The following is a 72,089-nucleotide window of genomic DNA, read 5'->3' as shown; positions in this document are numbered from 1 at the left end:
ATGGTCATGGAAAAATTGATAACCCCATGTTGTACTTTGAAGTTAGAAAGTAATAAAGCGTTTATACCAAAACGTTTCAAATCTAGTGTATAATCTAAAGGTCGAAATTTGAACTCAGTTTATTTGTTAATTGTCGAATTTTCAAACAACAATTTTTGTTAAAAGTCAAAAACAGAACAGCAGATTTTTCGTTAAAAATCAAAATTTTTTCTAATTTGTGCGTACAAAATGTGCAATTTTTTTCATTTCTCTTTGTTTTACGGTATGATTTTAAGCAAAAAAAAAACAAAAATTTTAATCATTTTTAAAATGACAAGTTTTGAATCTGTTCTTGCAGCTTAAAAATCGGATTTGTAACAATAATTTTTTCTTAAAAATCGAATTTTTTCTCGACATTTTTGTTAAATATCGAAAATAAATTCGACAGTTTTCTTAAATATCAAAATTGAATTCGTCATAAACAAAGTTTTTAATAATAACCAAGTACCTAAATTATCAACTAACCTTTCGTGTTAATCTTTATTCTGAAACACTTGAAAAAAGTAATTAAAAAATTTTATAATTGAAAATGTTTATTTAATACGAAACACCTAAAAAGTATTCAACAGCTTTATTATTTTCATGAACAAATATAAAATAGTTTACAAAATTGAACATATAAATCATTCAAAAAGAGTTTCAATAACATATTCTGGCAAGTTCGAATTTCATTACCGAAGCCTCTTTGTCGCTCAATTCTACCAGGTAGTTGGGCTGGTTGAACAGTGACTGGGGTATTAGGTACATCACTCAAAAAGATATACCTAATCTTAATACATGGCGGCTATACATATTCTTAATACATCTAGGTTAAAATTTGAATTTTTGACTTCTGTTTTCAGTAAAATTTTTGTAAAATTTGATTCGATTTAGCAGATTTCATGCTGTTTGACATCATTTTTGCTTAATTTTGATTTTTTTTATTGTATTTTAATGCTAAAAAGTTGCACCACATGGCAAACTGTCCACTCTGACGAAAGTTGAATAGTACTAGTCAACTTTTAATTTGTTGATTACTTTATATGTTTTTATATTGTATTTTTGCTAAATGCTTAATCTGTGTGTGCTTTTGCCTTGTTTCAACTCATTTGATTTTTTAAACTGGTATTTTCAACCAATCAGAATCAAGTATTTGATCAAAACCTAGCTTGAAAAGCAAAAAAGGAGGCAAAATTTTGCAAGAATTCTGCAAAAATTCTGCAAAAACTGCAAAAATTCTGCAAAAACATCCTGGAAACCCCCTGATGGCGCGGATCCTAATAAGCTAATCCAGTAAGCACCGATCATTACTAGCCAAATTATTGACCCCGAGCAGCTACTATGACGTAATTTTAACCAAAACAGAAAAATTTTGCAAAAGTATTCTGCAAAAATTCTGCAAAAAATACCCTATTCCTAATCTTAATACATGTCAACGGCTATAACTAATCTTAATACATGTCGGCGGTTATAACTAATCTTAATACATGTCGACGGCTATAACTAATCTTAATACATGGTGGTGGCTATACCTAATCTTAATACATGGCGGCTATACATAATCTTAATACATCTAGGTTAAATTGTGAATTTTTGAGTTCAGTTTTCAGTAAAATTTTTGTTAAATTTGATTCGGTTTAGCAGATTTTATGCTGTTTGACATCATTGTTGCGTAATTTTGAGCTTTTTATTGTATTTTAATGCTAAAAAGTTGCACCACATAGCAAACTGTCCACTCTGACGAAAGTTGTTTAGTACTAGTCAACTTTTAATTTGTTGATTACTTTATTTGTTTTTATATTGTATTTTTGCTAAATGCTTAATCTGTGTGTGCTTTTGCCTTGTTTCAACTCATTTGATTTTTTATACTGGTATTTTCAAACAATCAGAATCAAGTATTTGATCAAAACCTAGCTTGAAAAGCAAAAAGGAGGAAAAATTTTGCAAGAATTCTGCAAAAATTCTGCAAAAAATGCAAAAATTCTGCAAAAACACCCTGGAAACCCCCTGATGGCGCGGATCCTAATAAGCTAATCCAGTAAGCACCGATCATTACTAGCCAAATTATTGACCCCGAGCAGCTACTATGACGTAATTTTAACCAAAACAGAAAAATTTTGCAAAAGCATTCTGCAAAAATTCTGCAAAAAATACCTTATTCCTAATCTTAATACATGTCAACGGCTATAACTAATCTTAATACATGTCGGCGGTTATAACTAATCTTAATACATGTCGACGGCTATAACTAATCTTAATACATGGTGGTGGCTATACCTAATCTTAATACATGGCGGCTATACATAATCTTAAAACATCTAGGTTAAATTGTGAATTTTTGACTTCAGTTTTCAGTAAAATTTTTGTTAAATTTGATTCGGTTTAGCAGATTTTATGCTGTTTGACATCATTGTTGCGTAATTTTGAGCTTTTTATTGTATTATAATGCTAAAAAGTTGCACCACATAGCAAACTGTCCACTCTGACGAAAGTTGTATAGTACTAGTCAACTTTTAATTTGTTGATTACTTTATTTGTTTTTATATTGTATTTTTGCTAAATGCTTAATCTGTGTGTGCTTTTGCCTTGTTTCAACTCATTTGATTTTTTAAACTGGTATTTTCAACCAATCAGAATCAAGTATTTGATCAAAACCTAGCTTGAAAAGCAAAAAGGAGGCAAAATTTTGCAAGAATTCTGCAAAAATTCTGCAAAAACTGCAAAAATTCTGCAAAAACATCCTGGAAACCCCCTGATGGCGCGGATCCTAATAAGCTAATCCAGTAAGCACCGATCATTATTAGCCAAATTATTGACCCCGAGCAGCTACTATGACGTAATTTTAACCAAAACAGAAAAATTTTGCAAAAGTATTCTGCAAAAATTCTGCAAAAAATACCCTATTCCTAATCTTAATACATGTCAACGGCTATAACTAATCTTAATACATGTCGGCGGTTATAACTAATCTTAATACATGTCGACGGCTATAACTAATCTTAATACATGGTGGTGGCTATACCTAATCTTAATACATGGCAGCTATACATAATCTTAATACATCTAGGTTAAATTGTGAATTTTTGACTTCAGTTTTCAGTAAAATTTTTGTTAAATTTGATTCGGTTTAGCAGATTTTATGCTGTTTGACATTATTGTTGCGTAATTTTGAGCTTTTTATTGTATTTTAATGCTAAAAAGTTGCACCACATAGCAAACTGTCCACTCTGACGAAAGTTGTATAGTACTAGTCAACTTTTAATTTGTTGATTACTTTATTTGTTTTTATATTGTATTTTTGCTAAAATGCTTAATCTGTGTGTGCTTTTGCCTTGTTTCAACTCATTTGATTTTTTAAACTGGTATTTTCAACCAATCAGAATCAAGTATTTGATCAAAACCTAGCTTGAAAAGCAAAAAGGAGGCAAAATTTTGCAAGAATTCTGCAAAAATTCTGCAAAAACTGCAAAAATTCTGCAAAAACACCCTGGAAACCCCCTGATGGCGCGGATCCTAATAAGCTAATCCAGTAAGCACCGATCATTACTAGCCAAATTATTGACCCCGAGCAGCTACTATGACGTAATTTTAACCAAAACAGAAAAACTTTGCAAAAGTATTCTGCAAAAATTCTGCAAAAAATACCCTATTCCTAATCTTAATACATGTCAACGGCTATAACTAATCTTAATACATGTCGGCGGTTATAACTAATCTTAATACATGTCGACGGCTATACCTAACCTTAATACATGGCGGCTATACATAATCTTAATACATCTAGGTTAAATTGTGAATTTTTGACTTCAGTTTTCAGTAAAATTTTTGTTAAATTTGATTCGGTTTAGCAGATTTTATGCTGTTTGACATCATTGTTGCGTAATTTTGAGCTTTTTATTGTATTTTAATGCTAAAAAGTTGCACCACATAGCAAACTGTCCACTCTGACGAAAGTTGTATAGTAGTAGTCAACTTTTAATTTGTTGATTACTTTATTTGTTTTTATATTGTATTTTTGCTAAATGCTTAATCTGTGTGTGCTTTTGCCTTGTTTCAACTCATTTGATTTTTTAAACTGGTATTTTCAACCAATCAGAATCAAGTATTTCATCAAAACCTAGCTTGAAAAGCAAAAAGGAGGCAAAATTTTGCAAGAAATCTGCAAAAAATTCTGCAAAAACTGCAAAAATTCTGCAAAAACATCCTGGAAACCCCCTGATGGCGCGGATCCTAATAAGCTAATCCAGTAAGCACCGATCATTACTAGCCAAATTATTGACCCAGAGCAGCTACTATGACGTAATTTTAACCAAAACAGAAAAATTTTGCAAAAGTATTCTGCAAAAATTCTGCAAAAAATACCCTATTCCTAATCTTAATACATGTCAACGGCTATAACTAATCTTAATACATGTCGGCGGTTATAACTAATCTTAATACATGTCGACGGCTATAACTAATCTTAATACATGGTGGTGGCTATACCTAATCTTAATACATGGCGGCTATACATAATCTTAATACATCTAGGTTAAATTGTGAATTTTTGACTTCAGTTTTCAGTAAAATTTTTGTTAAATTTGATTCGGTTTAGCAGATTTTATGCTGTTTGACATCATTGTTGCGTAATTTTGAGCTTTTTATTGTATTTTAATGCTAAAAAGTTGCACCACATAGCAAACTGTCCACTCTGACGAAAGTTGTATAGTACTAGTCAACTTTTAATTTGTTGATTACTTTATTTGTTTTTATATTGTATTTTTGCTAAATGCTTAATCTGTGTGTGCTTTTGCCTTGTTTCAACTCATTTGATTTTTTAAACTGGTATTTTCAACCAATCAGAATCAAGTATTTGATCAAAACCTAGCTTGAAAAGCAAAAAGGAGGCAAAATTTTGCAAGAAATCTGCAAAAAATTCTGCAAAAACTGCAAAAATTCTGCAAAAACATCCTGGAAACCCCCTGATGGCGCGGATCCTAATAAGCTAATCCAGTAAGCACCGATCATTACTAGCCAAATTATTGACCCCGAGCAGCTACTATGACGTAATTTTAACCAAAACAGAAAAATTTTGCAAAAGTATTCTGCAAAAATTCTGCAAAAAATACCCTATTCCTAATCTTAATACATGTCAACGGCTATAACTAATCTTAATACATGTCGGCGGTTATAACTAATCTTAATACATGTCGACGGCTATAACTAATCTTAATACATGGTGGTGGCTATACCTAATCTTAATACATGGCGGCTATACATAATCTTAATACATCTAGGTTAAATTGTGAATTTTTGACTTCAGTTTTCAGTAAAATTTTTGTTAAATTTGATTCGGTTTAGCAGATTTTATGCTGTTTGACATCATTGTTGCGTAATTTTGAGCTTTTTATTGTATTTTAATGCTAAACAGTTGCACCACATAGCAAACTGTCCACTCTGACGAAAGTTGTATAGTACTAGTCAACTTTTAATTTGTTGATTACTTTATTTGTTTTTATATTGTATTTTTGCTAAATGCTTAATCTGTGTGTGCTTTTGCCTTGTTTCAACTCATTTGATTTTTTAAACTGGTATTTTCAACCAATCAGAATCAAGTATTTGATCAAAACCTAGCTTGAAAAGCAAAAAGGAGGCAAAATTTTGCAAGAATTCTGCAAAAATTCTGCAAAAACTGCAAAAATTCTGCAAAAACATCCTGGAAACCCCCTGATGGCGCGGATCCTAATAAGCTAATCCAGTAAGCACCGATCATTACTAGCCAAATTATTGACCCCGAGCAGCTACTATGACGTAATTTTAACCAAAACAGAAAAATTTTGCAAAAGTATTCTGCAAAAATTCTGCAAAAAATACCCTATTCCTAATCTTAATACATGTCAACGGCTATAACTAATCTTAATACATGTCGGCGGTTATAACTAATCTTAATACATGTCGACGGCTATAACTAATCTTAATACATGGTGGTGGCTATACCTAATCGTAATACATGGCGGCTATACATAATCTTAATACATCTAGGTTAAATTGTGAATTTTTGACTTCAGTTTTCAGTAAAATTTTTGTTAAATTTGATTCGGTTTAGCAGATTTTATGCTGTTTGACATCATTGTTGCGTAATTTTGAGCTTTTTATTGCATTTTAATGCTAAAAAGTTGCACCACATAGCAAACTGTCCACTCTGACGAAAGTTGTATAGTACTAGTCAACTTTTAATTTGTTGATTACTTTATTTGTTTTTATATTGTATTTTTGCTAAATGCTTAATCTGTGTGTGCTTTTGCCTTGTTTCAACTCATTTGATTTTTTAAACTGGTATTTTCAACCAATCAGAATCAAGTATTTGATCAAAACCTAGCTTGAAAAGCAAAAAGGAGGCAAAATTTTGCAAGAATTCTGCAAAAATTCTGCAAAAACTGCAAAAATTCTGCAAAAACATCCTGGAAACCCCCTGATGGCGCGGATCCTAATAAGCTAATCCAGTGGGCACCGATCATTACTAGCCAAATTATTGACCCCGAGCAGCTACTATGACGTAATTTTAACCAAAACTGAAAAATTTTGCAAAAGTATTCTGCAAAAATTCTGCAAAAAATACCCTATTCCTAATCTTAATACATGTCAACGGCTATAACTAATCTTAATACATGTCGGCGGTTATAACTAATCTTAATACATGTCGACGGCTATAACTAATCTTAATACATGGTGGTGGCTATACCTAATCGTAATACATGGCGGCAATACATAATCTTAATACATCTAGGTTAAATTGTGAATTTTTGACTTCAGTTTTCAGTAAAATTTTTGTTAAATCTGATTCGGTTTAGCAGATTTTATGCTGTTTGACATCATTGTTGCGTAATTTTGAGCTTTTTATTGTACTTTAATGCTAAAAAGTTGCACCACATAGCAAACTGTCCACTCTGACGAAAGTTGTATAGTACTAGTCAACTTTTAATTTGTTGATTACTTTATTTGTTGTTATATTGTATTTTTGCTAAATGCTTAATCTGTGTGTGCTTTTGCCTTGTTTCAACTCATTTGAATTTTTAAACTGGTATTTTCAACCAATCAGAATCAAGTATTTGATCAAAACCTAGCTTGAAAAGCAAAAAGGAGGCAAAATTTTGCAAGAATTCTGCAAAAATTCTGCAAAAACTGCAAAAATTCTGCAAAAACACCCTGGAAACCCCCTGATGGCGCGGATCCTAATAAGCTAATCCAGTAAGCACCGATCATTACTAGCCAAATTATTGACCCCGAGCAGCTACTATGACGTAATTTTAACCAAAACAGAAAAATTTTGCAAAAGTATTCTGCAAAAATTCTGCAAAAAATACCCTATTCCTAATCTTAATACATGTCAACGGCTATAACTAATCTTAATACATGTCGGCGGTTATAACTAATCTTAATACATGTCGACGGCTATAACTGATCTTAATACATGGTGGTGGCTATACCTAATCTTAATACATGGCGGCTATACATAATCTTAATACATCTAGGTTAAATTGTGAATTTTTGACTTCAGTTTTCAGTAAAATTTTTGTTAAATTTGATTCGGTTTAGCAGATTTTATGCTGTTTGACATCATTGTTGCGTAATTTTGAGCTTTTATTGTATTTCAAAGCTAAAAAGTTGCACCACATATCAAACTGTCCACTCTGACGAAAGTTGTATAGTACTAGTCAACTTTTAATTTGTTGATTACTTTATTTGTTTTTATATTGTATTTTTGCTAAATGCTTAATCTGTGTGTGCTTTTGCCTTGTTTCAACTCATTTGATTTTTTAAACTGGTATTTTCAACCAATCAGAATCAAGTATTTGATCAAAACCTAGCTTGAAAAGCAAAAAGGAGGCAAAATTTTGCAAGAATTCTGCAAAAATTCTGCAAAAACTGCAAAAATTCTGCAAAAACACCCTGGAAACCCACTGATGGCGCGGATCCTAATAAGCTAATCCAGTAAGCACCGATCATTACTAGCCAAATTATCGACCCCGAGCAGCCACTATGACGTAATTTTAACCAAAACAGAAAAATTTTGCAAAAGTATTCTGCAAAAATTCTGCAAAAAATACCCTATTCCTAATCTTAATACATGTGGCTATAAATAATCTTAATACATGTCCGCGGCTATAACTAATCTTAATACATGTCGCCGGCTATAACTAATCCTAATACATGTCGACGGCTATAACTAATCTTAATACATAGAGATTCTATTCCTAATCTTAATACATGGCGGCAATACATAATCTTAATACATCTAGGTTAAATTGTGAATTTTTGACTTCAGTTTTCAGTAAAATTTTTGTTAAATCTGATTCGGTTTAGCAGATTTTATGCTGTTTGACATCATTGTTGCGTAATTTTGAGCTTTTTATTGTACTTTAATGCTAAAAAGTTGCACCACATAGCAAACTGTCCACTCTGACGAAAGTTGTATAGTACTAGTCAACTTTTAATTTGTTGATTACTTTATTTGTTGTTATATTGTATTTTTGCTAAATGCTTAATCTGTGTGTGCTTTTGCCTTGTTTCAACTCATTTGAATTTTTAAACTGGTATTTTCAACCAATCAGAATCAAGTATTTGATCAAAACCTAGCTTGAAAAGCAAAAAGGAGGCAAAATTTTGCAAGAATTCTGCAAAAATTCTGCAAAAACTGCAAAAATTCTGCAAAAACACCCTGGAAACCCCCTGATGGCGCGGATCCTAATAAGCTAATCCAGTAAGCACCGATCATTACTAGCCAAATTATCGACCCCGAGCAGCCACTATGACGTAATTTTAACCAAAACAGAAAAATTTTGCAAAAGTATTCTGCAAAAATTCTGCAAAAAATACCCTATTCCTAATCTTAATACATGTGGCTATAAATAATCTTAATACATGTCCGCGGCTATAACTAATCTTAATACATGTCGCCGGCTATAACTAATCCTAATACATGTCGACGGCTATAACTAATCTTAATACATAGAGATTCTATTCCTAATCTTAATACATGGAGATTCTATTCCTAATCTTAATACATGGAGCCTAATCTTTATACATGGAGCCTATATTCTATCTTTATACATGTAGGTGCCCCTAGATTCTATACCCATTCTTAATACATTGCGGCGGATATTCCTAATCTTAATACGTGGCGGCCGCTATAACTAATCTTAATACGTGGCAGCCGCTAATCTTAATACGTGGCGCCCGCTATAACTAATCTTAATACGTGGCGCCCGCTATAACTAATCTTAATACGTGGCGCCCGCTATAACCTATCTTATTACATGTACGCCGCCTATATCCTATCTTAATACATTAGTGTAGACCCTCTCTCAAAAATTACTCCTATACCCTATCTTAATACATGGGGTCTACACCGCCCGGGGAGACTTGCTCACCCTATTACTACTACTGTAACTCGGCCCGTTTCCTAATCAAAGCCAGCGGCGTTTCAACTGTAATCCAGGGTTTGTGCAAACGCTTTTCGGGGATGAGTAGTTTCGTTGTCGCTGCATTAAGAGCGGTTCGAAAATTTGCCCAAGATTGTTCTACACCTTCAACAATATCGCTCTCATCAAGATAGCGTTTCACTTCTGCGCAGAAAGCTTCACGCGTGACTTCATCGCGCAATTTGGCAGAGCACACTTTCGGTTGACTGCGTGGCTTATGTGCCACTACTTTGAATCGCACTTCGGCAATGACCATTTCGTGATCGGTGAGAGTGATCTTTCCCCTCCTTGTCCTAACGTTGTGCAAACAACTCCTGTGCCTCGAACCGAATCAGATATGATCTAACATCTTCTTTCGCATCTGTTGGTCAGGTGGGTTAAATGTATACCGGTGCACTAACCGGTGTCGAAACCAGGTTCCACCAATCAACAAGTCATGAAAGACACAAAAGGACAACAGTTTCTCTGAGTTATCATTCTCCTCGCCCATTCCAAAGGGGCCTCGACAAGGCACGTTGACATCAGATTGTTGACCAGGTTCCGCATTGAAGTCTCCGACGAGGCAGACTCTCTCCCTTTGTTTGAAACTGGATACCAAGGTGCTCAACTAATTCCAAAAATTGTCTTTTGCTAAGTCGTCAGCTTCATTTGTGGGCGCATAGCACACAATCACAACAAGGTTAGCTCGTCTTTGAGCTGCAAACTTCACATAGGCCACTCGCTCACTGACAGCAACTTGCTCAATTATGCTACCGGCAAGTCTTTTCGTCACTGCAATACCAACTCCTCCTTGTCTCGCTTTTGCAGTCGATAGCCAAGAGACAGTGAGAAAGAGCTTGTGGTCGCCAAGATCTATTTCCTGCTCCTCCAGTCTTGTTTCCTGCACTCCCAGAGCGTCCAAATTGTACTTCTTCAGGTCCATTTTCAGGCTTTCTAGTGAACCTGATTGAGCCAGTGTCCTGACATTGAGGGCTCCAATTCTGAGGTTTCTATTCCACGGGAGATTCTTTCCCCTCCTTGGGGCCATTTTTTTTGAACTCATTGCGTTGGGTTTTCAGGCTGATATACAACTAGTCGCGCCACCAACTAGAGGACCCTTGCCTCATTAGCTCGGTGGTACTAGGCATCTGCCCTAGGGACAGCTGCTGCACCACTTACCCCAGGGGACACCGCGGGGAGGAGAGGTTGGATTTTGTCCCCCACTACTAATACTACTGCTGCTACTACTACTACTACTACTACTACTACTACTACTACTACTACTACTACTACTACTACTACTACTACTACTACTACTACTTCTACTACTACTACTACTACTACTACTACTACTACTACTACTACTACTACTACTACTACTACTACTACTACTACTACTACTACTACTACTACTACTACTACTACTACTAGTAATACTACTACTACTACTACTACTACTACTACTACTACTACTACTACTACTACTACTACTACTACTACTACTACTACTACTACTACTACTACTACTACTAATGATAAGTGATCAATTATTTGAAATTTTCTTTTTTTTTTACTTGGCCTCTCGTGTGTTTTCCAGTGACTCTTTAAAGGAATTAAAAACTTTGAAAATTAAAAGAGTATTAAATACAATTTTATTTTGGATGAAAACGATGTTAGAGTAAAATTGATAACCTTCGGATTCTAGTTATAGCTAAAACGTTCGTTTCTAAATTTAGAATTAGACTAATTGGTATTTGACTTCTTTTAGTTTCCGAAGGAGTTCCATTTTCGGCATCCGGGTCTCAACGACACTTATGCGGCCCAAAATTGTTGATTCTTTAGTGGGAGCTGTGGTTGAAGAAGGGAGGCTGTTTATTTGACCCATCAACTTTAACCGTTAGTTGTTTGTGTTCCAAATCTGTCTGCCTTTTATTTTACATTTTCTAAGGTGATGGTTATGTATAATATTATCATTTTATTGATAGATTTGAACAATACCTAATGCTTTATGAAGATGTAGTGCTGAGAGGACACCGGGACAGCCAATAATCCCTCTGTGTGGGGGGGGGCATTTCTTAATTTAGCTTTTGATTTCCGTTGCCCACCAAAATTTCCTGAGGAATACCAGTCAAATTCGATTGAAAAAAATTGAGGATATAATTTGTACTTTTCTGTGAACAGATTAATTGTTAAGAATCCAACAATTTTGACATCCTGAACAGTTAATAAAAAGATAAGAAGGATCTTTTTGGTTTGTGCCCTCCATTACATTATGCATCCCCCAGTTACAAAACACTTGTCATTGTATGTAGTTGTAGTAGTATTTGTCGTAGTAGTAAGAGAGGCTTCAGGCTATCTCCCTTGGGTGTATGACCTTTTTATTTATTATCTAGCACAAGTTTTTCTGGGAGTCACAGTTTCCAGAGTTGCACAAGATTCTCCAGCTGCAGCTGTCAAGCTCATTGTAGAGTCTGTGAAAAAAAGTTGCCAACAATCGCTTCAGGAAATTTTTGCTCTGTGGTTTGTCGGTCATGTTTCTCAATATGTTGTATAGTCTCGTTGACTGGTTCCAAAACTTTGTTGGGCATTTTAACAGTCTGTGTCTGTAATTCTGAACTTTTAATTCATTGCTTTGTCTTGTTTTGGTTGATTTAACATTGGATATCGTCGAAATATTGATGTTGTAGTTTGCATTGGTGACAGAAAGAAAATAAAAGAGATCATTTTTATGCATGCACATGGAGATGGGGTGTATGTTGGGTTGGGTCAGTCTTGTTTTGTACTCATCGTTTGAACCGCATATCCACTTAGTGGCTATTTTTTGTACTCTATCAGTTCCCTTGGACTCAAGTTCGGATGAGTACCACACCTGAAATGCATAGGAAAGTACTAGTAAAACATAACCAATAAACGCATATAGAGTAATTGGTGAGTTTGTGCGGAGCACGATGTTTCTCTTTAATGCATAGAAGGATTTCCAGCACTTATTAATTCATTTTCGCATTTTTCAGCCTAGGTTAATTTTGAAGACATGATTAACCCAAGGTCTTCTTGGGTTTTCTTTTTCTTGTGCATGTTTTCTTTGTACGCATTTGGGCAAGAGTTTGATGTACACGATGAACAATGATGGCTACCAGATTAATCCCTGCGTTACTCAACTCGTGACCTTTGATGTTTCCTGCTTCTTTTTGTCTAATTTTGACCCTCTGTTGTCGCTCTTTGAAGAGTCCTGCGAGCAGTGTGAGAAATTTTGCAACAATTCATATGTCACCCGACTGGGATATGAGTTTTTGGTTAGTAACTTTATCGAAGGTTTTTGCAGAACTCGATATGTAGGGCGAAGTTTTCTTTCTGCTCTTTGTTGTCCATGCGGTTGAAAATCTCATGTAGTTAGAGTACTAGTTTAAGGACTACTGATCGTTCTTATCAAAAGCCGTTTTGCTCGTTGATTAGGTTATTGGGAAACTTTCCTTTGTTTGGAGGACTAGTCCAAGAGTTTTCGCTAACGCTGGTGAGATCTTTAAAATAATGCTGCTAAGATCGTTTGGTCCACATGATTTGCTTATTTGAAGGCCACGTAGAGTTTCTTCAATTTGATTTTCGGAGATGGCAATTAATTGAGCTCTGATTTTTTCTATGTCGGTCCTGCTGTACTTGTCTTCTGACGATGAAGACACCGGAGATGAAGTTGTTGAACAAATTGCACTTCTCGGTGGCGTTATGTGCTATTGTTTTCTGAAATTGTCAGGTTGCAACGGTGGTGTAGTACTTTTTGTCAAGAATTTTTTTTGTCGTGTGGATAATTTGAAGTAGTTTTGCAATTCGGACATACGTTTTCCCTTGAAGAGTTTTTTGTGAGTATGCCGTTTGGTCACTCACTATCCGTTCTTTGACGTCTTTTTCTGTCCTTTTGTTTTTCATGAGGAGGGACAGATGCGGTTTTTGTTCATATTTAAATTTTTGGTTGCTTTGATTTGGTGGGATGTGGGAGTTGTTACCCAAGGCCAAAGTTTGGCTCGCTGCTTGGTAACCCAGGGGATGTGGGTTTTAATGATCTCTTGGAGCCAACTGTACCATTGCGTCACTGGTTCATCGATTTTGCTGTAACAGTAGGGCATGAATAGATACTCAAAGATGTAAGTGTTCAATTTTTGCCAGTCGGTTTGTTGATACGCATATTAGATTTTGAGTGTTGGTGGCTTGCTGTATATGTCTGTCAATATGGTGATTTGGAATGGTTGTTGTTCGGAGCATTGTTTTCTGTTAACATCATAACCAGCTTCAATTTTTTTTCAACTACTTGGGCATTTTTGATGCTTTCAGATGACTGCGAGAGTGGTACGCCTAAGGCTGACTCCTAAGGGTAACGTTTGCTGTAGTTTCATTTCGACCACATTGCGGACAACATTTTCCTCGTACTTGTTTTCGGACGTCATGCTCTCACAGTTAGTTTTTTCGAGGTTTAGATCTCCAGTGATGACAACCGTGGAGTCCTTTACTGCAGCTGTGCTAGTTAGTTCCTTTAGAAAGGCTGCGAGGTCGTTTTTGCTGGCTCTGTATGAACTGTTTTTGTGGGTTGTATACGCAGCAAAATATTGTTGGTTTTGGTTTTGTATGTAAATTCACTGCGGCAATTTCAATTTATTTCTCTGTCTCCTTCAACTCTGTCCAGATGTTTACTCTTTTGTGTGGCAGCTCTTTGATTGCAATAAGTATTCCATGTTTGGTTTTGTGTTTGCATGATGACCCGCCCTTCACCCAGCTTCAGCCGGTTTCTCATCGGTCAGCCTGGCTTCGTTGAGGCAAAGGATGGCATATCACGATTTGGCAGTTTCGTTTGCAAAGTTTAGTCGCATGCTTCCGACGTTGAAAATAAACTTTTTGATTTTTGGCTTTGTGTTTTTTAGTCAACCGAATTCGAGTGGACAATCTTTTTGCTTCGATTCCTCTTTGTTGTCTATAAAGACCGATTTGTGTCAATTTTCTGTTTTAGCCTCAGGTGTCTGATGCGTAGTTCTCTGGGGTTGACCCGGGAGTCCAGTATTCTCCTCGTGAGTTGGAGAATATTGTTCACAGTCTGTGTCTCTTTGGGGTTGAGTTCCCTGTATATGTAGACTTTTTTGTAGGTTGCCTCTTTGTTTACAAACAGAATTTTCCGTGGTTGGTGTTCGTTGCTGACCTTCACTAGGATTTGTCGTCTTTTCTTTTGATCATATGTTCCAATACGTTTGACATCATCAATTGAACAACTTCAGTTTTCGACTGCTAAGAATCTGAATATTCGCTTAGTAGTAGTAGTGGTTATAGTAGTAGTAGTAGTAGTAGTAGTAGTAGTAGTAGTAGTAGTAGTAGTAGTAGTAGTAGTAGTAGTAGTAGTAGTAGTAGTAGTAGTAGTAGTAGTAGTAGTAGTAGTAGTAGTAGTAGTAGTAGTAGTAGTAGAAGTAATAGTAGTAGTAGGGATTTGGCCCTTCGATGTCGTCGGGCGCGGTGACTGTGTCCCTTTCCTTTGTCTATGGTTGACGTTAAATTTTCTACGTATTGCTGACTAGTTCATTGTAACTCGTTTCAAAATGATGCCACAGAAAATTGAGCAGTCGACTTTTCAAACCCGCTGCATTTCCAAAATGTAAACTCTGTGGAAGTCTATTCACAAGAGCACAAGTTCTATAGAAGAAGCTTTGCTGGCAAATTTCAGGGCGTGGTTTGGAATGGTTGAAATTCAGATCGTTGTCACTCCTTAAAGAGCGTGTGGTGTTCCTCATGCAGACACATTGGTCAATGTTAAAGTTGAAATGACTTATAAGAGATTTCGAAAGAAAAAGTAAATCCTGTAATTGTAGATATAAAGAAAGCGGTAAGATACGGCTGTAATAAAATAGTTCTTTATAATTGTTATTGCTCGTGTTGTTGATCCATTTCAAACTCTTTTTTTTGAACTCTTTCGAGTACATTTGTGTGTGTTACCTTAGCAATCCAACAAACACTCCCGTATAAAAAAAAACAAGAAATACCATAGATTTGTACAGGTTTAATTTAACTGACTGAATTAGGCGTGGTAAGCTTCTTCTTAACATGGAAAGAACTCCAAGCGCTTTGTTCGTGGACTTTTTTATGTGGATGTCCCGCTTAAGGACCCTTGTTTAATAAACTCCTAAATCCTTCTGTATGTGTACTTTTTCTATCAAGATTAAGGAGAAACTGAAGTGACGCATGGAATTAGACATTGAGATATGAGAGGATTTTTCAACGTTTAGGGGAAGTTTGTGTTGTTCTCTCCATTTCGTCACTCTAGTACGATCCATTTGACAGATAAGACTAAAATTGTTAACTGATATGATTTTAGCGTCGTCAGCAGAGGAACAAGAGCTCTGCAAGTTTTTGGTAAACCGCTGACGTAGATTACAAAGAAGGGAGATGCCAGAAGAGATCCATGCGGAACTGCACTTGTGACCTTAACGATTTCAGAAAAATGATTGTTGGTTCTAACTTTTTGCGTTCTTCGTATTAGATAAGATTGCAATAATTTGATAATGTTCCCGCCGACACCAGGATTGAATAGTTTTGTTAAGAGAATACCGTGGTCGACATTATCAAACGCTTTCTCATAATCAGTATAAATTATGTCAGTTTTTTCTATTGAATCAATTGATTTTTAGATAGATTCTATGTATACTAAGAGTTGAACGAGAGTTGAACTAAAAATTTGATGGAAAATTGGTTCTAAATGCCGGTAAAGACACATAAACAAACAACGTTCAAAAATTTTATATGTAATTATAAGAAGAGAAACCTGCCTATTATTCTCAACATCAGACTATCAAGCTTTCTGTAAATGGGAACGACTATTGAGTTTTTTCAGCTACCTGGAAAAACACTATTTTGTTTTATTTTGTTGAAAAAAACGGCTGTAATAAAATAATTCTTTATAATTGTTATTGCTCGTGTTGTTGATCCATTTCAAACTCTTTTTTTTTGAACCCTATCGAGTACATTTGTGTGTGTTACCTTAGCAAACCAACAAACACTTCCGTATAACAAAACAGGAAATACCATAGATTTGTACAGGTTTAATTTAACTGACTGAATTAGGAGTGGTTAGCTTCTTCTTAACATGGAAAGAACTCCAAGCGCTTTGTTCGTGGACTTTTTTATGTGGATGTCCCGCTTAAGGACCCTTGTTTAATAAACTCTTAAATCCTTCTGTATGTGTACTTTTTCTATCAAGATTAAGGAGTAACTGAAGTGATGCATGGATTTAGACATTGAGATATGAGAGCATTTTTCAACGTTTAAAGGAAGTTTGTGTTGTTAACTCCATTTCGTCACTCTAGTACGATCCATTTGACAGATAAGACTAAACTTGTTAACTGATATGATTTTAGCGTCGTCGGCAGAGGAACAAGAGCTCTGCAAGTTTCTGGTAAATCGCTGACATAGATTACAAAGAAGGGAGATGCCAGAAGAGATCCATGCGGAACTGCACTTATGACCTTAACGATTTCAGAAAAATGATTGTTGGTTCTAACTCTTTGCGTTCTTCATATTAGATAAGATTGCAATAATTGATAATGTTCCCGCGGACACCAGGATTGAATAGTTTTGTTAAGAGATTACCGTGGTCGACATTATCAAACGCTTTCTCATAATCAGTATAAATTATGTCAGCTTTCTATTGAATCAATTGATTTATAGATAGATTCTAGGTATACTAAGAGTTGAACGAGAGTTGAACTAAAAGTTTGATGGAAAATTGGTTCTAAATGCCGGTAAAGACACATAAACAAACAACGTTCAAAAATTTTATATGTAATTATAAGAAGAGAAACCTGCCTATAATTCTCAACATCAGACTATCAACCTTTCTGTAAATGGGAACGACTATTGAGTTTTTTCAGCTACCTGGAAAAACACTATTTTGTTTTATTTTGTTGAAAAAAACGTCTGTAATAAATAATTCTTTATAATTGTTATTGCTCGTGTTGTTGATCCATTTCAAACTCTTTTTTTTTAACCCTATCGAGTACATTTGTGTGTGTTACCTTAGCAAACCAACAAACACTTCCGTATAACAAAACAGGAAATACCATAGATTTGTACAGGTTTAATTTAACTGACTGAATTAGGCGTGGTAAGCTTCTTCTTAACATGGAAGAAACTCCAAGCGCTTTGTTCGTGGACTTTTTTATGTGGATGTCCCGCTTAAGGACCCTTGTTTAATAAACTCCTAAATCCTTCTGTATGTGTACTTTTTCTATCAAGATTAAGGAGAAACTGAAGTGATGCATGGATTTAGACATTGAGATATGAGAGCATTTTTCAACGTTTAAAGGAAGTTTGTGTTGTTAACTCCATTTCATCACTCTAGTAAGATCCATTTGACAGATAAGACTAGACTTGTTAACTGATATGATTTAAGCGTCGTCGGCAGGGGAACAAGAGCTCTGCAAGTTTCTGGTAAATCGCTGACGTAGATTACAAAGAAGGGAGATGCCAGAAGAGATCCATGCGGAACTGCACTTGTGACCTTAACGATTTCAGAAAAATGATTGTTGGTTCTAACTCTTTGCGTTCTTCATATTAGATAAGATTGCAATAATTTGATAATGTTCCCACGGACACCAGGATTGAAAAGTTTTGTTAAGAGAATACCGTGGTCGACATTATCAAACGCTTTCTCATAATCAGTATAAATTATGTCAATTTTTTCTATTGAATCAATTGATTTATAGATAGGTTCTAGGTATACTAAGGGTTGAACGAGAGTTGAACTAAAAGTTTGATGGAAAATTTGTTCTAAATGCCGGTAAAGACATATAAACAAACAACGTTCAAAAATTTTATATGTAATTATAAGAAGAGAAACCTGCCTATAATTCTTAACATCAGACTATCAACCTTTCTGTAAATGGGAACGACTATTGAGTTTTTTCAGCTACCTGGAAAAACACTATTTTGTTTTATTTTGTTGAAAAAAACGGCTGTAATAAAATAATTCTTTATAATTGTTATTGCTCGTGTTGTTGATCCATTTCAAACTCTTTTTTTTTGAACCCTATCGAGTACATTTGTGTGTGTTACCTTAGCAAACCAACAAACACTTCCGTATAACAAAATAGGAAATACCATAGATTTGAACAGGTTTAATTTAACTGACTGAATTAGGCGTGGTAAGCTTCTTCTTAACATGGAAAGAACTCCAAGCGCTTTGTTCGTGGACTTTTTTATGTGGATGTCCCGCTTAAGGACCCTTGTTTAATAAACTCCTAAATCCTTCTGTATGTGTACTTTTTCTATCAAGATTAAGGAGAAACTGAAGTGACGCATGGAATTAGACATTGAGATATGAGAGGATTTTTCAACGTTTAGGGGAAGTTTGTGTTGTTCTCTCCATTTCGTCACTCTAGTACGATCCATTTGACAGATAAGACTAAAATTGTTAACTGATATGATTTTAGCGTCGTCAGCAGAGGAACAAGAGCTCTGCAAGTTTTTGGTAAACCGCTGACGTAGATTACAAAGAAGGGAGATGCCAGAAGAGATCCATGCGGAACTGCACTTGTGACCTTAACGATTGCAGAAAAATGATTGTTGGTTCTAACTCTTTGCGTTCTTCATATTAGATAAGATTGCAATAATTTGATAATGTTCCCGCCGACACCAGGATTGAATAGTTTTGTTAAGAGAATACCGTGGTCGACATTATCAAACGCTTTCTCATAATCAGTATAAATTATGTCAGTTTTTTCTATTGAATCAATTGATTTTTAGATAGATTCTATGTATACTAAGAGTTGAACGAGAGTTGAACTAAAATTTGATGGAAAATTGGTTCTAAATGCCGGTAAAGACACATAAACAAACAACGTTCAAAAATTTTATATGTAATTATAAGAAGAGAAACCTGCCTATTATTCTCAACATCAGACTATCAACCTTTCTGTAAATGGGAACGACTATTGAGTTTTTTCAGCTACCTGGAAAAACACTATTTTGTTTTATTTTGTTGAAAAAAACGGCTGTAATAAAATAATTCTTTATAATTGTTATTGCTCGTGTTGTTGATCCATTTCAAACTCTTTTTTTTGAACCCCATCGAGTACATTTGTGTGTGTTACCTTAGCAAACCAACAAACACTTCCGTATAACAAAACAGGAAATACCATAGATTTGTACAGGTTTAATTTAACTGACTGAATTAGGAGTGGTTAGCTTCTTCTTAACATGGAAAGAACTCCAAGCGCTTTGTTCGTGGACTTTTTTATGTGGATGTCCCGCTTAAGGACCCTTGTTTAATAAACTCTTAAATCCTTCTGTATGTGTACTTTTTCTATCAAGATTAAGGAGAAACTGAAGTAATGCATGGATTTAGACATTGAGATATGAGAGCATTTTTTAACGTTTAAAGGAAGTTTGTGTTGTTAACTCCATTTCGTCACTCTAGTACGATCCATTTGACAGATAAGACTAAACTTGTTAACTGATATGATTTTAGCGTCGTCGGCAGAGGAACAAGAGCTCTGCAAGTTTCTGGTAAATCGCTGACGTAGATTACAAAGAAGGGAGATGCCAGAAGAGATCCATGCGGAACTGCACTTATGACCTTAACGATTTCAGAAAAATGATTGTTGGTTCTAACTCTTTGCGTTCTTCATATTAGATAAGATTGCAATAATTGATAATGTTCCCGCGGACACCAGGATTGAATAGTTTTGTTAAGAGATTACCGTGGTCGACATTATCAAACGCTTTCTCATAAACAGTATAAATTATGTCAGTTTTTCTATTGAATCAATTGATTTATAGATAGATTCTAGGTATACTAAGAGTTGAACGAGAGTTGAACTAAAAGTTTGATGGAAAATTGGTTCTAAATGCCGGTAAAGACACATAAACAAACAACGTTCAAAAATTTTATATAAAATTATAAGAAGAGAAACCTGCCTATAATTCTCAACATCAGACTATCAACCTTTCTGTAAATGGGAACGACTATTGAGTTTTTTCAGCTACCTGGAAAAACACTATTTTGTTTTATTTTGTTGAAAAAAACGTCTGTAATAAAATAATTCTTTATAATTGTTATTGCTCGTGTTGTTGATCCATTTCAAACTCTTTTTTTTAACCCTATCGAGTACATTTGTGTGTGTTACCTTAGCAAACCAACAAACACTTCCGTATAACAAAACAAGAAATACCATAGATTTGTACAGGTTTAATTTAACTGACTGAATTAGGCGTGGTAAGCTTCTTCTTAACATGGAAAAAACTCCAAGCGCTTTGTTCGTGGACTTTTTTATGTGGATGTCCCGCTTAAGGACCCTTGTTTAATAAACTCCTAAATCCTTCTGTATGTGTACTTTTTCTATCAAGATTAAGGAGAAACTGAAGTGATGCATGGATTTAGACATTGAGATATGAGAGCATTTTTCAACGTTTAAAGGAAGTTTGTGTTGTTAACTCCATTTCATCACTCTAGTAAAATCCATTTGACAGATAAGACTAGACTTGTTAACTGATATGATTTTAGCGTCGTCGGCAGAGGAACAAGAGCTCTGCAAGTTTCTGGTAAATCGCTGACGTAGATTACAAAGAAGGGAGATGCCAGAAGAGATCCATGCGGAACTGCACTTGTGACCTTAACAATTTCAGAAAAATGATTGTTGGTTCTAACTCTTTGCGTTCTTCATATTAGATAAGATTGCAATAATTGATAATGTTCCCGCGGACACCAGGATTGAATAGTTTTGTTAAGAGATTACCGTGGTCGACATTATCAAACGCTTTCTCATAATCAGTATAAATTATGTCAGTTTTTTCTATTGAATCAATTGATTTATAGATAGATTCTAGGTATACTAAGAGTTGAACGAGAGTTGAACTAAAAGTTTGATGGAAAATTGGTTCAAAATGCCGGTAAAGAGACATAAACAAACAACGTTCAAAAATTTTATATGTAATTATAAGAAGAGAAACCTGCCTATAATTCTCAACATCAGACTATCAACCTTTCTGTAAATGGGAACGACTATTGAGTTTTTTTCAGCTACCTGGAACAACACTATTTTGTTCTATTTTGTTGAAAAATACGGTTGTAATAAAATAATTCTTTATAATTGTTATTGCTCGTGTTGTTGATCCATTTCAAACTCTTTTTTTTTGAACCCTATCGAGTACATTTGTGTGTGTTACCTTAGCAAACCAACAAACACTTCCGTATAACAAAATAGGAAATACCATAGATTTGAACAGGTTTAATTTAACTGACTGAATTAGGCGTGGTCACCTTCTTCTTAACATGGAAAGAACTCCAAGCGCTTTGTTCGTGGACTTTTTTATGTGGATGTCCCGCTTAAGGACCCTTGTTTAATAAACTCCTAAATCCTTCTGTATGTGTACTTTTTCCCTCAAGATTAATGAGAAACTGAAGTGATGCACGGAATTAGACATTGAGATATGAGAGCATTTTTCAACGTTTAAAGGAAGTTTGTGTTGTTAACTCCATTTCATCACTCTAGTAAGATCCATTTGACAGATAAGACTAGACTTGTTAACTGATATGATTTTAGCGTCGTCGGCAGAGGAACAAGAGCTCTGCAAGTTTCTGGTAAATCGCTGACGTAGATTAAAATGAAGAGAGATGCCAGAAGAGATCCTTGCGGAACTGCACTTGTGACCTTAACGATTTCAGAAAACTGACCGTTGAATCTAACTCTTTGCGTTCTTCCGATTAGATAAGATTGCAATAATTTGATAATGTTCCCGCGGACACCAAGATTGAATAGTTTTGTTAAGAGAATACCGTGGTCTTCATTATCAAACGCTTCTTCACAATCAGTATAAATTATGTCAATATTTTCTATTGAATCAATTGATTTTTAGATAGATTCTAGGTATACTAAGAGTTGAACGAGAGTTGAACTAAGAGTTTGATGGAAAATTGGTTCTAAATGCCGGTAAAGACATATGAACAAACAACGTTCAAAAATTTTATATGTAATTGTAAGAAGAGAAACCTGCCTATAATTCTCAACATCAGACTATCAACCTTTCTGTAAGTGGGAACAACTATTGAGTATTTTCGGCTACCTGGAACAACACTATTTTGTTTTATTTTGTTGAAAAATACGGTTGTAATAAAATAATTCTTTATAATTGTTATTGCTCGTGTTGTTGATCCATTTCAAACACTTTTTTTTTTTAACCCTATCGAGTACTTTTGTGTGTGTTACCTTAGCAAACCAACAAACACTTCCGTACAACAAAACAGGAAATACCATAGATTTGTACAGGTTTAATTTAACTGACTGAATTAGGCGTGGTAAGCTTCTTCTTAACATGGAAAGAACTCCATGCGCTTTGTTCGTGGACTTTTTTATGTGGATGTCCCGCTTAAGGACCCTTGTTTAATGAACTCCTAAATCCTTCTGTATGTGTACTTTTTCTATCAAGATTAAGGAGAAACTGAAGTGATGCATGGAATTAGACATTGAGATATGAGAGGATTTTTCAACGTTTAGGGGAAGTTTGTGTTGTTCACTCCATTTCGTCACTCTAGTACAATCCATTTGACAGATAAGACTAGACTTGTTAACTGCTATGATTTTAGCGTCGTCGGCAGAGGAACAAGAGCTCTGCAAGTTTTTGGTAAATCGCTGACGTAGATTACAATGAAGAGAGATGCCAGAAGAGATCCTTGCGGAACTGCACTTGTGACCTTAACGATTTCAGAAAACTGACCGTTGAATCTAACTCTTTGCGTTCTTCCGATTAGATAAGATTGCAATAATTTGATAATGTTCCCGCGGACACCAAGATTGAATAGTTTTGTTAAGAGAATACCGTGGTCTTCATTATCAAACGCTTTCTCATAATCAGTATAAATTATGTCAATATTTTCTATTGAATCAATTGATTTTTAGATAGATTCTAGGTATACTAAGAGTTGAACGAGAGTTGGACTAAGAGTTTGATGGAAAATTGGTTCTAAATGCCGGTAAAGACATATAAACAAACAACGTTCAAAAATTTTATATGTAATTATAAGAAGAGAAACCTGCCTATAATTCTCAACATCAGACTATCAACCTTTCTGTAAGTGGGAACAACTATTGAGTATTTTCGGCTACCTGGAACAACACTTTTATTTTGTTGAAAAATACGGTTGTAATAAAATAATTCTTTATAATTGTTATTGCTCGTGTTGTTGATCCATTTCAAACACTTTTTTTTTTAACCCTATCGAGTACTTTTGTGTGTGTTACCTTAGCAAACCAACAAACACTTCCGTACAACAAAACAGGAAATACCATAGATTTGTACAGGTTTAATTTAACTGACTGAATTAGGCGTGGTAAGCTTCTTCTTAACATGGAAAGAACTCCATGCGCTTTGTTCGTGGACTTTTTTATGTGGATGTCCCGCTTAAGGACCCTTGTTTAATGAACTCCTAAATCCTTCTGTATGTGTACTTTTTCTATCAAGATTAAGGAGAAACTGAAGTGATGCATGGAATTAGACATTGAGATATGAGAGGATTTTTCAACGTTTAGGGGAAGTTTGTGTTGTTCACTCCATTTCGTCACTCTAGTACAATCCATTTGACAGATAAGACTAGACTTGTTAACTGCTATGATTTTAGCGTCGTCGGCAGAGGAACAAGAGCTCTGCAAGTTTTTGGTAAATCGCTGACGTAGATTACAATGAAGAGAGATGCCAGAAGAGATCCTTGCGGAACTGCACTTGTGACCTTAACGATTTCAGAAAACTGACCGTTGAATCTAACTCTTTGCGTTCTTCCGATTAGATAAGATTGCAATAATTTGATAATGTTCCCGCGGACACCAAGATTGAATAGTTTTGTTAAGAGAATACCGTGGTCTTCATTATCAAACGCTTTCTCATAATCAGTATAAATTATGTCAATATTTTCTATTGAATCAATTGATTTTTAGATAGATTCTAGGTATACTAAGAGTTGAACGAGAGTTGGACTAAGAGTTTGATGGAAAATTGGTTCTAAATGCCGGTAAAGACATATAAACAAACAACGTTCAAAAATTTTATATGTAATTGTAAAAAGAGAAACCTGCCTATAATTCTCAACATCAGACTTTCAACCTTTCTGTAGGTGGCAACGACTATTGAGTTTTTTCAGCTACCTGGAAAAAACTATTTTGTTTTAATTTGTTGAAAAATCGGTTTATGTATTTACTGACTGCCCTTAAACAACTTTTGTATACAATTGCAGGAATTTCGTCCGGACCTTTTGCCTTGTGAACATCTAAATTTTATCATACCTTTTCAATCGTTTGTTGGGAAATGTCAAAATCTGTAAATAAGGGTAGCAACGGTTGTGAATTGTTTGGCACGAAGCGGGAAGAAATTTTGAAAATTGAAGCAATTTATTGTGAGAAAAGATAGCCTTGACGAACAGGATCATTAGCAATTTCATTCTTAAAGGAGAAAAAGCTTGGAATCGCGCTCGACTTGAAGTTTCTGTAGTATTTGAAAAATTTTTCAGTTGATCGGGATGCTGCTAAATTTGATTCAAACTCTGCTTTATCTTCTTCAGTCATCGTTTCAGCAATGCGCTCTAGCATTGCTATTTTTTATATTGTTTGCATTGTTCCTTCTAGCTGTTTCAAGTCGCTTAATTGCGTTTGACATGGCTGGTTTAATCCGCGGTGATAATTGAGATTGGTGCACTGTTCTTTTCGGAACGTTTTCAAAAATTATGGGTCTAATCCAATCGTACCACTGTTCAAGCAGAACATTAATGTTACTCCAGCAAAATCCATGAATAAGTAACTCCCTTATCTGTTTATTCATTTCATAAAATCTGGCCTTACAGAAGCTGTAAATTATCTTTGATTTTGTTTCCCTTAGATATGGGGACCTTAGGTTTCTGACTCTAACTTTAAGGGCAATTGCATTATGATTCGATAACAAACTAATGTCCAGATTAATTTTCTTGCAGGATATAACTTCTGTTTTTGGGTTTACTAAGACGAAATCGAGGTTACGTGATGCTGCAGGAGAGAAATCAATGATTTGCTGAAAGCTGTAAAAGCTAATTAGGTCAACAAAATTCTGTGTATCTGAGTTTTTAGCTGAGTAATCATGCCAATCAGTTTCCGGCAAATTGAAATCACCACACACAATTGCCGAATAGAAGGATTTTGACAGTGTAAAGAATTCCTCAAACAGTAGATAACGATCTTGAGGTGATATAGCATAAGGAGTGGGACATGATGAATTCGGTGGGGCATAAAAACAGACAAGTAAAATATCCCGAGAATTAAAACTTAGAGAACATGCTAGGACGCCTCCATCAATGTTTAGTTTGGAGATAAAAATCCAACTTGAAAGACACGTTAAGAAATGAAAATTTCAAATTTACAATCGAACGAAACCAAAATAAGTTTAAAGCAATATATGTAGGTTTTTTAATAAAAAACAAGTCGATATGCATCTGCTACATCAAGTCGAAAATGGATTTTTACTCAGATGTAAATGTTTTGTAGATACGATTGTAGGCATGTAAAAATTCGATTTAAATTCCCTTGAATGATTGATTTTAGTGATTTGCAATTTATTTTCTGGCTTTTTATTTTAGCATTTTCTAAATTGACAACCCTTTTTTAAAACTTGATCAAATCTGTCAATTCTACAAGCCGAAACCCAGGAAGGGGCAAGTTTTTTATGTCATTTTAGCTAAATCAACATGGAACAGTTAAAGATTGAAGAATGGTGCATATTCTGTCAGCAAGTTCACTTTTCCATGCATTAAAGCCTAAAAACAGCAAACATCCAAAACTGTTACTCCCGTCCGTGACCGCCAATCGGGGTCTTTCGTTCAACCCAAACTCCAGAAACGCCGAAAATAACATAAGAAACGCCTGGCACAAGGGTCACCTGAAAGCCGCAGTAATTTCGTGATTTGGCACGACGCCTTGAACAACTCCATCACCCCTCACAAACAAACAAATGACAATAGGTCGTGTGATGTAGAGGAGTTGGTTGCCTTTTTACAACTTCATTCGGATAGAATTAAGGCGATAGTTTATTGTCAAAGGTATGGCGCTAAAAACATTTTAAAACAGCTGTTAAAATCGGGAATTTTAGTGATCCAGTCAAACGAAGCTTTTGGTGTCAAGACGGAAGCAAAAGAACACTAACATCATCAGCAGATACTTCCAACTACATCAGGACCCCGACATTGAGCTTAAATCACTGGGGTTAGTGTTGAAATATCAATCTAATCTACGGAAACTGTTGAAAAAAAAACAGGAGAAAAGGAAACTACGCAAAAATCAACGGGAGGCAAAAAAAGCGAATGCTCAGTGGTAAGTGATAGCATCTCTTGGTGTTCGCTCACCGGAGGTCTTTCACAAACCTTCAGCTATGCTTAAACTGCCAAATTGTTGGTTGAGAAAAATTTTGCAAAAAAGAGACTGTTGAAAACAATACTTGGACTATGAAAACAATGTGTATAAATATGAGTTTTAGATTGCGAACAGTTCAGAAAACTTGAATGGAGTTGTGATAATATCGTAATAAAAAATGAAAAAAGAAGTAAACAAAGAACTTTGGGTATGAGGAAAAAAGGGAAGATACCGGTTAAAGTTTACGAAGCTTTAAGGTCCACTGGAGCGCAACCGGCAAGGTTGTATTGATCAGCAAAAGTACACAAGAAAGAAACCCCTCTGAGACCTGTTCTCTGTATCCCGGGAAGTTGTTACCATAAACTTAAAAAGTTTCTATAACGCTTTTTCCAAAAGATTGAAGGAGCAAACATAGAAACTAACACCAATGACGAACGAAAACTCAGGAGCAAATAAAACTTGAGAAAGACGAAGAAATCCTATCATTAGAGGTAAAAAGTTTATACACCAACGTTCCCTTAAAGGAAGCCATTAACATTGCCCTGCGATCGCTTTATGCTAGAGACGATAAACCAGACATACCTAGAACAACAATGAAACGTCTGCTTGAATTAGCCGTCACCAACGTCCATTTCAAATGCAATGAAAGTTGGTACTGTCAGAAAGACGGGTTGGCAATGGGTGCATCCTTGGCGGTGATTTTGTTCGAACTTTTGGATGAAATTGTGGGAGCTACAACTGAAATTACAGACACCTAAATGTAAAACCAACACACAATCTAGCACTTCTCGCAATTGCGAACACCGTGTGACAGCACGTTCCAAGGGTGTTGAGTGTGAAGTTTGTAATAGATGGTTTCACGCAAAATGTCAGAAAATCAGTAACACAGAATATGATAGCATGGAAAACCAGTTCTGGATGTGCTCGTTCTGTCGTGAAAATGATCAGACTGACATCAACCATTCGTCCGAAACTAGAGTTTTTCTAATGTATGTCGACGATATTGTGAGAATAGTTGGAGGTGACACAAAAGAGCTGTTAGATGCGGTCAATAACCTCCATCCAAATCTCCAATTTACATTAGAAACAACAGATGATGAAAACAGTTTGCCATTTCTGGTAATGTCAATTAACGTACAACCGGAGGGGAACATTTTTTGCACATGGTATCAAAAACCACCAGATACTGGAACAATTCTGAACTATCGTAGCTGTGCACCCCTACAACATAAGAAAAGCATAATACAGGGTACAATACACCACTTGTTCCGAGCCACCAGCAGCTGGGAAGCTTTCCATGAAGCATTGTCAAAAAATGAAGAAATTTGGGTACGTAATCAATATCCTAGGCATTGGGTAGGGAATATCGTCAAGGATAAAATTAACCAGCTGCGAATAAAAGAACAAAGAAAAGGACATAGATATAACGCGGGTGTAGCCGTAAAACAACAAGGAAAATACTGAGAAACAACAATTTGTATTACAGTACAGAGGCAACATCTCTAATGAATTTGAAAAGAAATTGAACAAAATTCATCCTGTACAGACGATTTTCACCACTCGGAAACTTAAGAGCTGTTTACCTAGCCTCAAGTCTAGCTTTGATAAGGATCTCAAATCCCACGTGGTTTTTGAACTCATTTGTAATGGATGCAAATCCATCTATGTAGGGCAGACATGCCGACATATTACCACAAGGGTTGCAGAGCATGCCAGGACGGACTCACCGATGGGAGTACATGCAATCGAGTGCAACGGTGATAAAACAGCTTTCCAGTGGAAGATATTAGACCAATCCAGCAACCAATCTAAGTTAATGACACTAGAGGCGCTCTATATAAGAACATTGAAACCAGCCATCAACACGCACGAAGAATACCGAACACGAGAATTGACACTGAAAGCTTAATTTGGAGATAAAAATCCAACTTGAAAGACACGTTAAGAAACGAAAATTTAAACTTTACTATTGAACAAAACCAAAGTAAGTTTAAAGCAATATATGTAGATTTTTTAATAAAAAACATGTCGATATGCATCTGCTACATAAAGTCGAAAATGTATTTTTACTCAGATGTAAATGTTTTGTAGATACGATTGTAGGTATGTAAAAATTCGTTTTAAATTTCCTTGAATGATTAATTTTAGTGATTTGCATTTTATTTTCGCTTTTCATTTTAGCATTTTGTATTGTTTATAACCTGACGATGAACTCAGTTCGAAACTCAGTTCGTAGGAATGTTTTAAATTGACAATCCTTTTTTAAATCTTAAAGAGGAATTTGTCTGGAGACAAAAGTTTTTTTTGATAGCAATCAAAAGACCTCCGTGTTTCGATGTGTTATTATCAGCTTTTCTTTCTGATCGAAATTTTGCATAATTGGGAAGAAAGAGTTCGTTATCGTGAAGTGAGCACTTATACGTCTTCGTCATATCGCTCTCTTCCGGTTCCGGCCTTGGATTCAGGGATGCCACGGAAGCGGATATAGTAAATCATTATGAAAAAGATGGCACGTGCGTCGAGGGGGGTTGCAAATAATAGGCACCCACTAAGCTGGGGGGGGGGGGCACAAACAGAAAAATGCCAAAAGCGGGAATACCCTATACACAGTGGAGATTCTAGCACTAGAGATTTTATGCTACAAGAAAAAGAAAGCGGAAGGTGTAGGAAAAAACAACTAAAAACGAATCCATAATCGGGGAAAAGCTTGAGGAACCAAAAATGAACAGTTGGAGATTATGCTTTTTGGCGAATCACTTCTTCATTCATTTCTGCCCCCAGATTGTTTGGTGCATATTATTTGCTCCTCCAGATGCAGCGCAAAGGTTTGCGTAATGATTTGCAGTTTGATGGCACGTGCTTTGTTAGGTGACGTGTAATGTACTGGTAGGGGAGAGGCTCAGGATTTACTTGGCACTTTCTTTCTTGTACCTTCACTCCTTTCTGAAGATACCACTTTTTTCAGAATGTTGGAACATGCTGCCACCAGGGATTTGGAAAAAAATAATTGTAAGTGCAATAATTGGCAATTAATTGATTGCAATAATTGATTGGTTACTCTATTTTAATTGCAATAATTGATTGGAACGACACAATTAATTGTCCAATAATTGGCAGAAACTGAAGCAGCATTTTGTCAGGTTGCAGATATGCAACTATAGAAAAAGTTCCCAGATCACAAACTTCTGGCACAGATCGTATGTAATTTGACAGATTTGGGTGTTAAAAAGTTTTCGTCGTTGATTAGAAATTGAATAATTCAGAAGATTCAGATACGTATCGCTGGACGATAAGAAAGCAGCAGGACCTGGTGAAATCTCAATTCCACTCATAAAGTCTTGGAAATTAGCTATAGGCGTACATCTACAATTCGCCTTAAATGAGTGCATTAGGGAGAAAATTTTCACAACTAAAATGAAACTAGCCTATGTAACACCAATTTTCGAAAAAGGTGACAAATTAGATAGCACAAATTATCGACCAATATCTGTAACTCCGAGTTTTGCAAAAATTTTTGAGCGCCTCCTTTTGAATCAGATGATGGAGTTTATTGATAAGCTTAAAATTATAAACAAAGAGCAATTCGGATTTCAGAAAAAAAAGTCCGCAACAGATGCAGTTCTAGAACTGGTTGAAACAGTTTCGGCTAATTTAGATCAAAGCAAGGAAACTGTTGCTATTTTTCTAGACCTTGCAAAAGCGTTTAATTCCATTTCGTATTTTCTTTAAAAAAATTGAAATGTATGGTTTCTCCCAGGAAGCGAAAAAATTACTGATTGTGAAATTTTGAATCACGGTGTGCCACAAGGAACTGTTTTAGGACAACTCATTTTTCTTATATATGTGAACGATTCCTCATCTAATATAAGCACAACAGAAAAGGTAATCCAATTCGCAGATGACACAAGTATTCTGTTGCGGACAGAAAGATAGCTTACATGGAAAAGTCACGGAAATTTTACAAAAAACAGAAGAATATGTAGAGTTGAACAAACTAACTTTGAATACAAACAAAACCGAATTAATCTTTTTCTCGCGCGATAATTCAGATTTCGGATCTATTTTTTACAAAAACGAAGTTCTCACAACACAAAAAAGTTGCAGATATCTTGGTATTCAAATTGACAGGAATCTTATTTTCGAGGAGCAGCTGAATAAAGCCTTGAAAAAGATGGCTCATGCTATAAGATCAATTTACCTTATAAGACATCAAGTTCCCCTGAACGCGCGAATTCTTCTAAAATCACTTGTGCTTTCACACTTATCATTTTCGGCAATCTTTTTTCTAAATTTATCTGCAAAAAACCTAAAACGCCTTAACTGACAGATTAACTGGGGTATAAAGGTGTGCTTTCTACGCAAAAAGTATGACAAAGCGAGAGATCTTTTAATCCAGACAAAGACACTACCAGCTGAGCTAATAATAGCATAAATGTCGCTAATCGAATTTTGTTATGATATCGCTAGGCTAGAAAATTCTGAAAAATTTCACGGGTATCTGAGTCTTCATCAAAATACTCGAACAAAACAATTTAAAATTAGACAAAATGCCGAAACCAGCTTTTGAATGACTTCGATTGTTCGTCAATGCGTAAAGAAATGGAATAAGTTACCACATTGGCTTCGGTTGGCAAAAAATGAAAACGTTTTAAAGAAAACGTTGAATGATTTCTTGCTCTGACAACATGAAATAATTCCTTTGAATAGTAACGTAGGAGCTTTTCAAAGTTATTTTTATTTTTAGGAAGAAAACAATCAAAAGAAATTTTTAAATTTGATTCTTTAAGAAATTTGTTGATGTTTATAATATTATTATTGTTTGAATGATTTGAAACATTTTTTGTTTCTGGTATATTTAACCGTATGGTTATAATTTTAATTTACTTGTTGCAAAAAAAACGTACGAAGAATTCATTTGCGTACATTTTTGGGTAAATCAAGGCAAAATTGTTTTCAATTCTGCAAAAAAAAAATAATTGATAGAACTTCAAATTTAATTGATCAATAATTGCAATTATTGCAATAATTGATTTTTATGTTCTGCCAATTAAATTAATTGATTGCCCCCCCTTTTTGTCTACCCAATTATTTGCAATTAATTTTTCCAAATCCCTGGCTGCCACGCACAGGCCTACTCGAGTCGTCTTGCAGCAACATGAATTAATTGATCCATAATTTTTTTGTGTACATATTTGAACCATTTTGAGCTTTCTTTCCCGATTTTTCTTGAAAGTTTGGGTCTTTCCCATTATAGTCCCCCCACCCAGCTAAGTGGTCAGGTAACCTATAGCCCACAATCATAGTAAATATACCATAAGGGGGGCTATAATGGGAAAGACCCGAAATTTTTAATGATTTTGTTGGCTGCTATTTTTTAAATTCGAAACCCTTCCTTGATTCCTGGTTTTTAGTTCACTCAAAACTCAAATAGTATTAGTCACAGTTATAATTGTGGTGTTTATTTTTTATGGCGATCAAGAAAACCTTTACTGTAAAAAAGCAGGCAGTTACAGAAGGATGACCTGAAATTCGGAAAAAAAACGACTGACATTCGATGGCTTTTTATATTGAGTGAAAGGTTATTTCAGGTTTCGTTTTTTCCTTAAAGTTGTGTTGCCTTGTTTCAGGGTTAAATGTTGGGCATCAAACATGTTATATTGAACTAGTCAATTGGACAATGTAATCAATTGTAGTGATTGAAGTTTGGATACAGTTTGTAAACGGACTTGATTCGAGAAAATTATTGGTCATTGTTTTGTTTACTTTCGCAAACAATTGATTTTGCTTTGAACTCAAATTTCGTAACTATCAATTCATACCATGAACATTGGCAGTGTCTTGTTTTGAACCTACTACAATTGTCCGATGAGGCTTGATCAGAATCTCGATTTTCTTTTTTGAATCTTAATTTTTTATCCTTCAAATGGGCGCCTCTCCTCCTTTGTCGCGAAAAGCGGAATATCTTCTTGAGGAACTGAATAAAGAGTACGTCGAGATTGAAAATATCCGCGAAATTTGTTTCACCGGTGTTCCGGACGACAGTTATAAACGGGATGTTGTTTGGAAAATTCTGCTAAACTATCTACCTGCAAGAAGAGCAGACTGGCCCACAGTAATGAAAGAAAAACGACAACTTTACAGAGATTACATGAATTTATTCATCGTGCAACCGGGCAGAAAGCATCGGCAAAATCAAGTAGGTGAGTTAACCTTGATTTGTCCACTAAAAACACTACACTACAAACAAGACGGCTTGTGCGAGTCTGTGCATAGCACAGAATGTTCCAACATGCCTCTCAAGGTTGCAAAAACAACTTTTAAATTCTGTCAGAGAAAACGATGTGAGTATCCAAAGCCAACTTATAAGCATTGGAGAAAATTACTTGAACTGTTGAACCAAAAATAATGACGGCTGTTTTCGGCAGACAAAAACCAAAACTCTTCAACAAATTCTAGAAATATGAGTGTAGTACAATTTGAAACACACAGACACAGGAAAACCATACAAACCATGTAATTTTTCTAATTTGTCATGATTTCTGACAGTTTTTGCACTCTGCCTCTATTTGTGTCCAACAATTAAAGTAACTAACTATCTCAGACTACTTCTCTCACAGACACATACCACACGCATTACAAAGACACATGTACACCAATGAAAGCGCGCACTCACAAAAACAAATCCCGACACCAAAAAATTTTTTATCTGATCTTTACTCAAGATTCCTGACCGTTCATTTATGTCCTGGTTGTCCTTTCTAGAAGACTGGGCGCGGAGTTTTTGAGGAATTTCTATCGGTAATCGTAAAATTGACACTAAAATCTGAAAAGAACTTTTTCAATTTCTCGGAAGTGTTTGATCTTTTTTGAAGTTTTCTGAGCTTAATCGATTAATAAGTTTTTTCAAAATCTCGCAGACGTGTTATCAGCAAGATTTGAAAACACATTTTTGGCATTGGACACATTTAAGGCCACAATTTGTAGCAAATGTATTTTTTCCGATTTCTCATGAATTCTGTCAGTTTTTGCACTCTGCCTCTCTTGACAATTTTGTCTAACATTTAAAGGAACTGTTTCTTTCACAATAGTTTTCTCTCTCTTACAGACATCACCTAGTTTACAAGTCAGCACACCGATTTAGACATTCGCAGGCGCGCACACACACTAACTTTTGTAGCCAATGTTGGCCAACGTTCGGTTATGTCTTAGTTGTTTTTTAAGAAAACTGGGTGTGGATTTCTTGAAATAGTTGTTTAGCTAATCGTAAAAATGACATTGAATTTTTATTTTTTTAATAGCCGCCCTCATCTTCTCAGCCGGCTATTATAGCGCTCCTAATTTTTTACAATTCAAAGAATTTGAATTGTATTGGGGCGCTGTCTTTTTTTTAAGATCTGTTCACACATTTTCATGATTTTTGAAGTCAAATTGGAGTGGTGATTTTGGTCACGCCGAAACAGGAAATGAGGCGAAAAAGCGAGTGGTTTTTCGGTGTGAAATTTTTTTGCTCTAATTTTAAAGTAGAGTGAGAAAACGGTGTTTGAACAAAAATTCGCTTTCTCGCTAGTGGTTTTTTGTTCACATGCGGCAATTTTACTTTGGTTTTGACTGTTTTTTCGATTTTTTGTATCGGATTTTTTTCTAAATGGTTTTTCCAATCCATTCAAAGTTCATTCCAGGTCTAGTTTTTTGTTTAGTCAATGAAAATTCTTTGAATTGTACGTCAGGACTTGACCTGCTATGTTTTTTTTCTTCGTCCAACTTTTTTTCGCTTTACCATTTTTTGCCGCCTTTTCAGCATTTTGCGTGAAATCTTTTTGACTTCTCTAGGCTAGTTTTTCTCTTCTCTCATTCTGCTAAAAGTGAATTTGAACAGCAGTTGCTCAGCAAAGCAATTGAAAATGAACAGAGTCAGAATAAAAAATTGAAGTCAGAAATAGAAACGGGATAAACCCATAAAGCCCAATTTTAGATGCCCGCTATTTGAAACGTCGTTCCGATAAGTCTTAGTTACCATCTCTTATGCTTATTGGTATTGATAGTAGCCCCTGTAGCCTCTCTCTAAGAAACAGAAGTATTTTCAAATACGAAATGCCATCAAAATAAATCGGACTTAAAAATGTTTTTGTTCAAAAATCTTTTTTTCGATATCTTCTATTCTTTAAATCCCAATCATGCTTATTGGAATCAACGGCGGCTATTTTCCGGCAATCTGCCGGGTATGTTTATATATTTAAAACCACAATGTTCAGCAAATTTTTCTAACTTCAGGAATTCTAATTTTTAATAGCCGCTGTCAGCTTCTCAAACGACTATTTAGGCGCTCTCCTTTTTTACAATTCAAAGAATTTGAATTGTATTGGAGCGCTGATGGCAAATACGAAATGCCATCAAAATAAATCGGACTTAAAAATGTTTTTGTTCAAAAATCTTTTTTTTTTTCGATATCTTCTATTCTTTAAATCCCAATCATGCTTATTGGAATCAACGGCGGCTATTTTCCGGCAATCTGCCGGGTATGTTTATATATTTAAAACCACAATGTTCAGCAAATTTTTCTAACTTCAGGAATTCTAATTTTTAATAGCCGCCGTCAGCTTCTCAAACGACTATTTAGGCGCTCTCCTTTTTTACAATTCAAAGAATTTGAATTGTATTGGAGCGCTGTCTGGAGTAGTGATTTTGGTCACGCCGAAACGGGAAGTGGAGCGAAAAAGCGAGTGGTTTTGCGGAGTGAATATTTTTTGCTCTAATTTTAAAGCAGACTGAAAAAACGTTGTTTGAACAAAAGTTCGCTTTCTCGCTAGTGTTTTTTTGTTCACATGCGGCAATTTCACTTTGATGTTTATTTTTTTCGTATTTTTGGATTGGATTTTTTCTAAATGGTTTCTCCAATCCATTCATAGTCCCTTCTAGGTCTAGTTTCTGTGTAGTCAATGAAAATTCTTTGAATTGTACGTCACGACTTGTCCTGCTATGTTTTTTAATTCGCTCTACCTTTTGATCACGTTTTTCGTTTTGCATAAGTCACAACTTTCACGTTTGACTTCTGACTTAGCTCACTCAATGTTTCAACTGAATGGTTTTTAAATCCATTCACTTAATAAATTACGCAAAATGGTGAATACAGTTAAGGTCAAAAGAGCAAAATCAAAAGAGTTGGGATAAACCGATAAAGCCCGGCCATTAAGTCATTGAGAATTAAGTTATTAGAGTGTTGACTAGCTAACATTGGTATTAAGCTTATTAGTATATTAGAATTTTGGTTTCAGAATCCAACTGAAAGTGAACGACAAATTAGATCACTTTTTGACAATGAAAAAAAATTTGTTCAATTTCTCTTCGTTTCTTTTTCTGTTTCAATCCTGATGTGCATCAAGCACGTCAACGGTGGCTTTTTTCCGGCAACTTGCCGGCTGCTTTTATTCTTGACTTGTTGATTTCAGTTAAAAAGCTGAATTAAGTATAGTTTTAGAATCCAACCGAAACTGAACGCCGATTTAGAACACTTTTTGACACTGAAAAAAATATAAAATTTTGTCAATTTATCACTTCTTTTTTTCTGATTCAATCCCGATGTGCGTCAAGCGCGTCAACGGCGGCTATTTTCCGGCAATCTGCCGGCTATATTTTAGACTTTCTTACAGTTTTTGTACTCTGCTTCACTCATGTCTAACATATTAAGGAACGTTGAAGTTTGTTCTTAAAGGCTCTTTATAAGTAGCTTTGAGAAGTATTTTTTATCGGTACATTTTGCTTTTGGACCTTTCTACTCTTAAGTAAGCTTCTTTTAAAGACACAGGAAAATGTTCATCTTTTAAAAGAAACTTTTGCTTTTCATATGAGGAGTTTCAAAGTCAATAATCAATTTGTTTTTGCAGAAACCATTAAAGTGTGGAGAAGATCAGTTCGAAAAGCAATTTCAAAATACAGAATTGAAAATTATATATTTTTTTCAAATTACGATCATGCGTATTAAATTTTTCAACTTGGCAATCCATAAACATTAACTCTCAAATTCAACTGTTTTTCATTATACTAGAGGAGATTATTTTGAACTATCCGCTCTGACATTATAAGTAATACAAATAAAAAGACAAAAGATTTTTAAATTAAAAAATTGGTTGATTTGATCTTCGTTACATGAAACCGTTTTTTTTCGTGTCCAAGGTTTTGAAAATACCCAAATGTTAAATTCTGATGAACTGAGATGAATTTTCTCAAAAAAAAAAACAACTCAAAAACAAAGAATATTTTCTGCTTTTAATTTTAAATTTTCAAAGTTGATTTTTGCTGTTTTGAGGTCGAAATGGCCTGATGTTTTTAATATTCGAAAAAATCTTTTGAAGAGAAAAAAATGGTTTTTACAATAGTTTGTAACCAGCAGAAAACAGAGAGATGTATAGAAATATTTTTAAACAATATTTTGAGGGAAAAAATAATTGATTTTTTGGAATTTTTTGGCCATATAATTAAATCAAAACTAGATCCCGAGGGTTACAAAATGGTGCCTTTTTTCTACGATGCGTAAATAAGTGAAAATTTGACTGAAGAAGAAAAAAAGGCAGCCTCGCATAAATATTCCTCCATTAAAAAAAAAATTGGAACATATCTTGTTGGCAAAAATGTTTGACCTTGAAATTAAATTTTATACGATTAACTGTTTCACGATGAGAGAGCGAAAGATGTATTTTCAAATATAATGAATTTCATCTAAGTTTGAAATCAAAATTTTAACTAAGTGAACTTAAGTTTGTAGAAATGAATATCAATTTTTTTAAAATCCATTATCAATAAACTTTTTATCAAAAATTTGCAAGGTTTTTCAGGACAATAACCAACGGGAAGCTTATCTTTGACCTAAAGTTTAAGTAGCAAAGTATGATGCCAATTTATTATTTGAGTTGTTTATTATTATATATTTTTGTTGTCCCCCATTATTAGAACTACCACGAAAAAAAAACAACCACGAAAAATTCTCCGTCAGTCACCATGTTTTATCAATCAGAAAATATGGACAGCAGACCCATTAATCAATAGTTGTATTGGAAACATCGATTTAAACTGAAATATCAAGTAAAATGACATGGTAATTGATATGGCGATATTGCATTCTGTGTTGCCGCGATAATTTGCTTCCCAAAATGCTGTGGAGTAAAATCTTGCTCACAGTTTTTTTGCTTTGCAGGCAGTAGATGATAGCAGACTCAAACGTATCCACAAAAATGTTTTTTTTTAAACGTTAAACATTAGAAAACCCATCAATTTAGTATCTTGTCTTATAAATATTGCAGGTATTTTTCTGCTTGTTCATAAGACATCCCGACACCGCAATTGCATTGATATTTGCTTTTTTGTTCCATTATAACAAAGTATGCAGCCTGATATGCTTCTGATGTAATTCGGTTTTCACTGGTGTTTAATTGCAATTATACAGAAAAAAACACTTAATTCCGAACCATTTTAAGGAGTATACAACTGATCTTAGTCCGGCAGTATAACTATTAACAAATTACTCATTTCTTTAACTTTACAACAGAAAATCTAAGTGAATTCAATTTTCGTGGCATATTAAATGAAAAAAAAACAAAAAACGCATATACGTTTTTATACGTCAACCCAACAACAGTTAGTCTAGATCATATTTCCAAATTCAAAGTCATGCCATATTGAACAAGTAACCTTCCGCAAACAAGGGTTCAAGTGTTAAACACTGAGCTGAAGAAAACTCTAAGCAGTTCGGGAACATTTTTTTGTCTTGTTTGATTTTAGTTTCACTGGCTAGTTCATTCTAATCTACTATTGCCAATCTCACAAGTGAGATCTGCATTTTGTTAGAAACAAATTCCAGGTTCCAGAGCAATTTTTTGTCCTGTTGGACTCATGAAGACTGCAAGTGACTAAAGTAGATACAGTCGGTGTCGTAAAAGCAGGTCGTAACTGTTTTTTTTATTTTCGAAGAAATTGTAATCTTTTGCTTCGCATAAAGAGTTTAACGGGTAGTAGGGTTCCGACTGCGTTTAATATCTTGAACAGATTCAAATTTATCTACAATATGTTGCCCTTCAGGCCCAGTTTAGCTATTTTTCCAAGGATACTATTAGTTTCTGCTCAATTGCGTGAAGTACAACTGCTGAGTAGTGCAAATGACCTAATACCAGTGCATTTAAGACGACTCTCAAAAGTTATTGTGCGGGTAGATTTTCTAATAGCGTAAATTGTTTTTATTCCTTTGGCCGTTTTTCGTAGGATATGTTTTACTTCCATTTGAAATGTTAATTTGCTGACTATATGAGCGCCTATAAATTTTACTTTGGTCTATTGGAATTGAATTGATAATTATCTCTTCATTAAACTCTTTCCTTTTGTTCTTACCAAATATCAAGAATTCAGTTTTTGAGGTATTAACTGTGAGTTGGTGTTCATGACAATATTAAATTAGTTTGTTGACATTTTTTTCTAACTTGGCCTTGCTTTTGTCAATGTAGGTATCAAAAGTTAAAATAACAGTATCGTCAGCATATTGTATAGGTTGTTTCATTGTCAACTCGTGTGGCCATATCATTAATATACAGATTAAATAAAAGCGGGCCCAATACTTCCACGTGGTACAACTCTTTGAAGAGTTTTTTCGTCTGATATGCTGTCTTGTAGGATAACAGATTGGCTACGGTTTGTAAGGCAATTTGTTATAAGATTTCTTGAGCATTCATCAAAACCTTATTGTCCAAATTAATATCCAAAATTTCGTAATTGATCGAATCAAAATCTTTTGATAGGTCAAGGAAAGCGGTTGTGACAAAATTGCTTATATCAGTTTTGTTTTTGATGAATTCTTTTCAAAATAATAGGGAATCGATTATTGATTGTTTCTAAAGCCATATTGATTTTTACTTAGTTCTTTGTCGTGAAGGTATTGACAATTTTGATTCCTCAAGATGGTTTCAATAATCGTAGAAAGGCACGGGGTAATGGAGATTGGGCGATAGTTGTTAGGTACTTCTGGTTCATCTTTCTGGTACAGTGGAACAACATGTGCTTGTTTAAGTTCATTGGGAAAGCAAGATAATTTGATGCAATAATTGATAAGGTAATTAAGATGAGGTGCACTTAATGAACTTTAATAGCCAATTCTGGAATGTGTGATGGTCTGATTGAATTATTTCTTCCCAGTGCCCTAATTGCATCGTGACATTCTTTTTCCGTTGCAAAGTGAAATCTAAAGTTTTTGGGTTCAGAATTGCACGCGCTGCACATTGTAGTGGAAATTAGGGGCCTTGGAACTTTCATAAAGTTCTTAAAGTAGCGACATACTTAATGTAGCAAAACGATCTCTTTTTACAATGCTATCACAAATTTCAGTGTCGTTTATAAGTGAGCAGTCAGTGATAATGTAATCAATAAGGCTTTCGGTATTGTTCGGCCGGTTTGAACGAGTAGGATTGGTTTTGTTCTGGACATGCAAGTCATTCGGAAGTATTACTGTTTCGAGCTTAGATCTTTCCAACTAATCTAAATACTTAATGTTATAAGCATCCAGAAGTATTATTTTTCCGTTTTTCTTAATTGCATTATCAATGTTATTTGCTAGTTGGTGCAAAAAATGCCTTGCTGTTTTGTTTATTGGGATTATAGGTAACATTCAATAATGCAGAAGCGCAAATTGGTAACTTCAATCATATACTCGATTTTATCCCTGAAAAGATTTAAATCTTCGCGAATTTTTGAAAAAATCTTTGGTTCAAGTATCATAACTCCGCGACCTTTTGTTTTTATTCCAACCGAAGAAATACGGCCAGCTCTAAAACAACAGTATCGTTCTTTGTCAGGATTGAAAAGTTTTTCATCATCATATTCATAGAGCCATGTTTCTGTGAAACAAAAAATGCAGTTTGGTCCCAGATCGTGTACTAGCGTGTGTAGTTGTTCCTTCTTGCTGGGAGTGCTTTGTGCTTTTAGATGATAAATTTCCAATTCGGACTCTCTTTGAGTTACTCTGATAGACTCATGTATGTTAGAAGAACAGGTCCTGGATTTATTTCTTTGTAACTTGCTTTTAGAAGCAGTGTTAAGCTAATGAAAGTATGATTTAGATTAAGAAAAAAAAAACACGACCTAAAATTAGTAACCTTGTTTGTTGAAGGTTCATTAAAGTGTTACCAAAGCCTTTGATAAATGTTCTTTTTTTGTGTTTTAGGCAGTGACATTACCACTGTTGACGCGGGAATTCTTGGGGACAACAGTAGCATAACTGAATAAAAGCTTTTTGGTTGTTGGGTTGACGAACAGAAAATATTCGATGTCATTTATAAATAATTGTAACAACATTTATCAAAATCATCAGTATTACAATAATATGTTTTTATTTTGATAGGATTGGGCATAATAGTTTGAAGCACCCTTATGGCATAGTGCAGTGTATCTTTGATTCATTGTTGATAATTATTATTGGAGGTCATAATTGGTCTGTTTGGGGGTTGTTATATGGTTTTTTCAAAAGCTGGAACTGTAATTGTATGAAGGAGCTTTATTAATTAAGCTATTGTTTTTGGTAGAGTCCCTTGGTACTAATGCTACCATTTGATGTTAATAGAAGATGTGAAAGCCAGCAGTTTTTGAGAAGATGCACACCGTGCTGGTAGTTTAAATGCACAATATCAAAATACAGAAAAATTGTATATTGTATACATTGGTATCACTATCGTTATCTTTGCTTAAGGTTTTGTTCACATTTTTAATATTAGCATTAAGAAATGATATCATGAGGGAGGGTTTATCGGAATAGTGCAATTTAATAAGATTATTAATGTTGTCAATTTTTTCATATCCCGATACTGCTCAACATTTTTCAGTGGTGGTATCTCAGAATGCAGTGTTATTTATGATTCAATTGTTTAACTTTCTCGTGTCATTATTTCTATGGCATTAATGAACTCTGACAAAATTCTCTTCTGTTTCTGAATGCGATCTGTTATTCACCTTCCCTCTTTAGTTCAAAGAATTGAATTGCACTGGGCTACTGTCTTTTTACTTCTCGAAGAGGCGTTGTTTTTTTTGTTTTTGATAAGTGAGCTAGCAAAAAACCGGAAGTAAGTAAAGTTTGATAAAATTGTTTCATTGAACAAATTAGAAGAAATAGTATTTTTTGTTCAAACCTTTGAAGCGGCGCCAGTTTTTTGGTGTGAAATAATTTTCATAAAGCGAGCGAATGTTTTGATTACGTGTGGCCTGCTTGTTCAAGCTGTTTTTTTTGGATTTTACTTTTTATAAATTGTAGATTTATTGTAGATTTTTTGACACAAAAAATAAAGAATGGAGAATTTTGCAGAAAACTTCTCATCGTGGAATTTGTATCTAGCTTGTGGACCAGAAGCTGAAGGTGAATGCAACCAAACTTCGATAGCTGATTGTACCTCTGATCACCCCTTGAGTGTAGACTCCAACTCAGAATGGCAGCAATATTTCACAGACAACACCGAACTGCTCCAGCAGATAGACAAGGACTGCAGACGACTCTTCCCGGACTACTCCTTCTTCCAGAAACCCACCAAGTACCCTGCTTCCAAATATTGTACGGACGGCTCGGGAGGAGGGGACGAACCTGTCAGCGAGGTGGGATGGGGTGCTTCTTATATGACGCTGAGGAAAAGGGTTGAGTGGGGTGTCTTCCAAGAAATTAAAGGCTCTGCACGGTTAGTTTATCTATCACATAACGAAACAAAAAAGGTGATTTAATTTTGGAGTTGTTAATTCTAGCTGTATATCTTGAGCATTTTCACCTTCCGCGCTGTATTATACCGGTTAGGTTGTTCAAGTCACTGCATCGCTATCATGAAAGATGAGAAAAATATGGAGAAGAAAAAGAAATATTGCTTGTATAATAAAGTTGATGAATGTTTTGTAGTGGCAATTATATGTTTATTAGGGGGCTCTTCAATACAACTTTACTATATACCATTATAGAGCTAAAAGAGAGTTAAACTGCCGTTAAACACGGGCGAGGTGAGTAGCCTCTTGATTGAAATAATTTCATCAGCAAAGAGTTCTGTTTCAGAAATGGTATCTCAACACACGACAGTCCAGAGCGATTAGTTGAAAGTTACTCGTTGGGCGAAGACGCCGAAGTTCACTGGGAGGTTGTGGAACGCATTCTGTTCATCTATGCAAAACTGAACAAAGCAACGGGCTATGTTCAGGGCATGAACGAACTTCTAGGACCAATCTATCACGTCTTTGCTTCCTCAAAGTGTGAAGAAACAAAACGATTCGCCGAAGCCGATTCCTTTTTCTGTTTCGTCAACCTCATGGCTGAGAATAGAGACATCTACACTAAAAGCATGGATAACTCACAAGACGGAATTCAAGGAAAGTTTTCCCAATTAAACCAGGCCCTGAAAACTTTAGAATGGGACTTGTACATATCCCTCAACCACCAGCAAATTCACCCCCAGTTTTACGCTTTCAGATGGCTCAGTTTGCTTTTCGCACAAGAGTTCAACTTGCCAGACATTGAACAGCTTTGGGATACTTTATTTTCAGACAAGGACCGCTTTTATTACGCCATAATAGTAGCAGTGGCCATGCTGTCATTGGAAAAGAAAACAATCCTGGAAGCGAACTTTAACCAAACTATGCACACTGTTCAGCACTACCAACATTCCATTGATGCCACGTTAAAACATGCTAGTGTACTTCATGAGAGGTTAGAAAATAAAGCTCTTTTCGAAATGATTTAGACAGCAGCAGCATAACTTAATGGTCAGCATAAGAAAACGGAGAGAATATGGTTCTGTTTAATAGCTGAGGGGAATTATTGGCCTTCGTTTTATTGTTCAAAGAATTTGAATTGTATCGGGGCGATGTCTTTTTAGGATTCGAAGACTAGTATTAGTGGACTGTCTTTTTTGACCCGTTATCTTGAGTGTATTTGAAAATTGGAATTGTCACACGTGAACACTAAAGTTTTTTTATGAGCAAAATGAAAGAGCAGAGAGAAAAGTGGTTTTCTGTTTACGCAGCCTTTTTGAGAGAGCCATAAAAGAGGGTGCGCAAATAATTTTTTGGTAATCAAAAGGTTTCAATCATTTTTAGGCCAATATTGTGAATTTTCTCTATCCAAGTGGAACTGAGTGACCAGTATAATTCTTTTTGATGCTTCCGGGTACAATCTGGTTTAAATTCTTGACTGTTTTTTACTATTTTTTAAAAAGATTTTTTGCGTTCTTTCCCTTTCTGTTGACTTCCTGTAATATTTGTTAATGCAAATTTTGTTATTAATTGCTCTTGAACGAAGTTTGAAGCAAGTATTGCAAACGTGTTGATCTTTTTGATGCATTTTTTTTTGGTTTTAACTTTTCGAGTGACTTCTACGCGCCCGAATTCTTCGTTTTGCGTGATATTGGTGTTTGAGTGATCAGTAGCTGAACTCAGGTGGCGGCAGTTTACTTTTCTACTTAAAACATCTTCAGTGGTTATAGTGGCGTATAATAATCTCGAATGACGTCATTTGAAGCCCCCTTTGTGAACTTAGTCACTCCCCCTTTTAGTCATGCCGTAATAGTAAAAAGAAGGAAAAGTGAGTAAATTTAAGGCGTTTTATTAATAGCCGCACAGCGATAGCTGAGGCTATTATTGGCCTTCTCTTGGTTTTTTTTTATTTCGTCATGATTTTTGTTACGACCATATGACGTCACAGCCATTTTTTGTTCATTCGTTCATGCAATTTCAACTGAATTGCATGTGTGACGTCATTTTTCGCTCTTAGTGGAGCGAGTTTTTTTGTTCATGCGCGTGATTAAATTTTTGGTCACACTTGACTTACCTCACTCTCAAAAATGACTTCCTCACTTTGAAATTGACTTTTATTTACTTTAATTCAAAGAGATAAGGTCAAATGGGTGTGTATCACTCTAAATGAAGGTTATTTGAGATCAGCTAATAGAGGCAGCAATAACTTATACAGATTTTTAATCAAAATATAACAGATCAGCCTTCAATGAAAAGACGAATTTTTTTGGTCTGTCTTTTTTACTGTTTTTTTAGACTGCCGATCTACGAATCTATTGCGGCTATTTTCTGGCAATCTGCCAGCTATGTTTTTTCATTTTGATGCTGCTAATTTTTAACGCATGCGTTATGAATGTCTGTAGTTGCAATGTTTTGACGCCTTCAATGGGCAGCCAATGGTTTTTCTTGACTTTGACTCAATTTATTTTCATAAGTTTGTGTTTGTTACCTACTGATGTCCTTTTTGCTATGTTACCTCTTGAATTCGATAATTGACAGGGTTCCTCGACCATCTAATTAAACAATGGAAACCATTTAATGGTTTTAGTTATTATTTAACGCTTTTTACGACTTTTAAAGAATATTAGTTTTGGCCGTCGATATTCTTTTATTCGTGTCTCTTGTTTGATCAATGACCGGTCAGATGTTCTTTTGAATGAGAATACGGCAGGAGAAATGTTTGAATCTATTGAATAGTTTTAGGTTATTTTTGGCTGTTTGTTTTAGATTTCTAATGTATTTTTTTAAAATTTATTGGTCATTTTTTTAGTTAGTAATTTTTGTTTTTTTTTTGCTGTCTTGTCTCTTAGTTTCTCAAACGACCCGACCTCTTGGCTCTTTAATCAGCAATAATTTAACCCAATTTAATGGTTTAGGTTTTAGTCAGAACGTTTAGTTACTTGCACTTAGTTTAGGTGTTCAACGGTATCATCATCTATCGAATTAAGAGTTGTTTCAAATGTGGTTAAATTTTGAATTAAATTTTAAAGAAAGACGTTACGCTCACTTCAAATCTGTTTCTCACTCAAATCTGTTTCTCACTCAATATTTCATCACTTTTAGATTTTCATCTCTTATTTGAGTGAATCTTCATGCGAGTCAGACCAGTGAGTAAATTTAAGGCGTTTTATTTTTCATTTTGATGCTGCTAATTTTTAACGCATGCGTTATAAATGTCTGTAGTTGCAATGTTTTGACGCCTTCAATGGGCAGCCAATGGTTTTTCTTGACTTTGACTCAATTTATTTTCATAAGTTTGTGTTTGTTACAGCAATTGCTAGCTGGCATTAGTATGAAGCTTAATAACCTTCAGTTTAGATGCAGAATAAAGTTTAGTTTTAGAATTTAACTAAAGCTGCACAACAAATTAGACCACTTTTTGACACTTGGAAACAAGTTCTGTCATCTTTTTTCTTTTTGTATTTCAATCCCTTAAAGCAATCAGGCGCGTCAATGGCGGATATTTTTTGGGCGAGTTACCGGCTATGTTTGATATTTTGAGGCTAAAATCAAGCTTTGAATGATAACAGACAAACACAATAAATTTTAGCTTGCTCTCTATCTAAGCTTGAAGCAATTATTATTGTCATGTGTCTGTTGTATTGCTTAGTTTTGTTCTGATTGTTATCTCGCCTGATTTTTAAATCCTTGACTTTTTATTTTTGAGTGAAAAAGTGCGTGAGTAATCTGATTGAATGAGTGAGAAAAAATTAGTTGTTTTGTTCATTCATGATTCAACAAAGATTCAGAGAGAGCGAGAAAGAGAGAGAGAGAGAGAGAAAAAAAAATTTGTTTAAAAAAGTTGCTTACCAAATAATTTTTTGTTCACTCGAGGAATTTTTATTTTAACTCGTATTGTATCTGACCAAGTGGTTTTTCTCAGTCAATATAACAAGCAAGAGTACGTTTGAGAGCAATTTTGACCTTTATTCATTTATTAGACATTTAGAGGTTAACAGGAACCTTTTTCACGTATTAATCTATTGGCGATGCTTGCATTCTTTGTCAAGTTTTTAGTCTACGTGGAGGTACTTTTGTTGTAGTTAGTCTTTTTCGAGGTTTTGATTGCCTTTTGATTTAACTCGTATCAGATAAAAGATGCATTTGCTTAAGATAAACGGTCAAATTAGGTCGAAATTTGGCGAGATTTTGTTTATATTTAATGAACGTATATTTTTGTTTATCGTGCTTTTCACTGCTATTTTGTTTACTTTTTGGGAAAAAATTGTTATCCGATTTTTTTCAAAAAGTTTACAAGTTTCAGATTTCTTTTCCCATTTTTTATTTCTTCTTCCCTTTCGATTTTTGTATTCAATAGTTGTAATGATATTTGAGTAGGTTTGCTAGGAAATTGTTATCTCGATTCGGACGTGGAAATATTCGGCTATGGTTTTTAAATTCTCTTCTGCCTTTAGTTCATGGTTTCCGTTTTACACTACTGATTTTCCCGCTTGACTTTAAACGCAACGGGATAAAATAAAGGCCTTGTCGTGAAGTCATAGTGCAAATTAAAATCAAAGTTCGTGCAAATGTTTTTGTATTCGGATTAAGCCTAAAAAGGCTACTGTTTAAATGTCGAACTCTTTAATTGTGCAATTGAAAACTGCTCCAAATATATTTTTCACCTAAAAAGGCGGCCAATTTTTATCCGTTACGTTTCTTTTTCTATCACTATGAACTTCGAGGGATTGGTTGAGGTTGTTTTCCGGCAATCTGCCAGCAATGTTTTTTTTTTCAAAATTGTTTTAGTGGTCGAATAAGCTGTATTACCATCCGTTTTTCATTGAGTCAAAGTGCTAGACTTTATCAAATTTCGTCAATTCTATTTTAGGAGTTATTGGCCCGACCGGTGTGAGGTTGGATGGAATAGAGCGCCCGCCAAGTTTAACTCGTAGAGCTTCCAAATTAGTGAGCCTAATGCTAGCAACGCGAGTAGTTTTAGTTGTTGTAAATTATGCGATGTAGCTGTGGGTGTGACTGAAAGTGTCTCTTTAATTAAAAAAAGGTCAATTAAAATAAAGCCCCTCCCCTAAAAGGGTAGTCGGTCAACTGGGGGGGGGGGGGGGCAGCAAATCAACTCCTATATAAATCCTGACATAGTCAAAAATATAAAGCATCAGATGCGAAAGATGGAGAAATTAAGGCATCAGAATTATAATCAGGGTAGATATGATAAATAGCAATCAAAATATAGTGTATGGTGATTTTCAATCAGGATTCTCTTTAATGAGCCCCTTTAATTCAAAAATTATAGTAACAAACATGTTTAAATATGTATTGTTTACTTAACTACTGTTCACAGGTATCAAAATGCTGTATCGAAATCTAACGAGAACTCTTGGAGTTTATCTGCCTCAAATGAGTCGAGAGAACATAGATCGACGCTAAATTGGCTGCAGCAGAAGTTCCATTCCGTGAAAAGTGCAGCTTCAGGAGGTCTGATAACGACTAATGGTGCTAATTCAGAACCACTATCAGCTTCCAATACCTCAAATAGACCACCCTCTGATCGAAAAATTAGCGCTAACAATCGATAATGTTTCTTCCAAGCAACTCAACGTTATCGCAAATGAACAGTTCTGATTAATTGAATTTTTTGATCGGTTTCTATCGTTAATTCAAGCATTTTTGATTTTTTTTGTAGAGGCTAATACTAATGTGTCAAACATAGCGACTTTGGTAAGCATTTCGGATCTGTTTTTGCCCCTCTGATCAAAATTTGTCATAATCTATTAGAAATGAACTTTTGCGTGAATGGCTTTCAATGCCTTGTAAGGTGTAAGAGTAGCCTATTAAAAGCATTGAAAGCCATTAGTATAATTGCGTCTTATTCTTCAAGGGGTATTTAAAACAAATTGAAGAAGGGATGATTTAACGATTAGTGAACCGATCTGAAAAAAAATCTATAACTGCCTTATAACTGTGGAGCTCAAAATCATGTCAACAAAATTGTTTCAAGTTAAGCCTGATTGGCTGCTGTGCACAATACTTGTTAAAATGGAAAATTCCCCGAAATGTGACAGGTTGATCATCAATGTGCCCGCTTTTTGTGAGGGCAGAAAGGGTTTAACTTCAAACTTTGTTGACCTGACCTATCTGTCTTCAAAAGGTGCAAGGATCTGTCTGCTTTTTTGTTTGAGCATTGTATGTTATATCTGATTATTCGACAGTAGTTAGATTTGCAGTAATATCAGTACAATTAAATTATATATCGCATAAAACTTTTTTTTCAGAAAAAAGTATTTCTATGAAAAAAAACGACTTCGGAATCTTCCGTTTGCCCCCCCCCCCCCATTATTCAGTAAATCAATATATGAAAATATGGCACCACGTGTGTTTTGAGAGTACAATCAAGATGCGCCCACTAAACTGGGACGCATCTCAACGACCATTTATCAACCAGTCTATCCCGTGATTATGGATGAACCTTAAGTGTGAGTGAAAAGTTGTCACTGACTGGAAGCATCATTGAAAGTATCACAAGCAGCCAAGAGACAGGGCAATAGTTTCAAAGGACTACAGAATTATGAAGTGGTTACGCAGTTTTTTCTTAAAAAAAATAAGTTAATGCCAGCCAATGCGGAACGTTATTAGATATAAGCAATAGCACCCAACAAAACATTTAAAAATCTCGAATGAATAAGTGAACTAACATTTTGAAATACAAATCGCGGAGATTGGCTTTTCTTCCATTGGATGACTTAAATGAAAAATAATCCAAAGGTTTATTTGCGCCCATTATTGGCTTTCTCTGCGTAATTTATAAAGGACCTCCGGAGTTCTATACAGTATTGGAATTCTGTAGAATGTGTACCTGCTATTTGAGTGATATCAACAGTTCAGGATGTTTTGCAAATTTTGATCTGTGTTCGCTTAGACTGGTTAGTTGTACATTTTAAAAAATGCTTGTTAGACTGCAACCAATGAGCTATATACGCCCCAAGCTTGTTCAATTTTTAGTTTCCTCTAATTTTTTTTTGCCTCTAAGTAACTATTTGTTTCAATTCCACTAGAATTACACATAAAATATTAAACTTGTTGCTTTTATGAAACCAACAATTTTGTTGCATTAACGCTTATCTTGTTTTAGGGATATTTGATGAATATAACCAGGTCATCAGTTTTTGGAATGTTTCATGTTGAGCATGTAAATTTTCATTATTAACCGCTTTGTTTTTAAGAGGTAACAATAAATAGGTAAGAATCTTTCCGTTGCAATTTAAGCAGTCTTGATTTTTAAGGATAATGATTTTAGTTACCTTAGAATAGTCCGAAAAAACTTATAGCTGAGAACGAAAAGTTGAGAGTATTGTTAGAAAATTCTAAGCAACGCATAATCCGTCTTTTTGGTTTAAAATTGAGTTATGCAGCTGAAACCATAAAATTTTGGAACTGGTTCCGTTAGCGTTCGTTCTGCCAATACTGAAAATCGTTGAATGGCAGTAAAGTTCTATGACTGTTTTTCAGCTCTGAGCGAAGTGGGAACGGAACGCCTTCGTCAATCACATTTCATTACGTGGCCAATTTCTGAAAAGCAAACCTCGTTAAATTTGGAGTTTTGTGGAATTGAGTGAGGACACGTTTTGAGGAACAAAACGTGTCCCCACATTTCACGAATCATACTTTTTTCGACGATGGATTTAAGTTACGTAAAAGGTGTAAATAAGTTATTGTATCGTGAAATGGGCTCACATTTGGTCACGAGTATTCACGGGTAATTAACCTCCAATTTGGTTTAATTAGCCTAGAGCTTCATTTCCCGATTTTTGTTCCTGGATAATTGAGACCAAATTCGAGGTCTCAGTTGTTTTTGTGAACATTGTTATTGGTAACTTTGTTTATTGTGAATGCGCTTATTGTCCTCTTAATCCACCAATAGTATCGACAGGAAATTTTAGAAATTAATCAATTAGGTTTTTCTTGTTGGTAATTAGATGCTCTAACAGGGTAAAATAGTGACGTGGAAATGAGTTACCTATAGTGTTATGAGTAACTAGTGGCTTATGGCGTAGAAAAGAAAAATTGTCCGAGGTTTTAATGACAACGCTTTATGAAAAGTGGGGGCACATATAACCAATTTTGAAGGAAATATGAGCTAAGTTAGCCTAGTGTTCCTCTTTTCCACACACGTTTGAAACTCTAATCTTAAAGCATGGGTCGTGGAAAACCTACAACAGCGAGTTTGTTTTTCTCAATTTTTGGGACATTGGCCAAGTAATGTTAAATCTAAATTAAAAACTAGTAGTTCTGGTGTTTGTTATATGTTTTATATATTTTTTTCAGCAGTGAAAATTTCTCCAACGACATTTGTTTGAGCATCTAATACATGTGAGTGAATTTTACGATTATACTCAGTCAGTATCCACAAATTTGTCTCATGTGTGATTGTAGAGTAAGTATTTGGTCATCAGCGCGTAGTACTTCTACTCTAAGTATTGTACGCGCAAGGTAGCTTTATGTAATTCTATCTGAGTAACCGACACTGGAAAATACTGAAGATAAACTCCAATCAGAATTTGAATTGCTTGCGCTTTTTCAGCAATACAACACTTTGTGTGCAGTCTTGCAGCGAATAAAGATCACACCAAAATCATTTTGAGCTGATTTAAGCCGTCATTTGGTATATAGGGAAAGCCATTTAAAACTGTTAGCACACCCGGCAGATTACCGGAATATAGCCGGTAATGAATCTCATGACCACAAATGGAATTGAACAGAAAAACACAGAAAACAAAAATAAATTGTTTTCTTGCAAAATGCAAATTAAATGAAAAATTAAGAAAATGTTTTGTAAAATACCTACTCCTGGTTGTTAATGGGAGGATAGAAGGCTTATTAACAACATCAATTAGCATTAAAAATGTTAATTGAGTATAAATAAATTATTGTTTTTAAGGGTATCAAAAATTGGGTTTGTTGGTTTTATCTTGTTTCAAATTCTGATTTAGTTCATCGACGTTGACTCTGTCGATTTCAGATTGAGCAGAATAAGTGAAAAATGGTGAAAATAGCTTGGAAAAGTCGAAATAAAAAATAGCTTTGAAAATTCAAAATGTTGAAAAAAGGCAAAATTAGGTTAAGCAAAACCAATTTTAGTGGTACAAGTCCTGAACTACAATTAGACAAACTTTCGTTGACTAGGCCCTAAGTTCACTAAACATTTAATGAAAAACCATGTAAAAACAGATACAAAATTGAAACAACAGTAAAAAAGAAGAACCAATCAAATTGACCTATGTGAACAAAAAGCCACAGTCGAGATAGCGAATTTCTGTTCGAACACAGTTTTCTCACTCTATTTTAAAACAAGGCGGCTCGTTAATGTGCGTTCGCACATGATGTTCCGACCCGAGCTCATCTACATTTTTGACTTAATTGTCAACCAAATGAAGAGATAACAAAAATAGATGTTTGAATTTTTAAAAAATGCTACATTTTAAGTTAATTAAACACACTAAATTCTGCCTCGATGAAATATCAATCATAGGTTTCGTTCATGTAACATCAATAACTCATCACAATAAGTCGTATGGCAAAGAAAAATACATCAAAACCACGAAATTTTTGAGAAAACCCATAGTATCAAAGTCAAAAAATTCTACAGTTTTCAACGGAAGGCATTTAATACGCTAAATTATGCCTAGATGATGTGACGACTAGGATGTTTGTCATTCAAAATTTATCAATAAGACATTACAACAAGTCATTGACTATGAAAACAACAACAAAAACAGGCAAAATCCAAAAGTTCGGTAGAAAATTGAGAGAAGAAAGTGTCGAAGCTATTTAAACCATAAGCTTTTTTCTCTGAAAACTTTTTCAACGATCCATTGAACGTCTTCACTAAGCCAATGGGAGCTATCAATATTAGGATAATGTAATGCGATTTCAAAAGGAACCAAAATTACTACAAAAAAATCCAAAAATTATAAAAATTATGAAAACTCGTGCACCGAAGTAAAAAAAACCAATAGTTAGAAGACAAAACCGCTAACTAGATAAATTGTTGCTGATGTAGAAAAAAAAAGGTTCTCTCATTACCGAGACTGACTTACAATCCACGAAAATAAGCCTAAGATTGATTTATGTTAAAAAAAAATATTTTAAAGTCTTAACAGCCATTAAACTCAAAAGCTTTCATAGGAATTCAATGAATACGCTCAGCTATGCCACGATGTGAATACAAGGATTTTTATGATGTCTAAGTAATCAATAAGACATCACAATATATCTTATGACTATGAAAAAAAAACAACAAATACAGGCAAAAATCAAAATTTCTTTAGAAAAATGGGAGAAGAAGGTGTTGAAGCCATTCAAACCATATTTTTTTCTCAGAAAGTTTTATCTATGATCCTTTGGACGTCTTCACTAAAGGAAGATGTAGCCATCAGTATTAGGATGACGTGATAAGATTTCAAAATGAACCAATAAAACGAAATGTCCAAAAAAATTTTTAAAAAATTTGAAATCTTGTGGCGTTGAAGACGTATAACAAATAGTTATTTGATAAAGCCGCCAATGAGATTAACTTATGTTGCATTCGTATGAAGGAGTTCAATCCATTTCTTACTGAGATGAACTTACAGTTCACAAAAATAGGTTTATGATTTACTAATTTTAAAAAACTTTCGGAAATTTATTTTCAAAGTCTTAACAGCCATTAGCTGTCCACTCACAGCACTAGATAGGTTCACTTAATGCTCATTAGCAAATCTATTGCACCTTTAGTCAATAAGTTTATGCCATAGGATGATAAAACTTTAGTAAAACCTCAAAAAATAAATCAAAATTTCATTTGAAATTACGAAATTTGAGATACTAGTCCAAAAAAAAAACATGAGCGATCCCTTCGAAACAAATTTTTTGTTCATTGGGCTCCATTTGATTGTAAAAGTGGTTTGTCATTAACGGAACTTCGATATTAAAAGTGTCTAGTAGTCTCTAGGTGACTTGAAAAAACAAAAAAAATGCAAAATTTTCTAAAAAAAAAGAGCTCCCAAACCTAATTCGAATTTTTTTTATATTAAACTTCCCTCTAAGACTAGAACTAGTCTTTATTATCTCCTTTCGTCTATTAGAAACCTAAAATTGATTTACTTTTTGGCCTGAAATCTAGTTGTGAATTAAATTTTTCGTAGAAAAAACGTTAATTCGAACGAAAATTACGGTAAAAGTGAACAAAAGCGAACCAAATATCCAGTGTTCACATGAAACTTTAAACCTCGATAACTCCTCGAAAAAAAACGAAATTCAAAAAAATCTTTTTAATTTCGAATTCTACGCTGGACGAGCTTTTTAATGATACCACGCACATTTCTCTACGATGAATATATCGGTCGGCCAAAATTCACGGAACAAAAAAAAACCATTTGAGTATATAGTTCCTCCCCCCAACAAGTGGGGTCGGAACAATTAGTCTGACAGAATGCCGTGCTGACAAAACTACTCACTTTTTCGATTCGACGTGTTTCGGCTTCAAAAATCATGAAAATCTGCCAACAGATCCTAAAAGAAAAGACAGCGCTGCGATACAAATTAAATTTTTTGAATTGTAAATAACACTGATATTTAACAGAAGTTTCCAACAAAAGGCAGTTTAGAAAATTTCACACATTAAAACTACTACCTTTTTCGCTCCCTTTTTTTTACTTCAGTGTGACTAAAATCACCACTTTAACTTGACTTCACATTGACAAGAAGCAGTCAAAAGTGTGAACAGATCTATGATTAAATCAGCGCCTCAATACAATCAAGATCAATTATATTCAAAATATAGGAAAAGAATAATAGCAAGATGCGAAGATGACGCAGATATTGATCATGATGTACTTTCAAGTTCTATAGCAGAATTGCAAACAAGAATAAAAAATTCTGTTTTATTAACAGACAAAATTCGAGCGATTTGTTCATGAATAGTGATAGAAGACAGAATGAGATGGGAACTCTTATCAAAACCATTTCTGCGTTCAAAAATGTATTTCGGCGTCTGCATTAATTCTTGGATTTTTATGATAAATTTTTGGTGGTGAGCAAAGTTGAGGTTGCTGCGAAGGCGAAGAAAGTCAGAGAAAGAACGTGAATGAAATATTTTGATTGTATCAACTGAGACTCGCAGTCAAAAAAATCCAGAGCATCTGCTAAATAATCAGTTTAGTCAATTTTACATGTTGTCCTGTTTTAAGCTATAAAACCTGAGTCAAACAAATTTCCTTTTAGTTTGTTATTGAAAAAGCTTGAGCGTAAAAACGTAGACAAAACGACTGAATAACATTTTTGAAAGCGGTTTTTTTGAAAATGAAGGTCGATCCACAGCTTTTAAAATTTTGAGTAGTATATTAGAGGCGAAATTTTGAAGGGAAGTTAAAGGGACTTTTGAAAGTTTCTAATAGTAGGAAAATTGATGGTCTAAATTAGATTTCGGGCAAAGTATGTAGACTTTGATGTGGTAATAAACGCAAAACTGATCAATAATGAAAGGAAGCAATTTGAAGTGATACCAATGAAATGGAAGCAACACGTGCTTAAAAAACTTATGTTCAAAAATTACGAGAAATGTGAGTTTTTCAAATTAATCCAGCACAGGGAAAAGATTGATTTTCCTTTGAAACAGGCAAAGAACAGCTGTTAAACAAAAGCCTTGTTTGTTACAATTGCTTCAAATTTATGGATCTTTTATGTTTGTGCCCCCCCCCCCTGTTTAAGGGGTGCGTATTATTTGAAACACCACTCAGAAACACGTGACATATTACATAATAATTTACCATGTAATAGAACGAGCTCTGTAACTGAGGATGCGTAACGTACTCGGGCGGGGGGCACAGGCGGAAAAGATAACAATTTATTGGTTTTTTCGGGATGTTCAGTTTGAAGAAACTAAAATTAATTTATCGAAGATTAGTTCGTAACTTGACTGACAGATATCGGATAGTTAGCTTCAAGAACACAGCATACACAAAGTCTCAGTACACTGTGCGTTAACAAATATTGCAGAAACAAATATAATAACTATAAAAAAATAATTCTACCAAACTTTCATTTAATGTAAATTTAACAATGAGCGCCAAACACCAGTGACTCAACAACAAAGCAATATACAGCAAGCAGTATATCAGACAAGGAGGCTCGGTAATGTGCGATTGCATATAAGGCTCCGGCTCCGACCCCGTTCATCCACAATTTTGGCATATTTGTTTACCAAATGAGGAACAGATAGAAAAACTCAAAAATTCATGTATTTTTTTAAAAAAAATTGGTGTATGAACAAAAAGCTAGCCTCCAAAGCAAATAACTCAGTAGAGTAAAAAAAAATGATGCATTAGATTGATGAGATATGCCAATATTAAGAAAGCGAGTCAAAACGAACAGCAAAATCAAACAACAACAACAACACATTAATTTCATCAAAAATTTTGTCTGTTTTAAAAAACAAAACTTAATAATAAAGTTAAAATAGCGTCAGATAAAACTGAACCTAAACAAAATAACTTTTAATTCACCAGAAAAGATATCGGACCGGTCCAAAATAAGGCTTGGTAACATTTAGACAAAAAAAAACCGAAAACTGTAAAGTTAAAAAAATTGCTTTTATTTAAAAAAAACAATAAAATTCAAAATAATGAAAACCATTAAAAATCAACTAAGATATTACAACTGTCGGTATTCAATTGTTTGTGCGGTTACAAAAAGAACAACAAATAGACAACAAACGAAAAGTCAATTAAAACTTGACCGAAAACGATTTCGAATCCCTAAAGCCACACTTTGGCCCTCAAAATTTTTTCATTTGCACCTTCTGCGAACACTATTAATGTATTATGTGACCCCTCATTAAAGAAACTAGGTAACAGGTAGACAAAAAAAGAAAAAAAGAGGCAAAATTAAGTAATGGTTGTTTTTTTTCGAAAAAAATTACTTCCAAAGACAAGAGAGCCAATAATTACAAAAAGAAATAATTAGTTACGTTCGTGAATTTTTCCAAAGGGAGCTCTTGTGAGCTGCAATTATCCAGAATATGGCTCACGTCTACAAAAAGAACGTCAAAAATTATTTATTTTTTTGTGAAAAACCCGTGTCGAAAACAGTAAAGTCGAATTCTTTAAAAACGTTTAGATCTGTGACGCCAATCCCTTTTAACACCTTCCCTTGACAACAATAGTGTCATAATTGGCCTGTAATTAACGAGACCGGGTAACAAACAGACAAAAAAGGATTAAAAATGCGAAGATAAAATGTTTCTTATTTTGGAAAGCAATTGTTTTCAAAGCCATCAGCTATGTACTAATACCAGAATATCGGCTCATCTATTCTTCCATAAAATGAAACCCGGAAATTGTACAGGAAAATTTATACGACTAAAAAGAAAAACTGGAAATGACAGTTAAAGACAAAATTAAAAATCCAACTATATTCTTCGAGAAAGCAGTGTCGAAGCCGTTAAAACCATAATCTATATCTTTAGGGATTATAGCATTGGAAATTGTGCTTTATTTTGAATGCCAATATTCTGATATATGAACTGTCACTAACGTGATAATGTGACAAAACTATAAAACATGAAAAATGGGCAAATACCTAAAAATAAAAAAAATGCGAAATATGGTAGATTCAAAGTCAGAAAACTATAACTTAAGGCGTAGAACAGCAAAAAAACATTGAAATTGAAATCAGTAGAAAGAAGAAGCAGTCTTTCATTGCTGACACTAAGCTACAAGCTGACCAAATTAAGAGAAAAATGGAGGCAAAGTTCAGTAAGCTATTTTTCATTTAAAATCAATCACTTTTAAAAGTTAAAACGACCATAAGCTTTCAAATAATAAACTAAATACAATATTTTGGAGCTAATTAGGAAGCCAATTGGACCTATCACTAGTGATTTTTGATTTGAAATGTTCTGTTATTTAGCTAATATAAAAAAAGAACAAATGTTTTTAATAAAAAAGACCGACTGATTACAATCCGAATTATTTTTGGATTGTAACAGTCCGAAGCTAGCAAGATTGGTTCAAAACTAGCCCTGCTAATGCTGTTCGTCCACTAAGAACACTTATTTTTTGAAATGTCATAGATATATATTTTTTGTTAGTTAAAAAATCAAAAATGAATGCTGCGGTTTTGATAATCTATGAGTAAAGTTAGCAAAAAACGGCAAAGTTTCAACTACAGAGCACTCTCAACGGAAGTTGAAGTAAAAATATCCCTTTTTTGAATCTACAAAGATTGTGTTAGTGGTTTTTGGGTGTGCACTTCCTCCAAATTCAATCAAAGTGGACTGAAGAAACTTATTTCGTGCTGTTTTTGATGAAAAAGTCTGAATTTTGAAATATTTAGCCCAAATTTTTGACAACAAAATTAAATAAAATAGCCGACTATATTTTTTGTCTTTAAAAGTAATATCAACAACGCTTTCTTGCAAAAATTTTTACAAATTGTAGCAAAATTGGCCAAATTGTAGTCAAAAATTCCGAAAAATGTGAATAAAATCAACGGAATTCACTCTGTTTTCTCAAAAGTTTAAACCTCGATAACTCCTTGTAAAATACGAAAATCGAAAAAAAATTCAATTCTATATTCTACGCTGGACGAGCTTTCTATTGATACCAGTCTCAACTCTGTACGATGAATATATCGATCGGCCAAAATTGTCTGAACAAAAAAAAACCCATTTGAGTATATAGTTCCTCCCCCCTCAAGAGGGGTCGGAACAAAAATAGGAAAAACTGGATTTTTGTAAAGAATTTCTTACTAACTTTGAAAGTAAGGGGCATGCTTATCACCGCAAGTTATTACTGCAAGATGCGCTACCTGTAATTAACACAATTCATGCATAGAATTAGCGAAATGTTGAAGACAAAAAGTACCCAACTAAACCAGATTGTCACATAAGCACACAAAAAATAAATAATGTACTTTATAACTGTTTTTGTCTAGAGTCTTTTCATCGTTAGCTAATTTTTTGCTATAAAATATTTTGGAAGTTGAATCACTTAGTGATGACACTTTCGAGTTTCAGGAATGGGTTATGTGCGAGCCCAGAAGCCGATTAAAGTTAATATTTAGTTTAAGTTACCTTAGTTTCCATACGAACGAGCTCATTGCTGTAATGGAGAGGAGAAGGAGGCCAATACAGAACAGATTTCCCTCAATCATAGTTCCAGTTGTCTTGGATTCTTTCCGAAGGAAGGCATTTCTGCAATTCTTCGTCCAGATCCCATCACGACAGAAAGGAAAAGTCAGAATTGTCAATATGACGTAATTGATTATATAATCGGATCTATTCTGTTCTCCCCCCCCAGTGTATTTTTGACCCCCAGATACCTATTATATGTTGTTATAGAGCACGTTACTATGTAAGAAAATAGCACGTGCGCCTGAGGGTCATAAAAGATTTATGCTCACTAAAGCTGGGGGGGGGGGGGGGGGGCGAAACAGAAGACATCCATATAATCAATTACGTCATAATGACAATACTGACTTTTTCCTCTATGTCGCGATGGGATCTGGACGAAGAATTGCAGAAATGCCTTCCTTCGGAAATGACTTCTTTCGGTGCATTTTAACGGGAAGCGTAGATTGTGCATGAAGACATTTCGATAGCGGGAGGAATTCTTGATGCCATAAAAGTGATCCCAAGTTAGAAGGATGATTTGATATTGAGATGCGAACAGGAGGAAAGAACCAATCCCGCGAGATAGTTTGCACGACACAATACCTAATTGTGAGATGCTCGCGAAGCCTCACTAACGAAGGCTAAAAGCTCAGAATTGAAGAACAATCTTGGAAAATTATTTTAAAAAAAAACTATTCTGAAGTTAGAAAAAATGAAGCTATAATTGACAATTTAGGGTAAAACTACTGTGGCTTCCAATAAAATGAATACAAAAAGTTACGTACAGCTCAAGATTTTAGATTTTTGTTTAAAAAAAGCCTCAGACGCATCAAATAACACCTTTTGAGTCCATTTCTGAGCCCTAGAAAGGCGTCATAACACTAGATGACGGTTTGCGGAGATTTCACAAAAAAATCTAACATGTAATCATTCTAATTTTCTTAAGTAAAAGTACTTCGGTAAGACTAGCCAATTAAAAATCTAAGGTCAAGTGACTATAGCACCTATTAAAAAGAACACCAAAAGGTATTAGTCCACACTTGGTTGTTTTCCTATAAACAATGGCATTAGAAAGCTACGTACACTTGAACATTTTTCAAGAAAACAACCATCAAATCAGACATTTTTCAATCCATTTTTCTTTCTCTGGTAACGCGTCAAAAAGCTTTTTTATCTTACATATAATGAAGGCAGAGTGTTTTTGCAAAAGATATAATCTAAAGATCTAAGCAATCTAATGACACTTTCATGTTCGCAAAAACTTTTCTGCTTCATTTTTATCCATAAGTTTTCAATTGAAATCCGGTCTGGACATACTGGCGAGTTTTGAAAAATCATTTTTTGTTTTATTTTTAACAAGGCTGCATAATCCCTTATCCAGCCTATTTTATTATACGGTGCTCCTGTTTGGTCTCCGTCCTTAACTATGCTACACCAACTTGAACGTTTCCCGTATAAAGTCCTTCGTTGGATAATACGCTGCTCATCATATGTTTCAAGCTTAGAATCCCTTCAGTTACTTCCTGTGCGTTACAGCTTAATCAGAGATGACATTGTATTCCTTTGGAAGCTTTACAACGGGGCCGTTGACGTACAGTGTAACTTTCAGTTTACATCTTTGCCAACACGATCTTCCTCGAATGGACTGTTTCGCGTCCCTACAGCCCGTAAGGTCTCTTCAGAAGACAACTTTTTCATTCGAGCAACTCGAGCTGCAAACGAGCTCATCCGGTTAAAAATCATTTCATTCAAAATGCCATTAAAAACTCTGAAAAGTTCCCTCATCAATTACGTGAAATCCAGAACATCAAATTACTATGATATGAACTGTTCGTGTTCACATTTTGTCAAGTGTTATTGTACATTTTGTCGTGCATAAGTCATACATGTGTGTTTTCTTAAACCTAATCTTCAAAGGAATTAAGTCACTTTTGTTACAATAGAATATTGCTTTTGGGAATTCGTCTGATTGTACCTCTAAATGTATTGTTCAGAAGAAAGCGATGGGTTCTTTAGTCTATTATAGCATTGCTTGCTCATTTTTTGAAAATATAATGATAGCATTGAAGAGTTATCTAAAAAACAGGGTCTAAACGTTATACCTAGGCACAGCTTTGATTACAAGTAAGAGAAACTTAAATGTTTTGAATAACATAATAGAAAAATTGGAGACAGATACTTAATTTTTCTCAAAATGTTTTTCTCTCAACGTATATTGTTGATATGGGCAAGTAAAAATGATGACTAACTGAAAACCACCGAAAAAAAACGCAGTGATAAAAATTGCAGCTTAAATATAGATTATTCATGCCATCTAATCCTTTTTAGTAGAAAAAGCGCAAGTTATAAGTATAAAAATAAAAGACGCTGTCTCTTTTAAAACTGTTTTGTGCTGTTTTGCGAACCATAATTGTGGATAATTTTGCAATTTCGAGAGAAAACCAAATTAAGGGAACTTACTTTGAAAAAGTCAATTTTAATTTTGTTGAGCTGACAGTTCCTACCTGTTATTTTCCGAATTCCCTTATGAATCCTCTAATTGAGGTTAAAAAAATTGATAGCAAAAAAACAATTTAACAATTTACGCCGCGCTATTGTTCAAAGGAAAACGTTTGACATCATCAAACAAACATCTTAAGTTTTTATTTTTTGAATCATTTTTAAGGAAAATTTTTATAAGTAAAAATACATCCTGATAACCTTTGCTCAAGCCATAATAGTATATGATTTCAATACTGTGACCTGGGTTTCTTGGATTTTGCTATTGAATTTGACCTCTTGCAATTTATGTTCTTTTGAAACATAAAAACAGATAGACTTAGATAAAAGTGTTATTTTTGAATTGAAGTGAAAAATTTAGGAAAAAGCATCAGTGGATTTAGGCATTCTCTTTTAGTTCGGAAAACTGTTGGCTAGAAAACTAAAACTGACATATTCAAATATTGGAAAAGAACAGTTTGAAACATGATGACGGCAGTCCTACTTTATTGTTTTTCAAAAAAAGTTCCTTTTGCTTACGAATCCTAATATCAATCATAAGAGTGCATTTTGCCGTATTTTATGAAAAACTCTAAATAATAGAACTGGGTTTTTGGAAATAACATCTGGAAACTTAAAACAAGATTGCCTTCAAGATTTGGAAAAGTTATTTTAATAGGAGAGGTCTTTAAAAGTTTTTTATTTGATGTCAACTTTGGACAAATAAATCGTCGTCCCTACAAATACAACCAAAATAGTGGATAAAAATCTAAGGTACATTTTATTTTTGACTACTGAAATAATTTGAATCAATGGTTTTCAAGGGTCTCTTTTTTGTTTCTTTAATGCATCTAATTCTCTTTTCCTTCATGAAAGGCACACTGCTGATATCTGTTCTATTACTAAGGGATGATACTAGGGGGTAATATTGAGACCAAAAATTGGTTGCAACCACTGAAATTCTAGATCTCTGATGCAATTTCTCTTGTTGCTAAAGTGAACGTAGAGTTCATCAAAAGTTTGTCTTGCTGTTTTCCACTACATTTAGTAAAATCAAGCTGAAGTCTCAAAATGGGTTTAATCAGTGGAACATTATTTGCGTCACAACACGCTGTTTTTCTGCTCTAACTGTGGATTACCATTGAAAGGGTAACTATGGAGTCCTTTTTTGAAATTGGTACCTTTAAAAGTTGTTATTTTAATCATGCTGGAGTGGTCAAGAAAAATTGCGCGTAGGCGCGAAGGGCGATTCTTTTTCCAAATTGGCTTGAAAAATGAATGAGAAGCTGGTGTTTGCACAAACTTTTGATTTCACAAATCAATTTTATTCACGTAAGACACGTCGTCTTCTTTTTCCAGTATTTCATCTCTAATGTGATAGATTTGTGTTCTAAATGCACCTATTAGCAACTGATTGAATTCATCAGCGGGTAACTATTGTTTTTAATGACTGAGACTGATTATTTTCATAAATTATTAGTGAACATTTGATTTTTTACCCTGTTTTTTTAATTTTTTCCTTTCTTTAAATAGTTTCACTAGAAAAAGTCTCATTGGTTGCTAAGGAGGCATAAATGAACCTAATTAATGGTTCGATTTCATGGCTAGGGTTTTAGTCACTTTGACGCTGTTTGTTCTCAGAAATTGTGATAAATATTTTTACTGTTTGTTGTCTTAGTTTTTATCTTATTAGGATAGGCCTCATAAGTCGCTAGTGAGAAATGCTTAATCAATCTAATATATTCAGTTCAAAGCGAATGCTTTCTATGTCTTTGACACTAATTGTCATCACAAAATATTATCAACTTTTTGAGTTTTGGGAGTTTTATTGTCCAATTTGTTGTGTTATCTGTTCTTCTTATCAATTACAGGTCTCATCTTTGTTTCAAAAACGCTGTTCAGTTTTTGTGAAGTTCTGATCACTGCTAGTATTTAATGTACTTTTTGGTACCTTATCCCCTAATCTTGTCCCCAACAGATGTCATCGGTTGCTTATGAGGACTCAATTAATCGAATAAACTGTTTCATTCCGTAGCTATTGCTTTCTGTGGCTTTTACACTATTTTGTAAAATAAAACGTGTTTAAGATCTTCTTGTGGAAAATTGTTTGTATAATTGTTTTCTTATTATAACTTGTCCTCATTGACATGATTTATTGTTTGATTATGAGAAATAAGGATCTATTTAGGCGCTTGCGTTTTTTGTAGTCATTTTGATTATTTTTACTTTTCAAAAAACTTGATTTTTTTGGGCTCACTTGTTTTTGTTTTTCTTGCGGTCTTATCGCTTAGTCCAATTTTAAGGTAACGTTTTAATTGACTGACAGACCATTTGTTTTCGAAATATTTCCGTGAGTTTGTGAATCTTGCCTACTATTGTAATTTTGTTGTCTTTTTCGGCCATCAATTTTTCCAAGAAAAATTTTGTGATTTTATTTTTAGATTTTATGATTAGCAGTGGTTGAGGATTAAGGCATGTTGTTAAGAGGTTCTCTGACTGATTTTTCAGCTTTTTGCCAATTTTCGTTTTTGCTGTGTCTGTCCACTAGGCAGTTGTATCTTATACTCATTCTAAGGATTCGTAGAACCAATAGACTTTCTAAATTGTTTTTAGAGATTCCTAAAAGAGTGATTCTTGGAAAAAATATTTTCTTACTGTTTTTAATTTTTTAAAGTCGAGTTAAAGTCTTTTCATGGGTCCATCATTGGTCTTTTCATATGTCTGCTATCTCTAAGTTCGCCATTAAAATTGTCCGTGCAATATTGCATATAAGGTAGTCAGCTTGCATGCTCCTTCATTTTTTACGATTCAGAAGAACCACTAATCACTCAAAAAGGTGCATTATTTTTGAAAAAGATATTTCATAATTTTGTAGGGGAAAACAAACTGAATAACGCCAGAATTTTGTCATGCCTAATGGGACTAGGACCGATACACTTAAGCTAGCTGGTTTCATCAAATCAAATAATGTGGTAATATACTCGAGCTGCCATATCTCTTTATCAGGATTTTGGCAGTTTTCCAACTGTTTCTTAAGTTGGACTGCTCTGGTGCAAAGCTATTTAGTTTTGCTCCGGCGCTGCTTTTTTATGTACAGAAGCAGAAAAAATAAAAAAAAACATCGTAATTTGAAAAAAATAGACTTATGAAAAGACTAATGGTGGGTCCACTAGGCAGTTTTATCTTATACTCATTCTAAGGATTCGTAGAGCCAATAGACTTTTTAAATTGTTGTTAGAGATTCCTAAAAGAGTGATTCTTGGAAAAAATATTTTCTTACTGTTTTTAATTTTTTTCAATTTAGCACATAAAGGGCCATCGGTTTCGCTGACTGCCCTAATTTGTTAAATTTTTGAATTTGCTGTAAAAATGTTTATTTTCAAGTTATTAGTTAATCAAATTCTTCGGTTGTAATTCAGGACCTGTCCTGCTATGCTTTTTTTAAACATTAAATTAAGTGTTGGAAAATTTGAACAAAACGTGCACGTCACTCCTTGAAGAAATTCGAAATTTTGATCCCGCTCTTCTAAATAGTTCTAGCAGTCAAATTGGGGTACAAAATTTGTTTATCTGAGCAAAAATGTGCATCGAGTTCTGATTACTACGTAATAAAACATCACTTTAACGTTGATTTAATAACTCCAAAGTAGAAAACAACTAGTCTGTATCAGATATATTCTACCCGTGCCATTAATAATTTAGAATCACAGTTAAAGATGTAAACTAACAAAATAATCACATTACTCAGTAACAGTACATATCATCGCAAAAAGAGTCGCAATTGGAATCAAAACTTTTTCCAAAACGTCAAGTAACTCCAAGTTAGGAGAATAAAATGCAGTTACACTAGTCGGTCCAATTTCTTCCATAATTGTTGAGCAAAAGGTTATATTGTTACAATACAAGTTGCCAATACATTGAACGGAACCCATAACTTTGTTTATTTTCTTGAATTTTAGGGCAGTGTCTCATTCGTTTTCTTTTGAAGTGCAATATTTTCAAAGAAAAAGTTAAATTTTAAAATAAAATGCAACCGAGGTCTAGGTACAGACTTATGAAAAGAAAATGCTCGACCAAAATGCACTATGAAAAGACCATACTTGACTAATTTGAGCTATGAAAAAATTTTAGCTGGACTTTAGGACATTCTGGACTTTAGCTCGACTCAAATTCTTCACAAAAGACTTTAACTGGACCCAAATTTTTACAAAAGACTTGTTATTTGGACTGGACTTTCTGGACCCAAAATTTGGACTGGACTTAAGCTCGACACAATGTTCGCAAACAAAGTCGAGTTAAAGTATTTTCATGGGTCCATCATTGCTCTTTTCATAAGTCTGCTATCTCTAAGTTCTCCATTAAAATTGTCCGGGCAATATTGCATATAAGGTAGTCAGCTTGCAAGCTCCTTCATTTTTTACGATTCAGAAGAACCACTAATCACTCAAAAACCTGCATTATTTTTGAAAAAGATATTTCATAATTTTGTAGGGGAAAACAAACTGAATAACGCCAGAATTTTGTCATGCCTAATGGGACTAGGACCGATACACTTAAGCTAGCTGGTTTCATCAAATCAAATAATGTGGTAATATACTCGAGCTGCCATATCTCTTTATCAGGATTTTGGCAGTTTTCCAACTGTTTCTTAAGTTGGACTGCTCTGGTGCAAAGCTATTTAGTCTTGCTCCGGCGCTGCTTTTGTATGTACAGAAGCAAAAAAAAACATCGTAATTTGAAAAAAAAGACTTATGAAAAGACTAAAGGTGGACCCATGAAAAGGCCTTAGCTGGACTTTCTTTTTTATGAAGACTTAAGCTCGACCCATGAAAAGAAATTAGCTCGACTTCAACTAGGATGCACGACCGTTAACTTATAGTCAATATTGCCCCCCCCCCCCCTACTAGACTTTTAAAGTCTTTTCATAAGTCGAGGTCTAGGCCTGGGAATATAAATTCACAAAACAAAATTTAGTGGAAAAATAACAAGTAGCCAGATAATTTTATTACAGAATGTGTCAGGGTTGTTAATTAGTAGCTAATTGGGAGGGGCAATTAATGAGATGCCGAAATGGAGAAGCGCGTAAATAATCCGACGTGAACAAAACAGACTATCATAATCTCAAGCTAACAGAAAATTATAGCTATTAAATGTGGCAAAAATTATGAGCCAGTCAGCATTTAATTTCAGTTTGGCAGTTTCATTTTCGAACCTTTCGTATCAAAATTCTCTTTTTCGGCGTAATCCTCCTCGGCTTAGTTTACGCCACTTTTTGTAAAAGCATAATTTTTCTTCTTTCTTTTTATCGGAAATTAATAACATAAAAATATATGATTACTGATAATTGATCAGCTCAGACAGTTTTTGTGTAGGAGACGAATGATGACTTTTGCGGATAGTTCTATCGATGAAATTGCAGCTCTTCAATAAATTCATTTTTGGTTGGTTTCATCATTCTAGATACTTATTGTCGAATTTTTCGAAAAACTCAAAAATCTGCGCACATTGATACTCGAGCGCAAGAAAATTGATCGAATCAAAACAAAAAATTGGCAAAAACTACTAGATTTAGACATCAAACGGAACGTCATTGGGTTGTAAAAAGTTAAACAAAATCGGAGTATACATTTAAGAATTTAAAATTCACCTTGCTTAAAAGAGAACAAAGAATTCAGTTTGAAACCCAGAAAGAATCAATTTTTAACAATTTTTACATGAAATTGCAACGCACTGTTTTCATCTCACAATTTTGGCGTTTTTGATGATCAATGTTATAGTCAAGAGCTATATTTCAGAATAACAGTTGCATTCGCTTTTGGAAGAAAATATAATCGCACCTCCCCACAGTATTAAAAAATGTCTCCTGTCCACATAAATGATGAAAATAATGAACTACTATACCTAGTCAAAATAACGAAAAACTAGGCAAATACAGTTAGTGGTTAATACAGCCTAAAAATGCACATTTCCTCCTTTGCAGAAAGTAACAATTTAGAGTTACAGAAAAACAGAAGTGGAAGAAAAGTCGAACCAAATCTCGAATCTTCTCAATGAAGCGTATGAACCAACTCCAAAAAAGTACAAAAATTTAAAGTTGCTCGAACAGATCAAGATTAGAGTTATAATGTGATTTTCTCAAACTAATTTAATAAAAATTCTAAATTAATTCAGTTTCAGACTTGATAAAACAAGTGAACGATACACCCTGAAGGTGTAGTAGAATTATAATCAGAAGTTTCTTATATACGTGTTCGTCGAAATCATGCCCCAAAGGGAGCCTGGAACAAGTTTTTGACCTCACAAATTTGGCGATATGATAATCAGTATTTAAGACGAGAACTAAATTTCAGAATAACAGTTGCATTTTTGGGAGTTACTACGGTGGAAGAAAAAACAATCGGACCTCCCCACAGTATTAAAAACTGTCTCTTGTCGACATAAAGGATAAAAATAATCAACTACTATACCTAGACCAAAAAAAAAACAAAACACTAGGCAAATCCAATTAAGGGTTAATAGAGCTTAAAAATGCACATTTTCTCCCGTTGAAGAAGTTCACAGTTAATAGTTACAGAAAAACAGAAGTGCAAGAAAAATGGAACCAAATCTTAAATTTTCTCATTGAAATTTATAAACCAACTCGAAGCTTTCATATCAAAATTCTCTTTTTCGGCGTAATCCTCCTCGGCTTAGTTTACGCCACTTTTTGTAAAAGTATAATTTTTCTTTTTTTTATCGGAAACTAATAACATAAAAATATATGATTACTTGATAATTGATCAACTCAGACAGTTTTTGTGTAGGAGACGAATGATGACTTTTGCGGATAGTTCTATCTATGAAATTGCAGCTCTTCAATAAATAGATTTTTGGTTGGTTTCATCATTCCAGATATTTATGGTCGAATTTTTCGAAAAACTCGAAAATATGCGCACACTGATCCTCTAGCGCAAGAAAATTGGAACGCAAGAAATTAGAAAATTGAAAGCGAATCAAAACAAAAAACTGGCAAAAATTATTAATTTCATGGTTGATTCAGCAATCTTATTAAAGTGCACATTCAAGTGAAAACAATCCACGCAGAATCTCTTTCGCGTTTAAACTCAAAAATTTTGAATACATTTAAGAAAATTTCAGTTTTTTATACCTTTTGAAAGCTTCATTTTATCTACTTCTGATTACAACCTTTAAACCTTGATTCTTCATTTTCTTCTTTCTCATATGTATAGAAAAAGATATTAATTTCCCTCCCTCTCTCTCTATTTATATATATATATATATATATATATATATATATATATATGTATATATATATATATATATATATATATATATATGCATATATATATACACATTTATATATATATATATATATATATAAATATACATTTAAATATATATATATATATATATATATATATATATATATACTAAAACTACTAGATTAAGACATTAAACGGAACGTCATTGGGTTGTAAAAAGTTAAACAAAATTGGAGAATACAATTAAGAATTTAAAATCCACCTTGCTTAAAAGAGAACAAAGAATTCAACTTGAAACCCAGAAAGAATCAATTTTTAACAATTTTTACATGAAATTGCAACGCACTGTTTTCATCTCACAATTTTGGCGTTTTTGATGATCAATGTTATAGTCAAGAACTATATTTCAGAATAACAGTTGCATTATTGGTAGTTGCTGCTGTGGAAGAAAATATAATCGCACCTCCCCACAGTATTGAAAAATGTCTCCTGTCCACATAAATGATGAAAATAATGAACTACTATACCTAGTCAAAATAACGAAAAACTAGGCAATTACAGTTAGTGGTCAATACAGCCTAAAAATGCACATTTCCTCCTTTGCAGAAAGTAACAATTTAGAGTTACAGAAATACAGAAGTGGAAGAAAAGTCGAACCAAATCTCGAATCTTCTCAATGAAGCGTATGAACCAACTCCTAAAAAGTACAAAAATTTATTGTTGCTCGAACAGATCAAGATTAGAGTTATAATGTGATTTTCTCAAACTAATTTAATAAAATTTCTAAATTAATTCAGTTTCAGACTTGATAAAACAAGTAAACAATACACCCTGAAGGTGTAGTAGAATTATAATCAGAAGTTTCTTATATACGTGTTCGTCGAAATCATGCCCCAAAGGGAGCCTGGAACAAGTTTTTGACCGCACAAATTTGGCGATATGATAATCAGTATTTTAGACGAGAACTAAATTTCAGAATAACAGTTGCATTTTTGGGAGTTACTACGGTGGAAGAAAAAACAATCGCACCTCCCCACAATATTAAAAACTGTCTCTTGTCGACATAAAGGATAAAAATAATCAACTACTATACCTAGACCAAAAAAAAACAAAACACTAGGCAAATCCAATTAAGGGTTAATAGAGCTTAATAATGCACATTTTCTCCCGTTGAAGAAGTTCACAGTTAATAGTTACAGAAAAACAGAAGTGCAAGAAAAATGGAACCAAATCTTAAATTTTCTCAATGAAATTTATAAACCAACTCGAAGCTTTCATATCAAAATTCTCTTCTTCGGCGTAATCCTCCTCGGCTTAGTTTACGCCACTTTTTGTAGAAGTATAATTTTTCTTTCTTTTTATCGGAAACTAATAACATAAAAATATATGATTACTTGACAATTGATCAACTCAGACAGTTTTTGCGTAGGAGACGAATGATGACTTTTGCGGATAGTTCTATCTATGAAATTGCAGCTCTTCAATAAATTGATTTTTGGTTGGTTTCATCATTCCAGATATTTATTGTCGAATTTTTCGAAAAACTCGAAAATCTGCGCACACTGATCCTCTAGCGCAAGAAAATTGGAACGCAAGAAAATAGAAAATTGAAAGCGAATCAAATCAAAAAACTGGCAAAAATTATTAATTTCATGGTTGATTCAACAGTCTTATTAAAGTACACATTCAAGTGAAAACAATCCACGCAGAATCTCTTTCGCGTTTAAACTCAAACAAAACACTAGGCAAATCCAATTAAGGGTTAATAGAGCTTAATAATGCACATTTTCTCCCGTTGAAGAAGTTCACAGTTAATAGTTACAGAAAAACAGAAGTGCAAGAAAAATGGAACCAAATCTTAAATTTTCTCAATGAAATTTATAAACCAACTCGAAGCTTTCATATCAAAATTCTCTTCTTCGGCGTAATCCTCCTCGGCTTAGTTTACGCCACTTTTTGTAGAAGTATAATTTTTCTTTCTTTTTATCGGAAACTAATAACATAAAAATATATGATTACTTGATAATTGATCAACTCAGACAGTTTTTGCGTAGGAGACGAATGATGACTTTTGCGGATAGTTCTATCTATGAAATTGCAGCTCTTCAATAAATTGATTTTTGGTTGGTTTCATCATTCCAGATATTTATTGTCGAATTTTTCGAAAAACTCGAAAATCTGCGCACACTGATCCTCTAGCGCAAGAAAATTGGAACGCAAGAAAATAGAAAATTGAAAGCGAATCAAATCAAAAAACTGGCAAAAATTATTAATTTCATGGTTGATTCAACAGTCTTATTAAAGTACACATTCAAGTGAAAACAATCCACGCAGAATCTCTTTCGCGTTTAAACTCAAACAAAACACTAGGCAAATCCAATTAAGGGTTAATAGAGCTTAATAATGCACATTTTCTCCCGTTGAAGAAGTTCACAGTTAATAGTTACAGAAAAACAGAAGTGCAAGAAAAATGGAACCAAATCTTAAATTTTCTCAATGAAATTTATAAACCAACTCGAAGCTTTCATATCAAAATTCTCTTCTTCGGCGTAATCCTCCTCGGCTTAGTTTACGCCACTTTTTGTAGAAGTATAATTTTTCTTTCTTTTTATCGGAAACTAATAACATAAAAATATATGATTACTTGATAATTGATCAACTCAGACAGTTTTTGCGTAGGAGACGAATGATGACTTTTGCGGATAGTTCTATCTATGAAATTGCAGCTCTTCAATAAATTGATTTTTGGTTGGTTTCATCATTCCAGATATTTATTGTCGAATTTTTCGAAAAACTCGAAAATCTGCGCACACTGATCCTCTAGCGCAAGAAAATTGGAACGCAAGAAAATAGAAAATTGAAAGCGAATCAAATAAAAAAACTGGCAAAAATTATTAATTTCATGGTTGATTCAACAGTCTTATTAAAGTACACATTCAAGTGAAAACAATCCACGCAGAATCTCTTTCGCGTTTAAACTCAAACAAAACACTAGGCAAATCCAATTAAGGGTTAATAGAGCTTAATAATGCACATTTTCTCCCGTAGCAGAAGTTAACAATTAATAGTTACAGAAAAACAGAAGTGCAAGAAAAATGGAACCAAATCTTAAATTTTCTCAATGAAATTTATAAACCAACTCGAAGCTTTCATATCAAAATTCTCTTCTTCGGCGTAATCCTCCTCGGCTTAGTTTACGCCACTTTTTGTAGAAGTATAATTTTTCTTTCTTTTTATCGGAAACTAATAACATAAAAATATATGATTACTTGATAATTGATCAACTCAGACAGTTTTTGCGTAGGAGACGAATGATGACTTTTGCGGATAGTTCTATCTATGAAATTGCAGCTCTTCAATAAATTGATTTTTGGTTGGTTTCATCATTCCAGATATTTATTGTCGAATTTTTCGAAAAACTCGAAAATCTGCGCACACTGATCCTCTAGCGCAAGAAAATTGGAACGCAAGAAAATAGAAAATTGAAAGCGAATCAAATCAAAAAACTGGCAAAAATTATTAATTTCATGGTTGATTCAACAGTCTTATTAAAGTACACATTCAAGTGAAAACAATCCACGCAGAATCTCTTTCGCGTTTAAACTCAAACAAA

General features: G+C 34.2%; 1 protein-coding gene across 1 annotated transcript; it reads left to right on the top strand.

Moving 5' to 3' along the window:
* Positions 1–29,830: 29,830 nt before the first annotated feature.
* LOC142340692 (TBC1 domain family member 13-like) lies at positions 29,831–48,294 on the top strand. Its single transcript, XM_075391387.1, has 5 exons — positions 29,831–29,851; positions 32,470–33,042; positions 42,201–42,534; positions 42,897–43,544; positions 47,931–48,294. The coding sequence occupies exons 2-5, from the start codon at positions 32,766–32,768 to the stop codon at positions 48,163–48,165; spliced, it is 1,494 nt and encodes a 497-aa protein (XP_075247502.1). The 5' UTR covers positions 29,831–29,851; positions 32,470–32,765; the 3' UTR covers positions 48,166–48,294.
* The last annotated feature ends 23,795 nt before the right edge of the window (positions 48,295–72,089 follow it).

The sequence above is a fragment of the Convolutriloba macropyga genome, chromosome 6, assembly GCF_964194025.1.
Source record: "Convolutriloba macropyga chromosome 6, txConMacr16.3, whole genome shotgun sequence".
In the NCBI taxonomy this organism is placed as follows: Eukaryota; Metazoa; Xenacoelomorpha; order Acoela; family Convolutidae; genus Convolutriloba; species Convolutriloba macropyga.
The sequence above is the reverse complement of the archived record's forward strand: the minus strand, read 5'-3'. Positions and strand labels throughout refer to the sequence as shown.

What these genes read in the sequence shown, in the direction of transcription:
- LOC142340692 (XM_075391387.1), top strand. Translation starts at nt 32,766, where the DNA reads ATGGGCGCCTCTCCTCCTTTGTCGCGAAAAGCGGAATATCTTCTTGAG. An exon ending in GCATCGGCAAAATCAAGTAG is followed by an intron (nt 33,043 to 42,200) that starts GTGAGTTAACCT and finishes ATTTGTATCTAG; the next exon opens with CTTGTGGACCAGAAGCTGAA. An exon ending in GCTAGTGTACTTCATGAGAG is followed by an intron (nt 43,545 to 47,930) that starts GTTAGAAAATAA and finishes TACTGTTCACAG; the next exon opens with GTATCAAAATGCTGTATCGA.